The sequence below is a fragment of the Ochotona princeps genome, chromosome 2, assembly GCF_030435755.1.
Source record: "Ochotona princeps isolate mOchPri1 chromosome 2, mOchPri1.hap1, whole genome shotgun sequence".
Taxonomy (NCBI): domain Eukaryota; kingdom Metazoa; phylum Chordata; class Mammalia; order Lagomorpha; family Ochotonidae; genus Ochotona; species Ochotona princeps.
The window spans coordinates 70241054-70313142 of record NC_080833.1 but is presented as its reverse complement, the minus strand read 5'-3'; the positions used below and the strand labels follow the sequence as shown (position 1 = coordinate 70313142).

Here is a 72089-nt window from a genome sequence, read left to right as displayed (position 1 = left end):
TTATTTAAATTTAAGGTTTTGAAAGGGTCGGGGGAGAAAGTGAAATTATTCTCATTTACTATTCCTGCAATGGCTGGTGCTGTGCATAGACCTGGAGTCAGGGACATAACTCAGGTCTCTCATATGGGTGGTAGGAATTCATTTACTTGAATCGTCATGGTGGACTTCCCGGGTCTAGTTCAGCCAAAGCTGAGAGCCAAACCCAGCAACCCCAATGTATGATGTGAGCACCTGAATTACTAGGTTAAACACCCACTTCTAAAATAGATTCGTTGTGGCTCTGACTGTAGAATTCTGTATATAGTTCTTTAAGGGATTGACAAAAGAGTGTTCTCTCCTTGTTCCGTATTCTTATTCTGTTATTGATTTGTTTCAACAATACCTTTACACATTTTTTGCTTTTTGTATTTTCTAGGTCTTCTTCAATTCCATTTTTTTCATATTTCCTAGATTTAAAAAAATATTATTTGAAAGAGAGAATTAAAGAGAGCAAAAGTGAGAGTGAGAGAAAGTGAAAGAGAGAGAAGTTCTATCTATTGGTTTCCTCTCCAGGTGCTTTCCATAGCTGACATTTGGCTTGTTGAAGCAGCGTCTCAGGCACTCATTCCATGTTTCCTTCAGTTATAGCCATCAACACTTCATCACAGGGTCTGGATGAACAGCAAGATTAAGTCAAGAGCCAGGCTTAACAAGCAACCAAGCATCTTGATATGGAATAGAAGTAACTTTACCACTAGGGCCACTTCCACATTTCCTAGCTCTTTCTCCTTCTTGTTTATGCAAATTATTTGATTTACTGACTGCACTTATGACCTCAGTTAAAAAATCAGTTGGAATTTGATATATTCCCAAAATGTTTGCTTTTTATAAGGCTGAACTAGGAGAGGAAAAATAAATATGAAAAATTAGAAATATTGGCAAAGGTTGACTTAGTTGAAGAGTTCATGATTTTCTTTGTTTCCTTTCCAAATACCAAATAATTAACAAAAAATCTGATTATTAGATTTGTTATGTGTGATTTTCAAAAGTTGGCCTATATTAGTTACAAAGTTCTCCCATCCAACAATTTTACTATTAGACTATCAGTTCATGAAAGTATCTGAATACACCATTGGTTTTCTTTTTTTTTTTTTTAAGATTTATTTATGGGCCCAGCAGCTAAAGTCCTCGCCTTGAACGCTCCGGGATCCCATATGGGTGCTGGTTCTAATCCCGGCAGCTCTGCTTCCCATCCAGCTCCCTGCTTGTGGCCTGGGAAAGCAGTCGAGGACGGCCCAAAGCTTTGGGACCCTGCACCCGCGTGGGAGACCCGGAAGAGGTTCCTGGTTCCTGACATCGGATCGGCACAGCACAGCACCGGCCCGTTGCGGCTCACTTGGGGAGTGAATCATCGGACGGAAGATCTTCCTCACTGTCTCTCCTCCTCTCTGTATATCCGGCTTTCCAATAACAATAAAATCTTTTTACTGCGCCAATCCGAAGCCAGGAACCAGGAGCCAGGAACTTCCCTAAGAATTTTACACAGTAGTGGGAAAAGTTACAATAGAGATTGGGGGATGGTGAGTGCAGTAGCAGAGCCTGCTTAGGTGGAGTACAACTGAAGGTTTGCAAGATGGGTTCATCAAGGCCAAGAAAGTACTACCCCAATATATGGTTCTTTGACATGCTGAGGCCTCTGATCCTACGAAATAGCCTTAAAACTAAGGTCTCTCTGAGTTCCCTCCCAATATCTGCTTTCGTTTCCATTCTGAAACACAGGAAGGGCCTGTCTCTGAAATTCTCTTGTCCACCTGAAGGCCAGATGCTCCCAACGATTAGTTCACAGTAAAGAGGACTAAAGTGGATGGCACACCAAAGGGCCAGGTGAACATTGTTCAAAGCTATTGTCTGTTCTTGGGGTCCATTCATCTCCCCTGAACATTGCTTGCTCTCTTTCTAAATTTCTTAAATCCTCCCATTTCCCTCTTATCTATGAATGGCTGTGTAAACTTTTCAGTCTCATTGGATTACTGGTTACTCACTCTTCACCTCATGTTGCTCGCATGCACGTAACAAATGTGTATGTCTTTTCTCCTGTAAATCTTTCTATTGTCAGGTTGTCCCATCAGACACATGTAACAACAGTGTCTGTTTCATGTAAGGCTTATTGTGAGAATTGAGTTTGCATGCTTAGCATAGTGAAAGTGCAGTAAATATTAATGTTATTATCCTGGCAGCTTCAAAGAAATATCTACACTTAAAGAGATTTTCTTCAGAAACAATCAAGCCAGACACATGTTTTTTTTTTTTTTTCCTCATGCAACTTTTAAAGCTGAATGTCAAGCAGGCAAATTAAAGGACACTTCGTTAATCAGTGGCATTGATTTTTGCTTTCTCAACATATCATTGCTCATTTGTATTGGGACTCAACAGAGAATGCTAAAAACTGTTAACCAGCAGTCTTGGTTACAAAAGACTCTAGAAAGAATGCTAATAACTGCACAGGCAATGAGCTTCTTAGAGAGTTAAGCACTGGGCGATGACAGCAGCATCCTCCATGGCCCACACCTATCTGGAAACACCCGTGTTCAGAGCCAAAGCTTCTGCTGCTTTTCAACTGAGTGACCTTGGACAAGTCACTTGGCAGCACTGAGCCTGAAGTCCGGGCCTGTAAAAGAAAAACGTAACAATAAAAAAAGAAGAAATATGAGAAAAGACTGCTTTCTTTACTGGGGTATGTTGAGATTTACATGGAAAGACGGATGTAAGGGTCAATTTGTTATTCAAATTATAGTTTTATTTCTTCCTTTGGTTAAAGCTAAACCTGTGTGAATGCAAAAAATATGTATTTCCCCTTTCTTCATGAAAAGCTTTCCCCTTTTTCCTGCTTATTCCTTAGTAATGGATGATCTGGGCTGATGTTCCACCAGCTTGACTGTTAGGATCATCTGAGAGGCTTCTAGGAGACCTCCACATGGGGGAGTTGCCCTTAGCTTACTCAGATTTAGCTGTTCTGGATTTTGTTGAATCAGTACAGAAGAAGGAATCAGATACATTCACACACCATTCATGAAAAAGGCGGGATTGGAGAATGCATGAAACTTTTGATGAAATAGCAACTAGATGCCTATTCTGTATTATGTCTTAAAGCACTTTCTCAGAAGCATGTTAATTAGATCAAATGGGTTGTAGATACTTTCACCATCATGATAGCTCCCCCTTTTTTTTTTTTTTTTTGCAGCTACACTCAATAAAAGTACTTGTTTTATCAGGATGATGAATTTCTACAAGCAATTTCAAGGAAATCTATGATATCTACCTGCTTTGCCCAGATTGTTTCCCAACCTATTATTTTTGTTTTGACTTTACATCTCTTGATCTTACTCTACTGACAGGAAACTTTGCCAGCTGGGATGCCTTGAGGAACTCCTTTTTACTCTTGCTAGATCGAGCTCTTAGTATTGATTGTGTTCTATTTGCTTTGCATCTTTCTCTCCTCTCTCTACTGCTGAGAGTGGAGACGGCTCCTACCTCTCATCACACACAGTAGCCAATTCAAAAGTAGGCGTTTGGTCTACTGGTTCAAGTACAGTTTGGGAATATCCAGGCTTGAGTCCTGGATCTTCTCCTGATTCTACTTTCTTGTTGATTTGCATCCTTGAAGATATAAGTTAAGTTGGTTGGTCACTGCAACCCACATGGGATAACTGATTGAATCCCAGATTGTAGTTCTGGTCCCAGAGCAGATCTACGTATTGCAGGCATGAAAGGGAAGATAAGAGCACTCACTCTCCCTGCTTCTACTCAAACAAAATTTAAAAAAAAAATTAAAAGTCAACTCAAAATAGGAGTATTTTCTTTTTTAAAAATGATGTGCTCAAATTGTATGAAATGCCCTTTCTTTGATGATGATGGTCATAGTTTTTATTTGCCAATTTGTTATGATAATATTTTTGTTGATTAGATAGGTATTAGAAGATGAACTAACCTTCCATTTAAGGGATATAAAATATATTGTCTTGATGTATTATCATTTTAAGTTTTGCCAGGCAAGACTTAACAACATTTTGTCAAGAATCTTTCTGTCTTTATTTATGTGTTAAGCTGCTTTATAATTTTACTTTGTATGTTGCTTCTATCATTTTTGGTATTTGAGGTATAATAATAAAATATGTTAAATTAAAAAAAAAGTCAACTCAAAATGGACCAAAGATCTAAATGTATAAACAAAGACTACAAAACATCTAGGGTGAAATATAGGGGGAATCCTTCAAGACATTGATATTAGGATTGAGTTTTTAGATTAGGTCCCTTGAGCACATCCAACAAAAGCCAACAACAATGATAAAGACAAATGGGATTATATCAAACTAAGAAGCTTCTGAATGGCAAAGGAAAAAAATCATCAGAATGAAGATAAGTGACATAATTGTAGAAAAATCTTTACAAGCTTTAACCTGACATGTGATTAATACCTGGAGTATTAAAGGAACTCAAAAACTCAACAATTCTGAAAGTCAAATAATCCAATTTTAAATGTACAAAAGATATAAATAGATTTGTCACAAGAAGAGACGCAAATCACCAATAATTACATGAAAAAAGGTTAACACATTTACCCATCAAGGAAACGCAAACTAAAACCACAATGAAATATCTTATCCCAGTTATAAAGCCTATTATCAGGAAAAAAGTAACAAATTCTAGTGAGGATATGGAGAAAAAGAGATTCTCATACAGTACTGGTTAGAATGCAAATTAGTACAACCATCGTAGGGAATAGTATGGGAGTTTCAAAGAAAACTGAAAATAAATCCACCACAATATACTTAATTCAGCTTTCCCACTTTCTGGCTATATATACAAGAAATTTTAATCAGCTAGCTAAGAAATATCTTCAGTCCCATGTTTAGTATATCCCTATTCATAATTGCCAAAATATAAATTCAGTCAAAGTGGTCACTGATAGATGAATGAGTAAAGTATGGGACACATACACACACACACTGGAATATTATTCAGTCGTTAAATGTATGAAAAATAAATGATGAAACTGAGAGACATCGTATCAAGAGAAACAAGCCAAACACAGAAAGGCAAATACCACTTGTTTTATCTTACATATAGAAGTTTCAAAACTTGAACTTAGTGGTTGCTGGAGACTGGGAAGGGAAGTAAGCAATGGGGCTGGTGAAAAGTTAGATAGCAGATACAAAAGTACAGTTAGAATATAAATCAGAACAAATTCTAATACGCTATAGTGTAGTAGTGTGATAAGTTTACTACGCATGAATTTGAGAATCATAAAAAAAAGGAGCTCGAAAATTCTAAATATGAATTTATTAGATAAAAATATTAATTACCTTGATTTTGTTAATATCAATCTACATGTATATGTAGATTAAAATATGCTGTATCTTATAAATATAATTATCACACATTAAATAAAAATTTTTAGATAAGTGAAGATTGGGACAAGCGCCATGGTGTAGTAGGCTAAGTTTCTGCCTGTGGCCTGAATGGTGTCTTGACTGCCCACTTCCAATCCAGCTCCATGCTTATGGCTTGGGAAAGCAGTGGAGAATGGCCCAAAGCCTAGGAGCCTTGTACCCAAGTGGGAGACCCAGAGGAAGTACCTGGCTCCTGGCTTTGGACCAGCTCAGCTCCAGCAACTATTGTGACAGTTTGGTGAGTGAACCAACAGATGGAAGGTCCCTCTCCTCTCCCTCAAACTCAGTGCAACTTTTTCAAATAAAATAAGTGATAAATATTTTTTAAAATATTTATTTATTTTTATTGGACAGTCAGACATATGGAGAGGAGAGGAGTAGAGACAGCGAGAGAAAGATCTTCCATTCGATGGTTCACTCCCCATGTGACTGCAGCGGCCAGTGCTGCGCCGATCCAAAACCAGGAGCCAGGAGCCAGGAGGCAGGAGGTCTTCCGGGTCTCCCACGTGGGTGCAGGGTCCCAAGGATTTGGGCCATCACCAACTGCTTTCCCAGGCCACAAGCAGGGAGCTGGATGGGAAGCAGGGCCTCCGGGATTAGAACCGGCGCCCCATGGGATCCTGGCGCGTTCAAGGAGAGGACTTTAACTGCTAGACTACCGCGCTGGCCCCGTTAAGTGATAAATCTTAAAAAAAAAAGTCAGGAAAGATTAAAAAAGACAAAGTTTCGTCTAGGATCATATTAGGGATTAGAAACCTTTATTTAGCTATTTATAGCATAATTCACAAGCCATACAAAATTTTCAACCGAACAATTCATTTGCTATATAGAGCTATTGAATTTTAAGCCCCACCTTCAGCTTGCTTGACAGGACCAGACCAAATGATTTCACAGTCCTTACAAATCCCAGGGGCCAAATGTTCGGTATTGCTGCAGGTCTCTACAATTCATACTTCTTGAAACAGAAGTATGAATTGAACTCATATTTATGTACACATTGAGAGGATCATATTCATACTGTACATAGATATACATGATTGTATGTGTGTGTGTGAATATGAACCTTTAAGAAGTTCATGAAAATATACAGTATGAAAACACTATGCATGGATTTTTTTCACTAAAATGAAACTATCATCTAAGTACATTTTCCATAATGTTTTTGAAGTATGCTTCAAAAATATATTTTTGATGAAACCCAAGATATGCATACAATATACATTTGTACTTGGTGCTGTGAAAGGGATTTCAGCTATATCCATTTTTTTGTTATATGAGTAAATCAATATATAATATCCTTTTTTCCACACCAGAGTTCTGAATCAGCTGAGATTAACATATACTAGAGATACAGAGATCAAAAGATCTCATTTCTTTTTTTTTTTAAAGAAATTTATTTATTTTTATTAGAAAGGCAGATATACAGAGAGGAGGAGAGACAGAGAGGAAGATCTTCCATCCAATGATTCACTCCCCAAGGGAGCACAAAGGCTGAAGGTGAGCCAATCCGAAACCAGGAGCCAGGAGCTCCTTTGGGTCTCCCACATGGGTACAGGGTCCCAAGGATTTGGGCCATCCTCGATTACTTTCCCAGGCCACAAGCAGGGAGCTGGATGGGAAGCAGGGCTGCCGGGATTAGAACCGGTGCCCATATGGGATCCTGGCAAATACAAGGTGAGGACTCTAACTGCTATGCTATTGCACCAGTCCCAAGATCTCATTTCTGATAAAGAATACATAAATCACAATGGGTGTATCAAGACAAAGTCCGGAATTTAACTGATTCAGCCATCAGTCACAGGCAACATTAGACCATGATGGCTCTTCCTCCACTATAAAAGGTATATGAAGTTAATCACAAAGTACACAACCCAGAGCCAACTGAATCACATGCTACAAACAAGCCAACCAACTCTGCAACAGTAGCCGGGGACAGGTAGAGCTGGCATGCCTGCCTCACCCATCCCTGACATCCACCCATTCCTGTGTCGGGTATAGCAGGAAGGAGCCTTCCTCCCGGACACTGGAGGAGTGGAGTAGATGGTTTTCTCTCTCACCACTTTGGTCTTACAGAGGGGAAAACTGAAACCTGGAGCATTTCTCCAGCTTTGTCTGAAGCACACAGCTATTTAATCTCAGCAGTGGTACTCTCCTTTTCGATTGGGTATTCTTTCCAGAGGAAAGCAAGCAGGTGAGATAATTCCCTCTAAGGACTGTACATCCTTTCAAGAAATACTCACCAGATACCCACTTTGTGACAGCCACTGTCTGGTCTCTGGGAGTGGTACTGAACACTAGAGCTAAAGAACTTGCTGACTTGAAATGTGTTTCCCATCTGGGAGATGAATGCCAAACAACCAGCTCAGGGGAAGCCAATAGATACCAAGGAGACATGCACAATGTACTAAGGGTGACAGACGCTGAACTTTTCCATAGAGCGGGTTGCTATCCACGAAGTGAGATGAGAAGAAAGGTAGATCCAGGTGCAGAATTATTGGAAAGTCAGTATTTTGGGGTGAGAGAGTGGCCATGTAAACATGCGCCGAGTCTCGAGGAGCCTGGTTTGGAATGTGTTTGTGTGATGATACAGAGCAGCTCAGAGGTCAGAAGCAGGGATGTGGCACGGAGGAATACTCCCAGTCCACCCTCCTCAGACAGGACTGGTCTTGCTGACAGTTATCAGTGAATAATATCCTGGGTGAAATGTTTCTGGAAGACTGTGCCAATTTCCCATCTTATTTCGCAGTTGAGCAGTGTTATTCAAGGTTACTCATCTGGAAGAATGCTTTAGAATAATCTTTATTGCCCTTTGATTCTCCCATGCTAATAAGGCAGTGCTATCTCCAAGGATGGGAGGCCAGTCACATTAGGAGCTAGTGTCAGAAACCCCTGAAGCCTGTTTTACTGCTTGTTCACTGTCATCTTCTATTAGTTAAGGTGTCATAGGCCTGACTCACATCCTGTTCGGCATTTGGTATGTATCTGATGAATGCTTGTATTACATTGATTTTGAATCACCTACAGTATTAAATAGGTAAACAATCCAGTTTTAGAAGAAATCCTCTGAGCTTTTGGATATTAAGATGTTCTTAACTTAGGCTCTATTTTTGTTGCAGCTTAATTTCTGCTAAGTTCTAAACAATTGGATAGCCTGTTTCAGCATTAGGCTCAAGATCTATAAAATTGGAATTTGAAGGTGGTTACTACCATCACTACAGTGTGACATGATAAAGACCCACATTGGAGTGTGACTTCAGAAGAAACTGTGCATAAAAAAATCAATCCACTCAGTTCATCTGGAAGAAAAGTTGTTGGGCAAGAAGTGGGAGAGTAAGCAATGCCCAAGAACATTAATTCACTCAGCATGTTGCCGCTAGTGGCTGCTAGGGGAGCTACATAATTAAGGCATTGGCCTCTTTTGGCTATGGGAGGGGAGAAGAGATAATGGCAACAGGAACATACCTGGCAAAAGTCTGTGTGTGAGTGCATTCATGTTTTTAAAAGCACAACTGGCCACAGCTGTAGGTAGCTGCCTAGGTTGCATTGTACCTAGGCAAGTGTTTCACTGCTGGGAGAAAAGCAGCTAATAGCTGGTGGGCATTCTGGGCCTGGTTAATGCCAAATTTGTGTTAACTATACTAGTGTGCCAGCACAGTTGCCGTCCTTCCTTCCTTCCTTCCTTCCTTCCTTCCTTCCTTCCTTCCTTCCTTCCTTCCTTCTTCTCTTCTCTTCTCTTCTCTTCTCTTCTCTTCTCTTCTCTTCTCTTCTCTTCTCTTCTCTTCTCCTTTCCTTTCCTTTCCTTTCCTTTCCTTTCCTTTCCTTTCCTTTCCTTTCCTTTCCTTTCCTTTCCTTTCCTTTCCTTTCCTTTCCTTTCCTTTCCTTTCCTTTCCTTTCCTTTCAAGATGTATGAGGAGAAGATGCCAACAGACTAACAAAAGGGGTAAGGAACCCAAGCATGCATGGGATCAGGTAGGTGATAGACCAAGCTAGGCATGACCATGGAACTTATCAACACCCATGGGTGCTGGGGTTGGGAACAGGCCAGGCAGTTCCAGACTGTAGCACATGGAGGTATACCCAAGAATTGGGTGTGAGACAGGCCAGGCTGCAACATCCAGCAGCACACACAAAGACTAACACTGAAATGCAGACTGTGTCAGGTAAGTGCCTAGAACATGCTGACACATGTGAGATCTGGGTCTGGGAGTGGGCCTGTTGTGAGGAAACTTGGGGAAATCCCTTGGTGTGCTGTAGCTCACACTGGTGGGCATGTGAATTGGCTGGGTGTGGGTTAGGCTAGGCAGTGCTGCTTCATTTGTTGACAGGTATGTGGATTGGGTCGGGGTAGGGGCAGGGACAGATTGGGCAGGACTAAGCCAAACCATAGCACACTGGCACGCGCAGGAGCCAGGATGGGGTGTGGGACATGCTGGGCTCGGCTAGACTGTCATACCAACTGGTTTTCATGAAAGCCAGGGATGGTGGTAGGCTGAGCAGGGCTAGGCTTCCGCAACTATCAGAAACCACCAGCAAAAGTTGGGACTGGGTGTGGGCCACGCCAGGTCAAGCCGTAGCATTAATTGCAAAGGCCAAGCAGAGTGAAGAGTTATGCCAGGCTTGGTTGGAGCAAGCACTGCCATGCACAAGATCTGTGCCTAGGATCAGACATGACTGGGGAGCTAATGGGATACCCAAGATGGGCTATGTTTCCCACTAGTGAGCACATGAGCATGTGTGGGTGTTGCAACCTGGGCTAGACAAGGCTTCAGCATCCCTTGGCATGTAGGTGGACTAGGTCTGGTGTGTGACAGACTGGGCTAGACTTCAGCACCCACTGGCGTTAACAAGAGCCAGAGTGGGTGAGAAAAGGCTGGGCTAGGAGTTGGTAGCTGCTGCACCATGAGAGAGAGGTGGGTCAGGCCAAATTGAGCTGTAGCACCCAACAGTAAGAGCCAGAATAGGTGTGTCCTGATTGGGAAGGCTGCTGTACCATCCAGCACAGGAGATGAGCCTATCAGGCTAGACCAAAAGCCCGCCAGTATATGAGAGATCTGTGATTGGGATGCGACCTAATAGAGGAGCTTGGGAAATACCGGTTGGATGCATTCCTTGCAGAAGAGCACAAGAACAAAGGTTGGGAGCAGCCCAGACCTGATCACGTTACACTATCAGCCAGTATACATGTGGGTCAGGTCTGAGCGTGGGCCAGGCTTTGCGAGGCCATAGTACCCACTGCCATTTGTGAGAACTAGGGTGCAGGAAAGGCCAGGTCAAGCAGCAATACCCGTCAGTTCACATATGGGTCAGGACTGGGAGTTGGCTACATGTGCTAGGCTAGGCTGCAGTACCCACCAGCATGAGCTGGAACTGAGGGCAGCCCAGGCTGAGCCAGGCTACAGCACCAATTGGTGAATGCCAAGGTAAAACAAGATATGTCATACTGGGCTGCAGCATCCACCAGTACATGTAAGCCCTGGGTGGGGAGGGTAGTGAGACCGGTAGAGGGGGCTGTGAGGACTCCCCTGCTGGGCCACTGCTCCCACTGGAGGGTGATGGTCAGGGACAGAAACAGACCAGGTTAGGCAGGGCTACAAAACCTGTTGGCCTGCATGTGAACTGGGTTGGTGGGAGAACCAGGCTGGGCTAAGCAACCATACCCACTGGTATGTGCATGAGCTAGAGTAAATGGAGGCTGCTCATGCTTTGCCACAGCATTGGCTAGAAGATGCTAGGCCTGAGGGAACTTTCTGTCAGGCTGGACCACAGAACTACCTGGAAAGTTCAAGATCCGGGGCTGGGAGTGGGCCTTGTAGGGATAAAATGGACACTCTTCTGAAGGGCTGTAGCTCCCACTGGAGAGCATGAAAACCAGGGCTAGGGACAGGCCTTGCTGGACAGGCAGTGTCACCCACTGAAATGAGTGTGAGTTGGATAAACAGGTTGGTCAGGCTGAGCTAGGCTACAAAACCCATTGATGTGTTTGACAGCTGAATAGGATGTGGGACAGACCACACCAGTAAGCTACAAACATCAACATGCTCAGGAAACAGGGTTTGCAGGGGGATGGGGCTGGTGGGGGTTATTGGAGATTGGTCTGACTAGGTTGCAGTTCCTGCTGATGTGTGCAAGGGTTGAATGTGTGGTAGGCAGGGTTGGGCTGAACCACAGCATCCATTGGTGTGCATATCAGATGGAGCTGAGAACAGAACTGACTGGTTGACTAACACCAGCAGTGTGTGTAGTGATGTGAGTGCTGGACTGAGCCAGACCCCAGGGCACACACAGGAGTCAGGTTTGGGGTCACCTTTGGTGAAGTTTCTTTGGAGATCCTCCAACTGGACCACTGAACTCAAAACTCCAACCATGGGGAAAATCACAGAATCTGTGGTCTGACCATGGAGTGAATGTGTCAGAATTGGGCCTCCGTGGTTGTTAAAGCCTATGTAGCAGACAGCATTGCCAGATGCACATGGGGTATATGACACCCAGTTCATTGTGGTCTTCAGAGGATTCTAGCACCATGGAGGGCACAACAAATTAGACAGCTCTTCTGGCCAAGTTTTACAGTGAGTATTTGGGTAAGTAGAAACCCTAAGGTGGCCTATGCCAGCCAAATGACCTTGAAACGATTTCCTCAGCCTTGAAGCAATGAAATTAACAGCATCTCAGAACTATCAAAACCACTTGAGCAGTGCCCTAGAAACATGCTTCACATCTGGGATCATGGGATGACATTGGATGGACAGCCCCCATCCCTAGGGTCTGATGCGTTTTGGCCTCTGGGAGTGGCCCTCTTCCTTTCTCTCTCCACTTTCCCTAGATATAGGAAGAAAAAGAAGTTTGGAAACAGTTATCTGTTTTCCCCCATTTTCCCATCAACCTCCCCACACTAGTCAATTATCCACGTGGGCATGCATCCTTGTTTTCTATGTAAACATCCTAAAAAAAAACAAATTTATTGTTATTACTATTTTTAAAAGCACAGATGTTGGAGATGGCACTCAGAAGTAAGAGAACGCAGTTGAAGTGGCCAATTCATATTTCTTTCTATCTCGGGACAGAGACAGTGAGAAGAGAGATAGGGGAAATAGGGTGCAGTGTGAACTTCCCTTTGCAGAGAGCACAGTGCATGGATGAGGGTGCCTTGACTGGTCCAGGATTCACCTCTCCTCACCATTCTCTAATGCAGGCTGTGCACATGACATGAAATCACACCTTATTTATCCAGAGAATTAACCTATTAGTAGATAAATTAGTGGGTTTGATTTTATTGCTCAAAGATCCAGCTAAATAGCCTCTCTGTATACAATTCAGTTTTAAATAAAGTCAGTTCAACAAGTAAGAATTAAAGGGTGAACTGTCGCCAAGAAGTTAAGGAATAAACATGAATCAGTTTGCAGACTCAATGCTTTTTTTTTTTTAAAGATTTATTTATTTATTTATTTTTTGCAAAGTCAAATATATATATATAGAGAGAGGAGGAGAGACAGAGAGGAAGATCTTCCATTTGATGATTCACTCCCCAAATGTCCGCAATGGCCTGAGTTGCACCAATCCGAAGCCAAGAGCCAGAAACTCTTCTAAGTTTCCCATGCAGGTACAGGGTCCCAAGGCTTTGGGCCATGCTTGACTGCTTTCCCAGACCAGAAGCAGGCAGCTGGATGGAAAGTGGGGCTGCTGGGATTAGAACCGGTGCCCATTTGGGATCCTGGCATGTTCAAGGCAAGGACATTAGCTGCTAGGCCACTGTGCTGGGCCCTGTAGGCTCAATTTAATAAAGAAAAATTTATAGGAAGGCTTTCAATGTATTTTTGGTCACATCATGAACTTGCTACTGCAAAGTTTTGCAAATTATATGCTCAGTCCTTTCTACTGTCTTCAGCAGGAAATTTAGAGGAATGTCAAAGTCCCTGTGGGTGATACAGAAGTCCTCAGACAATGGTCTTATCTCCAGTTTCTATGATCTCATGCTGCCCAGTTAATAAGCTATCTAGGCATATTACCTGAGTTGTCACTTTCATTTTCCCAGCTACTCATTTTTCTGCCTATCTATCCACATGCATTCATGTATCACCTCACTCATCTCTCAGGTTTTTCATCCACACATCTGTCTTTGTATCCACTGGAAAGCCACTCAATGCATGTACGCTTCCACTTAACTCTGTTTATATTTATGGTAAGCATGTGATGTGCACTAGGTGGTAGGTATTAGGAATAGACCTTAAGAGACATAGCTCTTTGTCCAAATGGTATGTTGTCATTCTATAGTTATAAGACACTTTTTGTGTTGGCTCAACACTCTGTAGGCCTCTATGGCACTTCAATGTTGGTCTATTCATCCATTTTTACAATTACAAAATTAGTTCAAAGAGGTAATAATTTATTCTGATATCTTAATTATGTAGTTTTGTGGTTTAGGAAGAAGGTGTATAATTTGTCGCAACCAACCTAACTCTTGACGTTAGAAAGAAAATTAGAACTTTGTGCATTTACTATCACTCCATGGGATTCTCCCTTTACTTGTGGTCTCAGGTGGTTTCCATATAGGACCAATGCCGAGTCAGAGTGTGTATGTTTTGTGTGTTGCCTGAAAGTTCTGGCTCCAGCTATAATTCATTAAAACTTTCCATGTCTTAGAAACCAAGCTATTAGAGAGACTTTGAGAGGCCAAAAAGAGATCAGTGCTATTCTGTGTTTTAATTTCTCAGAGAATATTTATGATATGTCATTAGAGACCCTAAAACCTCCAGGAAACATTGCATCTACAGATGACACCCACTTCAGTAAGTGCCTAAAGGGGGGACTCATTAGCAGACAATTAGTTATTCAACTTGTTAAGCATTAATTTCTCTTATGCCACTTGTCTGCCTAGTGTAAGAAAAGGAAAAAAAATTACAAACTAGAGTATGAGCTAGTCCAGTTTTGCCTCTTCTCTATGCACCTAAGCATTGCTTTGATAGCTCTTTGTTATTGCACAGTTAGGGAGGATAAGGATTTTAATGGGTGTGTCCATTGAGCATGAGCCTCAGATTTCAAAACAATTTTTACTCCAATGACACAAGTGAGTCTGGGTTTGCACAGATATGAGGATCACATTGTGGGAGAAGGAAAAAGGAGAGTGGAGCTTTGGCAATGGAAATATGGAGCAAAGAAAGTGTCAGCACAGAGTCTAGGTTCCTAGTTACAGCACAGAGATCCTGTACTATTGAAACAGAGAGCTGTAGTGCTGTGTTTGGAGATACACAGTTCTCCTGAAGTGTGTCCCTAGAGTGGAGTTGGCATGAATTAGCATAAGTGTTAGAGCTCTGGCCAAGTGGTAAAGATTCAATATATAACTTCTAAATTAGAAGTTCCCTCCTATCCACATTGACTAGGTTAACATAGATAAAATTGGGAAGAGGCTGGGTAGACAAAACTACTGCAGGAACTGCATATGCACACACTTATCACTGAGTCAATAAAAAGCAGTGGTCTCAAAGGTGAAGAGGCAATGGCCAGAGATAGCTCAGGAGCGGGGATTTGATCTAGCAGTTAAAATTCTGTTTATGATGCCTATATCCTACAATGGAGTGCCTGCTCTACTCCTGACTCCAGCTACCTGCTAGTACAGTTCTTGGGAAACAACGATGACTCAAGTTAATTAGGTAATATGAGAGACCTGGACTGAGGTCTGGGATCCTGGCTTTGGTCATATTTGCAAACTGGGGTTTCTTACTATCATCTTTATTTGTTCCATTGAAACAGAAGCCAACAGTTTTGAGAAAAGAAAACACAGGAACAAGCCAAGACTTGCAGAAAGGGAGATACATTTGGAGCTGTGTGGCTCTATGTCCACCTTGTCACTGTGACCCTGGACCTTTTTAAATGAGCCAATCTATTTTCTTGTTCTACTCAGGTAACTTCTGTTGCCTTTCTTACATTTGCAATACAAAGTAGCCTGAACTAGTTAACTGTGTCTCTACAAGTTCACCATAGGCTAAAAATCAAATAATAATTATTATCTTCTGAGATCTCCCTTCCATGAGTACATGTTGAACTCCTGGCTACCCACAATATGGACATTTCTTACTTTACAAACAGACACACCGGAAATCAAGAAGTTGAAGTATCTTGCCCCATGTGGAAACTTGGTAAAGCCAAAATCTTGATTTGATCAACTGTGACATTCAAACGTTTTCCTCTTTGCCACATTGCCCCCAGCTGGTGAAGTTTAATCTTCAACTCCTCCCAGTTCCCCTTAAGGGTCTTTTGTAGTTCTGTGCACACAGAGACTTCCTTTCCACTTCTCTCCCTGGTGTTCTGTAAATGATTCTTTCTCTTTCTCTGTCCCAGTCACTAACATATCTGGGTGGTTTCCAAAAAGGTCCCCAGGATTTTGCTCACTGCTAGGGGTAGCTACTTCTTTTGTGAATATCCTGCTGATTAGCAAAGACCTACATAATATCTGTATTTCCTGAGCTATTGTTGAGTATATTATGATGTAACTCATGTAGATTATACACCTTCCGTTGACATTTGTTTTCCTAATCCCTAAGGAGCTTAATGTCAGGAGCTTGACCAGCCAATGGGATCTGGGCCCCATTTCCCTTTCTGCCTCAGCCTCCTCACAGGGAGCTGTGCTGGGTCCTGCCTGCCTGTCTGACAGCCTGCCAGGTTGGTCATTGCTGTTAGTGTGTTCCTGCTGCTTTATGTAGTGCTCTGTGACTGATTTGACGACCTGTGACCTAACTGCCCATCTGGTCACTGCACAGTTTGCCCGATTATTGATCTTTTTTTTTCTTGCTGTGACTGAATTATTCCCCTCAGAATCTGACTTGCAAACTACTCTGCTCTGTCTACTAAATGAATGAAAAGAGAGAGCAATCTCCTGCTGCCAGTTCCACCCTGTGCCTCCTTGTCTTCAATCAGAACACACCTGTGCCTCTGATGCTTCTTTCTTCCACAATTGCTACTGCTGCCATGGCCACCACTTCAGCTTGCCATGTGGGCAGTGCTCGGGGAAGGGTGAGACATTTCATTTTGTACTTGGCAGGCACTGAACTCAACTGGACAGTGAGGCCCAGGAAATGTGACACCATCTGCTTCCTGCCATGTATTTGATGCCAGGACATCAGCGGTTACCTGAGCAGCCTGGCTCTGGTGAAGTGAGACATTCAGGAAATACCTCTACTAACACTTTCTCATGTAACACGACTCATAACAGGCAGGCTGCAAGACTGAGCATTTTGTTTTTCATGACTCCCAAAGTAAACAATTGTCTTTCTGCTTCCTAGTTCTGAGTTTTCTAGAGAAAATACATACTGTATCCATATGCACGAACTTACTTTGTTGACTTATTCTGCTATCCTTTTTTTTTTCATGAGCATTTCTCTACCCTAAAGTGGTGCTATTCACTTTCAATCAATTGCTGATGGCCTTGAACTACTGATGCTCTGTGACTTGTTTTCTTGCACTCTCCAAGTAGGGACAATGTCCTTAATTTGTGATTAAGTGAGGATTGGGTAGTCCCAGGGCAGGGTTAAGCAAACAACAGTGTCACTGAAAATAGGAAATCCCAACTGGGCCTCCTCTGTGCTGGGAGTTTCTATTCTAACTGGCAGCATTCAGGAGGGAACAGGAGTTCTGTTTCTGTTTTGCTAGTAGACTTGCAAATCTCGAATTTCTCTGAACCAGTGACCTGCCCCTCTCTACTTCCACAGGCTGCCAGGCAGGTGGCATGGGAGTTGTATTGAAGGCTAATAACTTTCCTGACTTGCTGGTTGTAATCTCTTAGTGGGTAGATAAATCAAGCCACCTGCATGTAGTATTAAAAATGAAACAAAACACACTCACAAAACAACCCTGTAGATATGTTAATGAATTTTTAGACTCAGAGTCTGCCATCTGGACCGGACACTGCAGTTTCTGAAATCTGTGTTGCTTCTTTCTGCTTTCTTATGCGGTTAAGATGGTTTTAGTCAGCTATTCCTATTCTGATGCTCAAATAGTGGTATTAAACCAAGTCTGAATTTTAAGGGGAAATGTATGCTTTTCCCATGTAAATTTGTTGGCTATTGAATGAGCTAGACATTGCAAAGTTTTGTTGGTGGAGTCCCTGAGAAAATTCTTTTGGTCACCAGATTGTTTTCTAAATTAGCTGATGCCTTTAATCTTTCTATAAAAGAAAGATGAAACAATCTGCTTTAATACTAGAATGTGCTTTTAGAGCAAATACTATGCTTACATTGCAAGAGCGACTCTAGCTTTCCTGCAAGACTGATAGAATTGGTGGGTTGCACATGCAGCTATATCCTAGGCAACAACAGTCTGACCATGATCAATAAGAACCATGACTGTAGTTGGTCAGCTCTACAGCGTCCTGAGTTCTGTCTCCTTTCTTTGAGCAGATTTGTTAAAAGAAATTGTATGCGCATCCTTGTAATGGTTGATTAAATGCAATTGTTTATATATTGTGTGCATATGCATATGCAAACACATATAAACACACATAGTCTGACACACAGTATTGTTGCTTACAGAAATCCTGGAGAGAATCATTGTCCTTCCCCTGACCACCCACTCTCTTCTACTAGGCTAAGTTTTATCCCATGTAGAATGTTGACATCTGAGAAATCAAGATGGCAGAATAGGGTAAGAACACGTTTAAACAGATGGAGAAACATTTAATCAGGATAAAGCAGAGAAGACACATTCCAGGAAATAGGAGAGGACAGAACAACAGCAGAAAGGTACCTGGAGACTGACAGACACAGGAAAGCAGCAAACACAACGATGTGGTGTTGCAGTGACTGATACTCCAGCAGCATTTAGCTAACGGTGATCTGAACTCCACCAGCAGCCAGAACTCCACCAGCAACCAGGTGGGAAGGGACTTTCACTGGGAGCTTGGGAGGTGAACCCAGACAAAGAACTGTCCATCCATCTGGTCCGTTTGATTTGACCAGGAACAGAGACAGAACAGCAGATCCCAGATGGGCAGTGCAAGAATAGAATGGATTTCACAGCCCAGTCAGACCCCTAGAGCCCAATTGGGCAGCATTTTGCTTAAGGAGGCAAAGGCAAAGCAAAGGACTGAGCATATGCTGAGCTGAGAGTGAAATCATTTCTGACTCAGTGAACTGCAACAACGTGGCATTCTACAGGTTCCACCCAAGACAGGTCTGGGTAGCCCTCAGACCTGATGATTAGCAGATCAAGAACTCTAGTAGTGGCACGTCAGGAATCATTTTGTACACTGTGGCAAAAGCTTTAGGACTGCAGTGAACTGTGCATGTACTGAGTTCATGGGAACTCACTGAGTTCTGTGGATTGCACTGGTCCCACAGGAAAATAATACTGACTGTGACATCATACAAGTCAAAATAGGTCCTAATAGACCTAACGTCCAACAGGTTCCAACAAGATTTGTACCACCAACAACCTAGCTATATAGGACACCTGGTGTCTGCCTAATCTGAAAGTGGGAGAAAGGTTGTACAGACAACGGTGCCGCCTCAGCATGGTATCACAGGAGGTGGAGACTGGTGAGCCAGGAGTTAGGGCTATGGAGTTCTTTGCGGAAGTCTAAAATAAGAGCCCAGGCCTGGAACTCGCTGGAGGGAGTGGCACAAGTGGCTGCAAGCAAAAAGTTATGTAATAACCGCAATAAGTAAAATCAAAGAGTAGACCTGAGGGTCACACAGCTTAGAAAATTGCTCCAAGGAGAAGACCCTGCTAACCACAAGTACAATGACCAAGAGCAAAGGAAGAGACAAAGAAACAATGAATATTACTGAAAACTCTCCTACAAAGGAGCAAAACCTTATGCCAACCTCACAATTAACTGATGAAGACATCGAAAAAATGGAGGACACAGATTTCAGAAAACTCATTTTAAAGCTTCTGATCAACAATGAGAAGCACATACAAGAGTTCAAAGAATTTAAGTAATATTTTACACAAGAAACAGCAGCAATAAAGCAACTCAAGGCTAATATGTCTGAAATTAAGAACACAATAGAGAAAATTAAAAATACAGTGGAGAGTCTACATAATAGAATGAAGCAAGCAGAAGAAAGAATCTCAGAATTGAAAGATATTTCAGTCATCAGGGGGAAGCAAACAAAAAGCTGGAAGCAGAGCTGGATCAGGCCAAAAAAAGTATTTAAGAATTGAAAGACACTATGAAGAAGCCTAATATAAGAGTTATGGGAATCCCAGAGGGCACAGAAAGATAAACTGGTTTTACAAATGTATTTAATGAAATAATAAAGGAAAATTTCCCTAATCTGGAGAAAGAATTGGGAAACAAGATCCAGGAGGGGGACAGAACTCCAAACAGGCTTGATCAAAAGCGATCTTCACCAAGACACATGATCATCAAGCTCTCTTCAATTGAACATAAGGAAAAGATCCTTAAATGCGCACATGAAAAAAAATCAATTGACATATAAAGGAATGCCAATTAAACTCACAGGAGATCTCTCGCAGGAAACTCTACAGGTCAGAAGAGAATGGAGTGACATATTCCAGATTCTAAAAGAAAAAATTGTCTGCTCAGACTAACATATCCAGCAAAGTTTTCTTTTGTCTTTGAGAATGAAATAATATTCGTCCACAGTAAAGAAATGTTGAAAGAATTTGTCTCTTCTGAACCTGCCCTACAAATGATACTTCAAGATGTTCTCTTGACAAAGAAGAGGAGCAGCACCCAACAAAACCAAAGACGAATGGGAAGAACATCCCAGTAAAATGACAACAAAAGACTAAACCAATGGACAACCCATTCCTAAAAGGACAGGACCAAAATAGCACCCATACATATTAACCCTGAATGTAAATGGCTTAAGCTCAATCAAATATCACAGACTAGTAAACTGGATTAAAAAACAAAACCCATCTATTTGTTCTCTAGAAGAGACACATTTCACCAGCAAATATCAGCAGAAGCTATATTGCATGGGTTTTGATGTTTTCTGTTAGTTTCACGTCTTCAAAACACTTTCTTCTGATTAAATTCTTCAATGACTCATGGAACATACAGTAGCATCATTTTCTGCAAGAAGTTTCTTGATTTTCATTTCTTCAGTGACACATTAGTCATTCAGTAGCATGTTGTTTAACTTCATGGTGTTAATTTCTTTTTTCTCCCTGATGTTGACTTTGTTTTGTGGTTTTTCATTTAAGGAGATGTGTAGTAACTGTGTAATGGAGACTGTCATATTTAATAACATGTTATTTAACTTTGTGGCATTGTAAATTCCTATTTTTCTATTGTTGATTTTGTATTATGGCTTTTCATTTAAGGGGATGTACAGTAGCTGTGACATGGAGACTAACATATCCAGATGTGAGGATACAATGTAGTATATATTTCTACTTCCAGACAAAAACGGACTTACAATGAAACTGTTTACTATATCTTGACAATAGGATGCTGGACTCTCTGCCATTGTCCATGCCCGCAATGATGGACATATGACTGTGTATGAAGAACTATACTTTAGTAATGATATAGAGGAACTAGGTGGGGGGGAATTGGGCCTGGGACAAGGGAAATCCCATGAACCTATGGAACTGTATCATAAAATGATAATAATAATAATAATTTTAAAATGTAAAAAAAAGTTCATATTTAGAACTTGAAACAGAAAAACTGGAATTCCTGGAGATGCTAGAAAATTTCTGTAATTATAAATTTCTCTGTATTTTTATATATTATTTTAAATTAAATATGAGTTATTTCATAAAAAAATAGAATGCTGACATCTTCAATGTACTGGCGTCTGGGGGAGGCAGAAGTCATATTAAAACATGCTGCATATTTATGTAGATTACACAAAGGAGCTAGAATTATGTATTAATCTTTGTGGAATCATGTTCTATTGTTTAAGATTCCATCCAACAGAGGAAAAATGACCTTTGTTTTTCATTTCACCTATGAATTTGAAATTATCTAGAATACAATAATTGAGAGGTCATATTCTAGAAAAAATGTCAAAATATGTAGAGAAGGACCAGGTATACAGAGGCAGGATATTTAACTGAAATGTTTTACTTTTGATTTTTCTGCAAATACCCTCTGTAAATAGCATGGTGAGTCTTCATTTCTCTCTTTCCCCCTCTTCCTCAACTGATACACCATGATGGGGGTGGTTCATTGATAAATTTAAAAGATCATTACGATTAACTGCGCACAGGTTTGGACTTGCCTGTGGCCAGTCCTCAGCAGCCTGAAGCGAAGCCCTGTGTGGTAATAACTGCTTGGCTGGTAAAGAATGATAACAGCTTTGGGGATCTTAGAAGGTGACCTATTCTCATCAGAGTTGACCAAGAAAGCAAAGTATTAAAATTTCTATAATGGGTGTCCATTAAATGCTGCCATGTTAGTAATAATTCAGCAGTGTTTTATGACAACACCAGCCAGTTATTCAAGAGAATAATTCTTTTCAGGGTTTCCCCTTGCTCTCTATAGGTAAAGGATTTAGATGGATTTACGACATTGGCTGAAACAAATCAATTGATGAGTGATTATAGGATTTGAGTGTAGTTAAGCTAAGATTAATGTCATTAATTCCTGTGCATGAAGGAGATGACTGTCACCCAACTAGCTGAAATTGCAGTTCAAGATGTGCAGGCTTCTAGCCAGCAGCTCACATTCTCTGGGCGCCCGTACATGCACATAGAATCCCAACCATAACAGAGTGTTCCCATATCACACTGTGAAGTGTGATAAACAAACAGCAATAATGATAGAGGGCTTGAGATATGGTGAATAAAATACTCAATGTGAGTAAACTGCTTCTTCCTAACACTTTCAGGCCTCCAGGGGCCCATTTAGGCTGAGGCCTTAACGAGGTCATTTACCTTTGCCTACACCAGAACCATTACCTTAATTGCTACTCAGCCTTCATGAAGGTTTTTATGGGTAAACAGTCTCCATCAAGGGAGTTATTAACTACCCCCTGGATCACCATAGGATCAGGAATCATAAAAATCATAGCAATTGTAGTCATAATAACCTATGTTGTGTAAGTATCTGCTATAATATCTTAAATTTTCACCACCACCACCCAGAGCAGCTTTAGGGTGAAGCATTGTACAACATCATCAATGCTGGTTATTATGTAATGTGGAGACATAGAGAGTCATCCTATCCTCCTCATTTGTCATATCTGGATAACAACGACAGCAACAAAGCAACAACAAACAGAAATAATCCACCTGTTATCCACCAAGTTTGTGTTGAGAAACTAGTGGTAGGCATGTGGATTTCTCTCACTTTAATAGAGGGAGAAAATGTGCTAAGTAAATGTATTTTACATGCATGTCCAAGGTGTCGGTTAAGCTAGAATTTAGCAAGTAATAATTAATTCCTTCCCCTATCAGCCATTCTAAGGCTACATACTACTCAATTAATGAATGCATATGTTTCAACCTATGTCTAAGAACTTTAACTAATTTCAGTTCATCTGGGGACAGTGGAGATCAGGCCCTCCCATTTTGTTGATGGCTTCTCTAGTCTGCAGCTTTGTGTCTGTCTAATGAGAAGTTCGTCTCAGAAGTACTCAGTGTTCTTGGTGGAGCCTGACTAGAAATGTCTCCCATATCAAGGCTTCGGAGTCCTCAGCTATATTGGCTAATAAAGTCCTTCGTGTTTCTGACTATTGCAAAATATTCTTTTTGGTTCTTTGCACTGTCTATAAAACAAACTCAATCGGAGAGGTTTACATTTACATTTCAGGCTTGCTGCTCCAGCTTGCTTTCCAGTTCTCTCTCACAGGCTTCCTGTACATGAAGCTCTCTGGGTCAGTCATGTCCCACTTTTTATACCTCCTCTCCCAGTAGAAAGCAGGATAATGTAGTTACAGTATTGCCCAACTTCAACCATGGAGAGATCATCTTTAAAGAAAACAAATGATCGAAGGTTTCCACACTGGCTTGTAAGATAAATAAGCACAATTTGGAAAAAAGTAGGTGTGACTTACTATAACACTCTTTCTTGTTCAGTTGAGGACAAAATGAATGCAAGAACCATAGCTTCATCAAATCTTCCCCTCACCAAGGTGACCATCTACATTTGTTCAATCACTACTTACTAGAGATGGATAAAAATTTTCTCCCCTGCAGTTCACCTCTTAGCTGAGATCCAGCTGCCTCATGTCTCTCACGCAAGCATTACAGCATAGAGCCCTATTCTCCTCTTGCTCCACATCCCACACATCTAGGGTTTTCCCACCAATTGTTAGATTATTTGTTGTAGTCACTTCTTATATGTTATATTCATATGGAGCTTACTGTTAATTGTTAGGCTTTTTTGTAAAATATATGGTGGATTATTACTAAGCAATCCCCCTTTGAATTCTGGCCTGTGTAGTTGGCCTGTGTAGTTGAGTATAGGTAAAGGACTTCACAATCACCCCCACTAAAATTCGGCTTGCTGGTCTGCTTCATACTGCAACTACTCAGTTTTTGATGATCCTGATTCATTATTTCAATTTCTCAATGAATTCTCTTGAAGATGTGATCTATAAACCACTCTTGTACATATTAAATGTTCCTGTGACTTTCCTATCTTCCAAGCAGAGAAGAGCTGCCTCAGACTAGATTATGAGGGTGAAGAGGTAGGCATTAGGGAATAGTAAAGCGTGTGATGAACTGAAAAAGCATGTTACTGTGTTCCAGTTCACATTAGGTATGAAGAAATCTAAACAATAACAGCATGGTAATGAAACAGTACGAAGTGCACTGTGGCAAGTGGCAAGCAGGACAAGCTGTGTACGTGATAGTACTCAGTGACGATCACGTAGGAGGGTATCTTCAAAAAATATGTGTAAAATACGTATTTTAAAAAGCTATGGGTGGATTTCAATTTTTGGCAGCAAAATAAAATTATTTTTCACTTCCATTTTCCTCGAGTTTTCTAAAGCACCTTTGCATGTTTAAGCTAAGACAAAATAGTGCCTGCTGCTTCTAACATCTCAAGCTGCAACAGTGCAGTCTATTTTTCATCTTGAGATAGGGCTCAAGATGCGAACCAATCAAAATAGGGCACAACAAATCATCAAATGAATTTCCTTGTAAACAAGGTCACCCATCTGCTGTTGCCCTCATCAAATTCTGCTCAGTAACAGCCAGAGCATCATAGAAAGAACGTCCTTTGTGGCTGTGGCCAAAATTCTGCACTGCTGGGTAGTAAATGCAGCCCAAAGCAGGTGCAAAGACACATGCTTCTATATCACCAGCTAGGTCAGTACAACAGTTCTGTTTTCTTCAGGAAAACAAAGTAATTTCCACTGATGTAATTAAAAAAGTCATTCCACCAGGGGCAATAACAGCCTGAATTAACGTTTCTGTGTTTAGTCTTGGCTCTGCTGCTCACTGGCACCCCTGCAAGGCAGCAGCTGATGGTGCAAGTAGCTATGTTACTGCTCCTCACGGAGGAAGAGGTCTAGATTGAGTTTTGGATTCCTGGTTTAGGCCTAACCCAGCCTCCTTTGTGGTAGGTATTTAGGGAGTAAGCCAGTGAATGGAAGATTATCTCCAATTGTCTTCTTTTCAAATAAATTAAAATAAATAATTTACACTTTAAAAACACTGTATGTGTATGTATGTACGCAAATATGTATATGTACATATATACATATATATATATATATATGCCTTTTGCATACTACGAATGTTTGTATGAATGAACAAATGAATAATGAAGGGTTTATTTAACATAATCTGGGCTTAAACTCACTGCTGTTTTCCCAGGTAATGAAGATGACTATCTTTGTCCAGAACAGATGCTATGAGATCATGTCTCCCAGATTTGAACTGAGAATAAATTCACTTAAATGATGGTACTCACAGAGAGGATTTCAGCTGGAACGTTTGTTCACGTGATTTATGGAACCCTCCATCGTTGGAGTCAATGCAGAAAAAAAAGGAAAATTACAGCATCCAGGCAGCAGTTTGCTTAAAAGAGAGCTTAAAGTTTGCAGGGGTTTTAATTTTTTTATGAGGCAGGAAACTTATCCAGAAGAGAAGGAAAGAAACAACAAAAGCTTTAGAAAATATTTGCAACAGCTCAGCAGTGGTGAGGATCTGACTCTTTGTGTTTGGGGGTGGGGATGGTGCAGGCTGTGACTCTAGGGGCTCTCCAAGTGAATGGCCCCAACAGCATGTCCCTCTCTGCTGCCACCTCCTTCAAAACTAGCCTCTTCCAGATTCCCTTTTATTTTCTCCCAGTCTTTCCCTTTAGGAATGAGAACATCTTTACTGTTCTTTTCCTTTGGCAACTCCAGTCAAGAATTATATGTGTATAGCCTAGGAAGTGTTTTGGAATTTATATAGCTTGAAAGGTATTATTATCAAATACAATTAAAAACAGTCCCATCTGCTAATAAAAAAGTCAGCACCTTCCCATGAAGCCAGGACCCATCCTTACATTAGCACCTTATCTTTCAAGGATCTCTTGGGTTCCTGGCTTCTGAGACAAAGCAGAATCCTCTGGATAAGTGGCTCTGTGTGCAGTACCTCCCAGACTCCTAGCTTACTAAACATCTGAATCTGGCCCTTAACCCCTCTACACCTTCTGATCTCAAGAGCCCCTTCCAGTGGTACTTGCTTGGCAAAGATTGTTAAGATCTACAAATGAATTCTGCTAATGAATAATACTAATGCTCATGATACTCAGTGAATGATAATTTGTCCTCTTTGGACCATTTAGGACTCAAATGCCTCCATCCAAATCACTACATGAATGGCAAGCAACCTCTGAGGATTAGAAGCATGCATTGCTTTTACATTTGCAAACCGGTACTGCTCTAATCAAGAAATAAAATGCAACAGTGAAATGATACCTCTAAACCCTTGCATAGCATTTGATAGTTTTCAGCATGTGTTCAAATAATATACATCATGTAATTCTCAAGCAAACAGTGTTTCATCTTCTGTCAGACATGCGAAGTCCCTGGGGTTTCTGAATTATCAAAAACTAATCCTAAGTGCTTCTGAGACTGACTGTTGGGTCTACTTTCCATAGATTTTGTAGTTAAAAACGTGATCGATGATTCTGTTTCCTCTCCAAGAGTCTAGTGAATTTATCAGCCTTTGATTCTCGCCATCACCTAAAAAAACGCACCTGGTTTGGGCATCCAAGCTTAAATTCGATTGTGGGTTGCTGGGGGAAGGAGGTGGGTAGACACCAGTGTAGTTCATCCTCTTTTCTTTATTACTCATCTGTCAGTCTTTTCTTGCCTTCACTGTTCTTGCAGCCTTAATGGTGGGCATCCAAACTGAAGAGTGACTCTGTAAATGAAAGTGTCTTCTGGGTGCAGAGAAACGAGCCACCTCCAGCACTAAGCTTCACCTGCGGACGATTTATCTAACAAATTCCATTCTCTGCGTGTCAGTTGCTGGCATCCGTCTAGTGTGTGGGCTTCTGCGGAGGAGTGTCCTAAAGGATTGTTCTGTTACAACCCAGAGACATATATTTCCATCTAAATAATAAAGAGGCTTCAATTCCATTCCTGTTTTGTTTCCTTCTGCCTGGATCAGATGTCCAGAACAAAAATACTTTATTATTAGGAAAGTTCACACCTGTTTTTTGCCTAGGCATTGGCTTTTTTTGTACTTTCTTTACTTAAAAAAAGAAGTGTTGCGTTAGGCAGGTGTGATTATTCTCCTTCCCTTCCTTCCTTTGGCTCGCCTCCCCTTTACCCTTGCTTCCTTCTTACCTTGCCTCTCTCCTAACTTCTTGCTTATGTGTAAATTGACAGCTTTTCCCCTGTCAAATTGCTTTTGTTTAGAGATTAAAAATAATAATGAAGACTGCCATTCATAGACTTGCCTGGCTGGTAGCTGTGCTTTGTTTTACCAGGTTTCGAATTAACACTCAGTTAGATACCCCTGAGGACTCTGCATTAGGGAAGCTTCTCTGCTCTCTGCTTTTTTTTTTTTTTAAGTCCCGATTGCAAGCCATTCATTTTCACATCTCCATGTTAAAGATATGACCCTAAAAGTGCATTACCTTAATAATCAATAACTCAGTGGGGGGTCCTAATGGGACGCATTCACTGGAAGCTACATTCCAGCTGAAGTAGCAAAGGCCCACCATAGGCCTGCCGGCTATAATTAGACAACCATAAAACTAGGAGGGAAAGGGTGGCAGACTACATTAGCAGTAAAATGCTAACTTGCAAGTAATAAGTCTCAAATCTTTCATGTCTACTCGAGTGTCACTTATACTTGAACAAGGAAAATGTTATGTTAAAGAACAAATTTACATTTAGGATCCCTAAAGTTTAAGGACTGGTGAAAGTTAGTGTGGCAATGAAAAAACAAATGACTAGGAATCTACACACTTCACAGTTTTCAGTTGGGGCTCCCCTTCTCTCCTCTCCCTTTCTTCCGCATCCTCTTGTTCTCCATCCCCCTCCAGGGTTTGGGAAACATCACAGAGTTTAAACACAGGAAACCAATATAAAAACCCTCTCATGCAAAGAAACAGTGCTGCTGACTTTACATTGTTTCTATTCATGGCTGGCTAGTTTTACATTTTCTGATCAGTGACTGCCACTGAGACCAGGAAACCAGTTTCTTCAAGAGCGTCTGTGGACTGACTGAAGGCCTTGCATTATTGATTTTCTGCTCATAGATTCCAGTTGCTCTGTCAATCATGGGCCAGAAATACAAGATGGCAGTCAATAAGCAAAAGGACTGCGCTCCCAAGAAGACAACGAAATAACTCAGGCGGTCTGACTGAAACAGAAAATGCCTAAATCCTCAAAAGAGAAGCAATCAGATAAGCATTCCTGGAAAGAGCAGTCAATGGTCTCTGCTCCCCCGCCCAACAAGGTAAGGTAACACAGTCCTCCCAAGTAGTACTGGAATATGCTCACCAAATTAATTAACTGATAGAAACACTTATTAAGCATCTGTTAGGCAGTATTAATGGCCCTGAAATTACAGACTTTGTCTTAATGGAAAGAGATTTACAGCATAAATAGAGTTATAAGAAACTAGATCACAGCAGGACAGGTAAGCACAAATGACTTTGTGAGTATAGACAAGGTGTATATGCAACCTGGGAAGACAAAATCTTACCAGTGCCAATTGACTTGAGTCTTGAAAAATGCTTAGGAATTCTAGAGACAAAAGGAGTTTGAGCACTCCAAGCTGAAGCCCTGGCAAGACGCAGCAGAGGGCAATCACCCAACGCTTGCTTGCTCTTATTAATACAAATTTAATGGACTTATACATTATTGAACAAGGCATTTTTAAACTAGAAATATGAACTGAACACCCTGCTGTGTTGGTTTTCAACTATTTAATGATTTTTGCCTTGTCCTATATCAGTTATGATCTCAGTGTCTAACTTACGCTTTGTAAAAAAAAACTATTCAATAAATATTTGCTAATGTATTGATTAGGGAGAGGAAGTCTAGGCAAAACGTGAAGTAGTAATAAAACATCTTTGAAGAGTTATTAGCTGTTTTTAGGACCCTTAATGTTGTCTTCAAAGTCTTAAAATTATTAAAAGCTTTACAAACAAAAGCAAAAACAAAAACAACAGCTATAAATTAGAGTTAAAGCATCCTGACTACACACCCAATGCTTAGATAACGGAATTTTCTGATTTTTCTGGCAAAGATAAAGATATATTATACAAAGGTATCTGAAGATATAGAAATACCTTTATATACATATACATATACATATACATATACATATACATATACATATACATGATTCTATCTTCATATAGATATCTTATATAACATCTTTTCTGATTAAGATATCTTACATTCATTATTAAAAGATTTTGGAGTTGTATTTGTTAGAGTTACTATCATTCCTACCAGATAGGGCACTAACAGAGCATTATTTTCTGAATCTGCTGCCTAATCTCCCTCATTCAGTATGATCCCACAGTGGTTGTTTGCTTAAACGATCATGAGTTCTCAAACACAGTGCCATTTAACATTATGTATTTTCACCCTTAAAGAACATATCCACCCCTGTAGGCTATCGGGGGCTTACACAGGGCTAGGATGCCTTTCCTCTGTGGTTTCAACTGAGCTCAGCCAACTTAGGCCTCTAAAACCTGCTACCTTATAGCTGCCTTAGCCACTGAAGCAAAGGATTTGCAGGTGCACATCCCAAGTCCATTCTAAGCCTCCTCAGTTTGAACAGGGACCTTAGTGACTGTCAATGGAGAATAATCCTTTTCTTTTCTTCTTTTTCTATCTTCAACTTATTCTCAGAGTCTAAACTCAGACAATCAGCGGAAGAGGATTTTGAATAATGCAGTTCCTATTTTTCTGATGTTTGGAAGAGGTTTTTGGAAAAGAAAGTAAGGTTGAATTGATTACTGCTAACCCAGAACCTGGCCAGTTCCTTTCATTTTCACTGAGTACTTCCCGACACCTAGACAAGATTACCCTGTTCTGCTCAATCAATGCTGGCTGAGTGGTAGAATATCTTAATTTTTTCAGTCATTCATACTTTGTGAAGGTCTCACTCATCCTGTCTGAACATTGCATACTGGTGATTGTATGATTTAGATGCAATAAGGAGAAGACTTTGTGTTTTAAAAGTAAACACATGGGAGATGATTTGGCTTTCTCTATTAAAAGTGTCTTAAAAATGTCTATCCCTTCACCAAGAACTTCTGAAGACATAATTCAATAACATCTTAAGCTGTGAGAGATTAATGTGTAAGAATCACTCCGTGTGTTATTCATTGTATATCCTGGAAAGAGCTGTGCTTTATCTATGTTTATACTTGCTCGCTTTCCACTTAATTCTTACACCATTGCTATGTCTTTAGTCCTTACAAAACCACTGACAATGTTTGTCTAAGGTCACTAATAACCCCCTTTTCATCAATAAACTCAGAGGATACCTTGGTTTGTACCTCATTTGACCTCTCAGAGCACTTGGCCTACTAACCACTTTCTCTTTGAACATCCTCTCCTTGTGGTCCTGTTCTTGACCTAGGGTTCTCTGGGTCACTGCCTTTTTGTAAGCCCCTTTTCCTTTGCTTTGTGGTTCTGGCTGGACTTTTTCTCTTGCTGAGCAAATCCATTCTTTCTTATCATTTCAATCATCTATTACACTTGTAAAATCTCTGAAGTCTTTGTCTCTAGAGAACAAGAATCTCAACACTGGCATCTAAACATATCAAGTCAGCATTTTTAAATATTTAGTAATTTAACTGTATGAAAGGCAGTGTTACAACAAATGAGAAATGGAAATGAGTGGGAGAGAGAGAGACAGAGAGAGAGAAAGAGAGAGATTTTACTCCATAGGTCTGATACTCGAATCAACACAAGGGTCATGGCTCAGCCAGGAGGCATATAGGGTCTTCCAAGTATATTCTGACCATCTTCCTGTGGCTTTCCATTATCAAGTGAACTGGACTGGAAATGGAATAACTACTGAGGCTTGATTTAGTACTCATGTGGGATGCTGGCTATCACAGTCAGTGGCTCAAGCTTGCTCACCAAAATACCAGCCCCTCAACTCAATATGTTAACCTCAAATTATCTGTAATGGAGCTGTCATTATTCCTGGGCGTAGGAAATGCGCTTCATGAATTTACTTATGAGAGAAAAGTGTGTGCCTGTGTATGAGAAAATCACTCCTGATTTGGTAGTAGAGTTACTGCTAGGTCTTTCAATTTAGGGTTTAAACATCATCTTTTCTGGAAGCTTTTTAGATGTATAAGACTTCTAGATTTTTGGAATTTTGAATCAGAATCCATAAATATTGTATAAATGTCTTCCTCATTTTATCACACACAACCATCAAAGTTTATTTAACCATATTTTAGTTCCCCATTCTAATTAAGGCTGATTCTAGAATAAGTCCAGAACTGGAAGTAAGGTTCCAGGTCAGCAAGGTTGCAGCTAGTGGTTTTCACTATATACCAGTGTTCCTAACCTGAAAACATTTGATTTGAAAAAAGCATTCTATTTGTAGGGAAGGACTGGAAATATCTGAAATATGTCACTCCATTCTCTTTTTTCCTGTAGAGTTTCCTGTGAGGTATCAGCTGTGAATCTGATTGGCATTCCTCTATGTGTCAGTTGATTATTGTTCACATGCACATTTTAGGAGCTTTTCTTTATGTTCAATTGAAGAGAGCTTGATTATCATGTATCATGCATTTGGAGTCCTGTGTCCCTCCTGTGTTCTGTTTCCCAATTCTTACTTCATATTAAGGAAATTTTCCTTCATTATTTCATTGAATACATTTTTTAACCCATCTTTTCTTTTTTTTTAAGATTTATTTATTTTTATTGCAAAGCCAGATATGCAGTGAGGAGGAGACACAGAGAGAAAGATCTTCCGTCCAATGATTCGCTCCCCAAGTGAGCACAATGGCTGATGCTGTGCCAATCCGAAGCCAGGAGCTCTTCCAGGTCTCCCACATGAGTGCAAGGCTTTGGGCTGTCCTCAGCTGCTTTCCCAGACCACAAGCAGGGAGCTGGATGGGAAGCGGAGCTGTGGGGATTAGAACTGGTGCCCATACGGGATCCTGGCACGTTCAGGGCGAGCACTTCAGCCGCTAGGCCGCCATGCCAGGCCCAAACCCAGCTTTTCTTTCTACGCCTTCTGGAATTCCCATAACTCTTATATTTGGCCTTTTAATACTGTCTCTGAATTCTTGGATGTTTTTCTTAGTTTGACTCAGTTCTCCTTCCAGCTTTTTGATTGTTTTGCCATTGTGGTAAGAAATATCTTCCAATTCTGAGATTCTTTCTTGTGGCTGTTTCATTCTATTATTGGGACTTTCCACTAACTTTTAATCTGTTCCATTGTGTCCTTTATATGTAGTAATTCTGCTTGATTTTGTTTCAGTGTTGCTATTTTCTGTGTGACATATTCCTTGATCTCCTGTATGTGCTTCTGGTTGATAAGAAGTTTTGTAACAAATGTTTTGAGTTCTTATCCCCCTCATTTTCTCAATGTGTTCCTCAGTTAATTCTGAGGTTGGAAAAGGTTTTTGCTCCTGTGCAGGGGGGTCTTTAGTAATATTCATTGTGCCTCTGTCTCTTGCTCTTGGTCATTGTACTTCTGGTTAGCATATTCTTCACCTTAGGGCAGGTTTCTAAGTTGTGTCACCCACAGGTCAATTCAATTTTACTGACTGCATTTAGTACCCAGTTCTTTCTTTGCAGTCACTTGTGCCACTTTCTCCAGTGAGTTTCAGGTCTGGATTCTTCTGTTAGACTTCCAGCATGGTCTCCAAAGTCCCAAGTCATGTCTCACCACTCTTCACCTCTGTGATCCTGTTCTGTGGCTGCACTATTGTACGTACAATCTTTCTCCCACTTCTCGTTAGAGCAGTTCTCAGGATTAGGGAGACACAAGGTGTCCTAAATAACTAGGTTGTTGGAGGGAAAAGAATTAGCACACACAAAAACCAAAGGCAAATGTGAAGAACATCCCAGTATAATATCACAGAAGACTAAATCAAACAATGAATTAAGCCATTGCTAAAATTACCACCTATTTTTAATAACCCTGAATGTAAATTACTTAAACCCAGCAATCAATCATCATAGATCAGTAGACTGGATTTAAAAAAATCTATCTGTTACCTATAGTAAGAGACACATCTCACCAGAAAAGATCAGTGGAAACTGTATTTTATGGATTTTGATTATTTTTTAAAATTTCTTCAAAACAGTTCTTTTTTTATCATGTTAAACTCTTCATTGACTCATAGGTCATATAGTACCTTTGTTTTCTTCAAGAAGGTTCTTGATTTTTCTTTTTCAATTTCTCAGTGACACATTTTAGTCATTTGGTAGCATGTTATTTAACTTCATGGCATTGTAAATTTCTATTCCTATTGCTGTTGTTGATTTTGTTTTGTGGCTTTTCATTTAAGGGCATGTACAATAACTGTGTAATGGAGACAATCCTATCTTGATGTGAGGATACAATGCAGTATGCATCTGTACTTTCAGATAAAGATGAACTCCCAATGAAATTGTTATCTAAGTCTTGACAACGGTGTGCTGGACTCTGCCATTGTTCATGCTTGTCATGATGGACTTAAAACTATTTATGAGGAATTATACTATTGTAATAACATGGGGAAATCAGTGTGTGCCAGGAACAATTTAGGGAGGGTTATGAGGAAATCCCAGAGCCTATGAAACTGTATCATAAATTAATAATAATAATAGTGATTTAAAAATTTAAAAAAAGAAAAGGTACATTCTCGCAAGAATATATTTATCTATGTTTGACATACTTTAAAGAGATTTAGTTTCATATCCTGAAGATAAATATCAGAAAAAAAATACAATGCCATCTTTTAGGGATTGGAGGATTAAAAAAAAACCCTTGTATGTCATGTGATTATGCTATATTTTACTCTGCCTTGGTTGAGAATTAGGGAAGGAAGCTTTCAAGATATTTCTTCTTTATTGGTCTTTCCTAAGCCAGGTCAAATTAGAATAAATCTCTGAATGTTTGATGAAAGGAAGACCATAAGTTATTTTACAGAGCAGTATACCCTCAGTTTGATCCATCTGACTACTGAAGTTTTAGAATTTTTAGTATGTTTGAACAGCTGCACATTTGGGTCTACAACTTTCATTCCCATAGAAAGAGAAAACATAAAATAACTCTGGAAGATTCAAAGTAATCCTAAACTCTTATTTTAGTCCACAGTTTTACTCTACTCCAATGACTCTTCCACAGACATCTTCTGGCTTCTTGTAATGTCTTACGTAATTAATGTGGAAACAGTGAAAGTTTTGTCTCTTGCTTAGTTAGACATGTGTTATGTTGCACAATGTGTATAAAATCTAAAACATACTTTAAGGTGAAAATAACATTGATGAAAAGAAAAAATATGCGTAAGAAGTGTGGAAAGTAACAAATAACTGGGGTTCTTGAACCTAGAAAAGTGCTGGAAGTGGTAGAAGTTGAGGATCAAAGCAGAAATGGAAATATGGTAGAGTTTGGATAATAAATATTTTAATCATAGTCATATTGAAGATGAATTTAGTTTCCTCAACTGAATATCAAAAGATGAATCTTGCACAGGGACAGAAGTTGTGGAGAGTCATCTTGCAATTTTAAACTGGAACAGACTTCACAGCAGAATGGCTCATGTTGAAACAGCAAGTACAAATCTTGTCACTATGGTTATCCAAGGAGATGCTGAAAAAGCATGTACTGATACAGATCAGGAAAGGATCTGAAAGATGGATGTGGGCCTGTGAAGGTCCATTCTGCAACTGAGGTCCCGTTTTCAAAACAGAGATGACAGAGCTTTCTAAAATAATTGGACAAAAACACTATATTCACTTACATAATGCAAGATTTATTTATTTTTATTGGAAAGGCAGATATACCAAAAGGAGATAAACAGAGCAAGATCTTATGTCTACTGATTAACTCCCCAAGTGGCCACAACAGCCAAGCTGAGCTGATTCAAAGGAGTAGCCAGGAATCTTCTCTGGGTCTACTATGTGGGCACAGGGTCCTTAGGCTTTGGGCAATCCTGTACAGTTTTGCTAGGCCACAAGCACGGAGCCGGATGGAGAGTGGAACAGCCAGGGCATGAACTGGTGTCCATGTGTTATCCTGGCCCTTGCAAGATGAGGATTGTAGCCACAAGACTCCTGTGCAGAGCCCCAGTTTTAATAAATTTAATGTGATAGGTCAATAAACAGGTTTTGAGCATGCCAGTATGTGTGGTATCTTGTCTTCATTGGATTCACAGTTTCTATGTTTTTAATCATGTCATGACCACCACAGCAGTGTGAGGTCCTGGTTAAAAAGCACACATACTCAGCTCTCTCAGTTCAGGTGATAGATTGTTGCCCACAGGAACTAAGGTCTAGGGGCACAAATACAGGGCAGCTAAGTCTAGAAAACAGAGGAAAAGAATGAAAAGGAAGCTGTGAGACTCAATTGTGGGGTATGATTTTCTTGTATTGGCTCAAAACCAAAATCATCATCTTGTTTTTGCAGTACAGTTCACTTTCCAAGATTAAAACTTGCACCCTTCACTCAGCCAGGGATGTTCAGGGAAACACACACACACACACACACACACACACACACACACACAGACACAGCTATTGCTTGATGAAATGACTGTGTACTGTTTCTCTGCCCACTTGACATAATAACGACCACCATGCTAATATCATTCAGGCTCGTCATTTTTATTATTTTTGTTTCTCATGAAATTTAGGCTTTTACTCTGGAAGCAAACATTAGGCCAGTTGTCATTAAATAGAAGTGGGATGAAGATAAACAGAAAATCAGGACCAAGCATAATGGTTCAGTGGTTAAATTCTTGCCTTTAACATACTGGGATCCATATGAATGCTGGTTCATATCGTCTCTGCTCCACTTTCTATCCAGCTCCCTGCTTGCTTGTGGCCCAGAAAAGCAGTAGAGGCTATTCCAAAGCCAGCAAACGGAAGATCTTTCTCCTTGTATCTCCTTCTCTCTGTAAATCTGCTATTCCAATTAAAATAAATAAATATTAAAAATGAGAGAAAGAAACTACAAATGTACTTCATAGTTTTGTCCATGATGACTTTTGAAAAAAGGAGTTGGTCATTGGTAAAGTCACTTACATCACTTTCTAAGGAGTAAGAATAGATGGACTTACTCTTACTTAATTTTTTGGAGGTGGATATCTTATATAACACAAAACATTTTAATGGACTGTCTTAAACCTCCTCAGCAAGCTATATAGGAAAATGGTAGGTATTAGCAAAAGTTTATTAAGTTTGTGTCTTTAGTATATTATATCACTATCACAATAATAATTGCAATAGTAAGTTATGATTCACAGCAAAAAAAAAAAAAGAGAAATTATTTCATGAAGCTAGCATTGTGGCATGGTGTGTTAAACTTCTGCTTGCAACGCTGGCCTCCAGTGTTGAAGTGCTGGTTTGAAATCCAACATCACATTTTGCTTTAATTGTTCACTTTGTAACTGGGGAAGCTAAAGAAAGGAGAAGTTGAGTATAATTTTTCCAAGTAACAGAGCTGAGACTAAAGCCTCTGCCTGACTTCAGAGTTTTTCTAAATTTCTGTTTCATAATGCTTCTCAACTTAACTTGAAAAGCAACAGAAATAGAGAAGGAAAACACAGGTTGTAACACTGGGACATTTAATGCTGGCCTTTTAGTGTCAATAAACAGATTGGCTTCTTTTTTTAAAGATTTGTTTCATTTTATTGGAACGTCAGATATACAAAGAGGAGGAGAGGCAGAGAGGATGACCTTCCCTCTGATGACTCACTCCCTAAGTGGTCGCAATGGTCAGAGCTGAGCTGATCTGAAGCCAGGAGCCAGGAGTTTCTTCTGGGTCTACCACATGGGTGCAGGGTCCCAAGGCTTTGGGCCATCCTTGACTGCTTTCCCAGGTCACTAGCAGGGAGCAGGATGGGAAGTGGAGCAGCCAGGATTAGAACTGACACCCCGGCCCAGCGCTGTGGCCTAGCAGCTAAAGTCCTCGCCTTGAACCTGCCGGGATCCCATATGGGTGCCAGTTCTAATCCCGGCAGCTCCACTACCCATCCAGTTCCCTGTTTGTGGCCTGGGAAGGCAGTCGAGGATGACCCAAGGTTTTGGGATCCTGCACCTGCATGGGAGACCTGGAAGAGGTTCCTGCTTCCTGGCTTCTGATCGGCGCGCACCGGCCGTTGCGGCTCACTTGGGGAGTGAATCATTGGACGGAAGATCTTCCTCTCTGTGTCTCCTCCTCTCTGTATGTCTGACTTGTAATAAAAATAAATGAATCTTTAAAAAAAAAAAAAGCTGTTACCAATACGGGATCCCAGTGCATGCAAGGAGAGGACTTAAGCCGCTAGCCTACTGTGCTGGGCCCCAGATTGGCTTTTTTTTTTTTTTTTTTGAAGATTTATTTATTTTTAATGGAAAGGCAGATACACAGAAAGGAGAGACAGAGAGGAAGATCTTCCGTCCCATGATTCACTCCCCAAGCGGCCGCAATGGCTGGAGCTGAGCCAATCCGAAGCCAGGAGCTTCTTCTGGGTCTCCTATATGGGTGTAGGGTCCCAAAGCTTTGGGCCATCCTCGACTGCTTTTCTAGGCCACAAGCAGGGAGCTGGATGGGAAGTGGAGCTGTGGGGATTAGAACTGGCGCACATATGGTATCCCGGCGCGTGCAAGGCGAGGACCTTAACCACTACGCCATCACGCCAGGTCCTAGATTGGCTTCTTATACCAGGCAATACAGAATGGGCTCTGAGAATTTCTGGGAGTGGTCAAAAAGAATTTCTTGGATGCTACCAAAAGTTGTTCCAAAGCTGTTTTGCTAGGTTCAAAAATTATTCCTTGAGTGACATTCCAGTGGACAAGTTCTCAACAGAGCTCAGTTTAGAACATTTCCATTTTACATAATTTATTTTTCAAAATTACCGAAAAGCTGTAATTGGTGTTTAACAGAGTTTGTGCTTCAGAAAGGGAGAGCCAAAAAACCCTCACTCTGCAGCATTAAATAAGAAGGAAAATGGGTGAAAATATGACAAAGTTATTTTGGGTCAGTCATGAACAGATTAATGTGAGTGTCTTTAAATATACCAGCGTTTTATGATGTGAATGTTGGGCTTTCTAAAAATTTACCCTCCAAAAGTGATGTGTTAGCTACATGTGTCATGTTTGCTATTTTGGCTTAAATATTGACAAAATCTAATTTATTATATTCCATACAATTGTTGCATCAGACCTGGCGGGATGCAGGAAACCACATCTGATATGAGCCAAATGTCCCCAGAGATTTTTCTAAATATTTTTTATATGCTTTACTAGAACTTTCCCTTTTTACTCTTTAGTTCACATGTTTGTTGAAAGACTTTCTTTGGCACATAGCTTAATCATTCGTGTCCCGTCAATCAAAGCTCTACAAAGTAACGATGTTTTATTTCCAAATAGCTTTGTTGGCTATTTAGATGTGCTAAAGATTTGCTATTGTGCATTACAAACCATTTTTTTCCTTCTAGTGTAGGTGTGTTTAGATTTATGAGTTCTAAATAAATTCTCAATTTATCAAAATTACATCTTTAAATCTGCCAAACTGACCAGTATAAAACAAATTTTTAGACTTCTGGATTTGGGGGCGAATATGAGTGTCCAAAAAACATGATACTTTTCATTAATTTATGCTTCCTACTACTTTCCGAGAAGTGTTATTTGTATTAATCTTAAAGAAAAGTAGCAAGTAATATCAAGGCATATCACTTGATTTCTGCCAAAACTGAAATTGCCAAAAAGAAAGCATGTTATTTGAAACAAGAATTATGGGGGTGGGACTATATCTCTTTTTCTATATTATGTCAGGCCCAGAATAGACACATGCAAAGTACAAAGAGGTTTGGGATGCATATGTATATAGTGGAAGGTGATGTTTGAGTGTTTCCGGACAGCTGGCGACCCTGATAAATAACATTATCTTCGGGATGAAAACATGCGAAGATGGCTCCTGTCTTCGGCTGTTAGATCATACTCTCTTCTAGCCTGGAATGACTTTATCTCAGATAAGCACATGGCCTGGGATTCACTCAAATACTAACTCTGTAGAGTTCTTTCTTGACCATAATATCAGAAGTAATAACCTTGACACTTTGTTGGTCTTTGTTGATTTTTTTCTTCTTGGCATTTATAATCACTTCATTATGTATTGTATGTTCATTCATTAGCCATTAGCTTCCTTATTTTTCTGCCTAATCCTCAACTAGATAAGGATCTGATGGTATAGGACTTGTGCCCAATACATTCTTGCTATTCATGTTGAGTCTCATATCTTTATTACAAACAGGTTCTGTGTTTATTTTTAAGTACTGTACAAAACATTAATTAAGAAAAGTCCATTTAAAGTATTTTCAAAACTCAAAAGCACAGAAGCAGGGAAATGAAGGAAGTTGAAAGTTCATTTTATAGCTAATGAAAAATGAAGATCCAAGAGATAAGTTTAAAGTTGTTCAAGTTGTTACGGATTGTTGAGGTTTTTTTTTTTTTATCCTACTTGCCAAATAACCTGAAATAACTTCATGCATTCTGGCAGGTAATGTTAGACTGCTGAGTCACAAATAAAGGACTTCATTATCCTGGCAGAGCAAGCAGCATGAATTTTATGTTTGTTTCTGTTTCCTTGTCTGTTTTCCTGATCTGCCAGCCTCTTAGTTTTCAAGGTTGCCCAGGTGTGCTACAGTTACACACAATGGGTCTGTGTCAAAGCCAAGGAACCCAGATTTAAGAAATGGAATCTTTAACAATGCACAGTAACCAGTATCTATCTGTGTTCCAGAAGAGTCATTATTTCTACCACCCAAAGCTGTACAAATTCTTGAAAAAATAAAGACAGTTTGGTGCTGATTGGTGGCCCAGAAAGCTCATCCTCCACCCTGGAGCACTAGCATCCCATATAAGTGGTGGTTCATGTCCCAGATGCTCCATTTCTGATCTGCTGTCTGCTTATGGCCTGGGAAAGTGGTGGAAAATAGTCCAAGTCCTAGGACCTTGCACCCATGTGAGATACCTGGAAGAAGCTCCTAGCACCCAGCTTTGGAGCAGCTCAGCTCTGGTCATTGCTGTCTTTTGGGGAGTGAAAAAAAAACCAGTGGAAGACCTCTGCTTCCATCACTCCTTCTCACTCTGTAAAATTTGCCTTTCAATAAGAATAAATTAATCTTTTTAAAAAATAAAGACTGTTCATGATACTGTTCAACAGTCATGTATTATTGCTAGGGAATTCATGAAAAATGCTTCCCAAAATTGAACAGTAAATACAAAAATTTGAATAGCATGCCTATCTTTCAGTTATTACATTAAGTTACCTGAAATCTACAGAATACTTATATAATTTATGGCATTTACTAAGTGCTCAATAGAAGTTAACTATTTTTTCATTAGACATATTCCTTTTTCTCTTTGCATCCTTTGTAGGGTTTCTGTTGTATTTCTCACGCCATGTGTTATGGATATTAGCATAGATTTATTTGGTGAAAGGGTTGCATGAGGAAAAACAGGAGTTGTACACTAGTAAGTGTTGAATTATATCCGAAACACATTGATAGAAGAAAGCTTTTTATGACAAATAGCTCAGTGAATCTAAATTCATCTTTAGTATTCTGTATCTTGTAAAACATAATATATACCTTGGATTTCAGAGTTGCAACCTTGAAGATCAACATTTCCAGCTTTCCCTCTTTCTCTGGTGTGGACCATTTACCAGTGTGGAAACAAGCTGAAGGAAACAAGGCTGAATCACTTGCCCACAGTCATAGTAAGTTGACAGCAGAGAGGGAATGTGACAGTCTTGATGGCTGTAACAATAACTTAGGTCTTATAGTCTCATACTGCATTTTAAGAGTATTCACAGTGTGAGTGCTTTGATTTAATTGCCTCTTTAAGTACTTATCCAGGAGAGTGAGGGACTGCCCAGACCTGAAGGTGATAACTGGGGATGTATTGAAAGGTAAGTCCATGACTGCATGAGGTTAAGAGTACAGATTAAGTGCTGTGTGAAGTCTTAACAGCATCAATTAATCAGTACTTATCTACCAAGTGGGAAAGGATAGTCATGTCAGGTATAAACTTGAGAGTCAAATTTGGTTGTGGATTTCTACTTTATTTTGCTTTTCAAAGTTATTTAACATTGCATTGTCTGAAATTCTTGAAATATATTTTGGAAGTAATAATTGTATATTTCTTACAGCATCATAGAATCAAATTCAAACATACTACTTATCACAGTTCATTCATGACAAGCATGCAATAGTATTAGGGGCATTTATATTGTTACATATGCCAGATAGAGTAACTTAGGTTTTATATCAACTGTTGGCCCTTTTAAATATTTCCTGCATCTTTTTCCACCTAAATGTGTTCATTTGTGAAAAAGGCAGGAGAGATTCTTGGTGAGCTTTTTATCAAGTGCACCAAGACTCCTAGTTTGTATCAGGCTGTTTCGCCACATTGCCCTCTGTACATGAAGGTTTCAGTAACTCTTCAACTCTCTGTCCATCACTCACAGGGAGGCCAACTAATACTAGTGGTGGGGTATGGCTTCATTCCTGGTGGTTTCTTCAATCTTGCCTCCACTTTTGTAAAGAGTCACTTTATTCAACACTTCTCAAATTTAATTAATCTGAGCATGACCTCAAATATCTGCTGATACATCATTTCCCCATTTGATTTTTTAAAACAACTGCATGAATTAAGAATCATCTCCTCCTAAAGTATGAAGATACTGGGGCCTGAGTAAATTAATTTTGAAAATAATTTGGCTAATAAATGACAATTTAAACACTATAGTTAATATTTTTTTGGCTCCAAAACTATGGTCATTGTAATATGTCGTATTTATGTCCTTCCACCACAAGCCCTGGGTCCTACACAATAGGGTCAGGATTGCAATTTAATGATCTTAGTATGAATATCAATTATATTCCAATGACAGAAAATATGACAAACATTTTTAAGATTTTTATCAAATTTATTTAAACTTGAAGGTTGTTTTTAGGGAGAAGTAAACCACGACTTAGCCAATATTTTTTCACATCATATAAGTTCAACATAATATTTTATTTTAATCTTGTCATTCATGCATTTGCTACGAAAAAAACAAAACAAAACACAAAAAAATATACACAGTGAATAATGAAATGCTATTTGGATGATAGAGAAAATGGAAGGATGACTTAATGAATAAGCTGCTGCTATTCTGAGTGATTCTTAGGTTCTCTCTCTCGCTTTTTGTTGGGCCTCTGAAATGTAAGAAGCTCAAGGATGCTGCCTATAAATGAAAAAGGTGGATTTTTGTTTTGACAGAAGCAGAGGGAGGTGGGTGTGTTTTGCCATATTTTGAATTTCGTTCTTTTCCAGCATTGTAGAATCCGATTTCTTATGGAACTTCAGCATCTGTTTTGTGATTTGATGAATAGCTTTGAGCTGTTAATTTAATTGCTTCCTAGTAAGACATTAATGACCTTTTTGTTCCACTAAATACTAGTGTGTTTAGTTATAAATTAACCATAACTAAAGACTTGGAGCTCTAATACTTAAAATTCATATTGCTCAGGTAGTTCAGCAACTGTAGTAGGCTTTATATGGATTTTGCTTAGGGTCTGTGGACTTTGCTTCAAAATCTGTGGAATAGTGGGGAAAGCCATTACGTTTCTCGTAACACTAAACTTGGAACAGGCGTACTGCAAACTGGGCAAAGGAGATCAAAACAAAAAAATAACACTTTTCTTGTGAGAAGTCACCACCACTGACATTTTCATTCTATGAGTTGGCAGCCTGGAGTTTGGATGTTTCCAGCCACAAATACCTGCTAGTTCTTTGCACTCTGAGTGGCCACCTAGTCTGGGATAGGATAGGAGGTAAAAATAAAGATGCAGACTCTCATTTTTATCTATTGATCACCAGGCTTTAAATGTTTCTTTGTGAGTGAGGACATCTTTATGTAATTTCTGGGAATAAATGACAATTCACCACTCTGGCTCCTCTGGCATGACTCCCGAGTGTTGATTTGGTTAGTAATTGAAATTAGAGCAGTGCAGCTCCCACTGGACTTTAATCGGTTTCCTCTTGGAATACAGTCAGTAAGATCTTCTCCCGAAGGTCCCAAACTAAACAAGGGAGGTCATAGAGGGTCCAGGTCTGCCTTTGGCAACTAGAGTAACATGATTGCTAGAGACGTCTACAGCATTAGAAGATTTATTTTTTGCCTTCTCAAAAAAAGCACTTTCTCACCAACTAGAAATTCTCCCAAAGCTCCAAGATAAATATTTTTGGAAATCTTATGATATTTGATTTTCTCAAAACTGAGACAAAGATAAGAGGCTTATCCAGGAAAGAAAAAGGCAGGAGTCTCACTCTCCACTCCTAACTGAAGTATATTTAATTTCCAAACTGCCTACAAATGAAGCAGCTGGAAGAAACGCAAAGTGAGCTGAAGCTGGAGTGAAGGGACTACAATAGCACCTTCACTGCCAGAAGCCAGGGAGGGCTGCTACGTGGAATTCGGACCTCCCACACAGAGACTTGATTTTTTATCAGAGAGCAGAAAGAGCCAAGGAACACCCTTACCAGAAGGAGAAAGAAATCCTGAAAACAAGATTTCTGATCATGACGCTAAAGTAAATGAAGAAATAATTGTGTAAGTCAAATATTGAATTTTTTTTGCTTAATTGTCCCACCTGCATATTATAAAAAATGCTGGATTCAGTGTTTCAAAAGGTATGCACGCTTTAGCTGAAATGATTATTTTATTATTGAGATTAAATTCAATCTTTAAAAGAAGCCTGTAATGATTGAAATTTTTAATACTCACTCCCTTTATCCTTTTAGTGGTTAGGAAAGAATATGTGACTGCTTTTTAGAAATAGTTATTTATTTATTATTTAATTTTCTGGAAAACATGCTTCTAAGTTTGTTTTGGTCGTATGTGTTTATCTTAAGCAAGACATGCAATTTGTATTAAGAAAAGATTTTAAAGTCTCTGAAGGGAAAACTTCACATTGAACATGCAAATCACTGACATCAAATTCATCAGCAAACACTGTTAACTTGGCTTTCAGAATAAATTATGATTTAAACTATGTCTCGCTGACCTTGTTTTTGCCATTCTAATCTGAGCCACCAATGTCTCTTATAATCACTTCCCAATTGGTCTCCCTGAATGAAATTCTTACTCCTTTTAGTCTTAATCTATATTCCAAGTTATATGGAGCTATTCCTTCACTGGAAATGTTCTAAGAGCTTACTATGCTACTCAATGCCAAATCTCAGGATCACTTATCATCATCACATTACTTTTACTCTTTTTTTCCTCTAGATTATTATAAGGAGTTGCTGGAAACTGTAGAAGAGTATCTGCATTTTCTTTTCCTATACCACAGCCTGAAAAGTAAAGCAATAATAAAGTTTAAAAAGTTTATGTCCTCTTTTCAGGAATCTGTCCTTCTTTTCCTGATGGATCAAGTGATTTAAAATTTACTGTGTGGGCCCAGTGCAGTGGCCTTGCATGTAAAGTCCTCACCGTGCATGCGCCAGGATCCTATATGGGCGCCGGTTCTAGTCCCAGCAGCCCTGTTTCCTATCCAGCTCCCTGCTTATGACCTGGGGAAACAGTCGAGGATGGCCCAAAGCCTTGGGATCCTGCATCCACATGGGAGACCGGGAAGAGGCTCCTGGCTCCTGGCTCCTGGCTTCGATTGACCCAGCTCTGGCCATTCTGGTCACTTGCAGAGTGAATCATTGTCCGAAAGACTTTTCTCTCTACCTTTCTTCCTCTATGTATATGTGACTTTTTAATAAAAATTTTAAAAATCTTAAAGAAAGCTTACTGTATACATTATCTTTTGGTTGTGTCAGATAAAGTATAAACCTGATCCTATTACTTCAATTTGTTGGAAAATGAAGTCTATACACCAAAAAATCAATATCATCCACTTTTTAAATTCACATTCACATCATAAGAAAACCTTTAAGATGTATCTAGTGTCTAACCATTATTTACCATTTCCAGGCCTGGGAACCATATCTAATCCAAACCATCACAAACTCTCATGAAGTTGAAAGGTTGTTGAGAAAAGTCGATGTTGGTATGCAAAAGAATGACATTGTACTCGTTTTTAAATTTTAATTTATTATTTAATGATACAGCTCCATGGGCTCTGAAATTTTCTTCTCCCCTCCTCAATCCTCTCCCCTCACCCCAATTTCCCTTATTGCAATAATATTGTTATTCATAAAGAGTCACAAGTCCATCCTTCTATTAAATCTATCCTGACATTTTAGGGAATGACAGTGGCAGAGAGTCCAGCATCCTGTTATCCAGGTACATGTAACAGTTTCAGGGGAGTCCATCTTTGATTTAGAAGCAGAGATGCATATTGCATTGTATCATCACATCTGGGACATTACACACCTACCTAATGGAATTAATTGTAATAGATTAACTATAAAACTTCTAGAAAGGAAAGAGCAGAGGAAATGTCATGGCATTGAATTTGGCAACAATTTTATGAATACAACACTGAAACTATAGAAAATGGAAGCAAATTAATTTTATTTGTCCCTTTGGGATTAGCTTATTTCACTGAGCAGAATCATCTCTAGTTGTGACCATTATGTTGCAAATCACTGAGTAGTATTCCATGGAGTAGATGTACTAGTTTCCCTATTCATTCCTCTTTACACGAGCATCTGGGCTGTGTCAGTGTCTTCACTATTGTGGATCATGCTGCTATAAATACAGGCATGCAGGTCAATTTTTTCTTTGCAGATTTATTTATTTTTATTGGAAAGGCGAGTATAGAGAGGAGGAGAGACAGAGAGGAACATCTTCCATCCAATGGTTCACTCACCAAGCAGCCGCAATGGCCTGAGATGAGCTGATCTGAAGCTAGGAGCCAGGAGCTTCTTCTGGGTCTCCCATGTGGGTGCAGGGTCCAAAAGCTTTGGGCCGACCTCAGCTGCTTTCCCAGGCCACAGACAGGGAGCTGGGTGGGAAGCGGGGTCCCGAGATTAGAACTGGCACCCCTGTGGGATCCCAGCACATTCACGACGAGGACTTTAACCACTAGGCTATTGTACTGGACTCGCAGGTCAATTTTTATATGCAGATTTGATTTTCTTCAGATGTAGTCCAAAAAGTGGGATACCGGGTCAACACAGCAGGTCAATTCCAATTGTCTTAGCACTCTCCATACTGGCTTCCACAGTGGTTGCACTAGCCTATATTCCTACCAACAGGAGTGTAAGGAACCTTTTTCTCCAAATCCTCAACAAGAGCAGCTATTAGTAGACTGCTAAATGTAGGATAGTCTCATTGGAACTAGGTGGAACCTCAGTGAAGTTTTTATTTGTGTTTCCCTGATAGGTAGAGTCTGAGTAATTTTTCATATGCTTGTTAGCCATCTGTTTGTTTCGCTGTTGTTGAATTTCTGAAGCTCTTTGTAAATCCTGGCTATTAGTACATATCTGTTACGTAGTATGCAGATTTTCTCTCATTGTAACTGACTATTTAAGCAGTAATATAACAGTGCATTACAGGTGTTTGCAAACTATGAGTAGGCAAGTACATACAATAATAACATAAATAAGGAAGCAGAAATACAAGTATCTTCATGTTTTATACTTTATACATATTTATATAACATCATTTGAATTTAGAATGTGATTAATTTCTGTAGTAGAAAAACTAAAGAAACCACTAAAATTGCCAAATATAGCCAATAAGCTAAAATATTTAGAAACCCACAAAGACACTTAACTAAGGTGAAGATGCATAAGGAAGACAAGAGCAAAAATAAAATAAAATCCATGACATTGTGATAAATGGAAATCACTTATCAAATGCAATTGAATCTCATATCTTTGCCCTCCCATGAAAACGCAGAGAATTTTGGATTAAAAAATAAGGTTTTTTTTCTTTATAATATGTGTAAGAAATGAGCTCTAAGGATAAAATTATAGATTGACTATAAAATAAAAGAGAAAGATATTCCAGTAGTAAGTTGGAGGACAGAGTTCAGGAGCCTGTGCTGTGCTATAGATAGTGAAGTTGCCATTTGCAGCTACAGGTTATGGACACAGGTTCGAGTCTTGGCTACTTCACTTCCGATTAAACTCACTGTAAATAGTCTTGAAAGGCAGTGGTAGGTGGACCAAGTACCTGGGTTCTTGCATCCACTTGTAACATTTATGTTTTTTTTTTTTTAAAGATTTATTCTTTTTTTTTATTACAGCCAGATATACAGAGAGGAGGAGAGACAGAGAGGAAGATCTTCTGTCCGATGTTTTACTCCCCAAGTGAGCCGCAACGGGCCGATGTGCGCCGATCCGAAGCCGGGAACCTGGAACCTCTTCCGGGTCTCCCACGCGGGTGCAGGGTCCCAATGCATTGGGCCGTCCTCAACTGCTTTCCCAGGCCACAAGCAGGGAGCTGGATGGGAAGTGGAGCTGCTGGGATTAGAACTGGTGCCCATATGGGATCCCGGGGCTTTCAAGGCGAGGACTTTAGCGGCTAGGCCACGCCGCCGGGCCCATTTATGCTTTTAATAACAGATTCAATATACAGGAAACTTGAACTGATAGAACTGCAAGGAGAAAAGGCAAACCTACATTTAGTTATTTCAATACTGTTCTCTTAAGAAACCATGGACCCACTAAATGGAAAAATCAGCATGAATATGATATTTGACGAAGCTATCAATTATCTTAACATAATCAATGCTCACAGTTGAGTCATTCCAATACTAGAGCAAATATTCTTTTCAGCATCATGTAAAACTTTATCTAGCAGGCTGTTTTGTAGAAACAGACGAGGTGATTTTCAAATCCACAGGGAAATGCAAAAGTGTAGCCAAAACAAGGACAAAACTAGATACGGAACAAATATGGAAAATTTAACACTATTTAATTTCAGGTTTATTATCGAATTACATAACTCAGAAATGCGTAATTACACAACCATAGAGTAACAAATCAGAAAAGCCCAGAAATAAACTTGAATTTACATGAGGCCTGATTTCTTAAAAAAGATTTTTCCTTCCTTCCTCTCTCTTTCTTCCTTCCTTCCTTTCCTTCTTTCTTTCTTTCTTTCTTTCTTTCTTTCTTTCTTTCTTTCTTTCTTTCTTTCTTTCTTTCCTTCTTTTCCTTCTTTCTTTCAATGGAACAGTTACAGAGAGAGAAAGTCTTCTAAATAAACGGTGTGGAGAAACAATTCATTAGCCAGAGAGAGAGAGAGAGAGAGAGAAATGGAATGTATTTGTTCATACCTCATGTTCTTTCTAGTATCTGTAAATATTAATTCAAAATTTATATATGCATAAATGCACAACTTAAAATTCGATCTCAAATCTTTATAAACTCAGATTATGTAGAATTTTTTGATATTGGACCAAAGTTCATAAGAGTTAAATTTGTTGATACCCCATATTTGATGAAATGCTTACATGTCAATTATATAAAGAAATTTCAAAGCTCAAAAATTAAAAAAAAATTAATCCAATTTAAGCAAACATTGCACTAAAGAGTAATGGTAAATAGACATATGAAAACATACTAAGGTTGTTATCCATTGGTAAATGCAAATTAAATCTACAATGGGTTACTACTATATAATTTTTAAAGTAATCAAAAAAATTTAATGAGAAAGAAAAGAACTGGGAGAATGTTGAATGATTGAAACTGCTATCACATTCCTGGTAGAAAAGAAAAAAATGTATTGTTTCGGTACATATTTTGGTAATCTTGGAAGCTTGACGATAGGCTAATCCTCTACCTGCAAGAGCCAGCCTGCCATATGTGCCTCAGTTTTTGTCCCAGCCGCTCAACTTCTGCCTCAACTCTCTGGTTATGGCCTTGGAAAACTGTGGAGGATGGTTCAAGTTCTTTCACTTATGTGGGAGACCTGGAATATTCTCCTGATGTCTGTCTTCAAATCACCTCAGCTCCAACTGCTTGTGGCCCTTTATGGCGTGGTCTAGGCAATGGAATGGCTTTCGTTCTGTCTCTCCTTCTCTTTGAAAATCTGTCTTCCCAATAGACATAGTCTTAACAAAAAGAGATTTGAATATATGCCCATGTAGCATCTGTTAGAAACTGTTTATTCAAAAATTTCTTATTTTCATTTTATTTGAAAGGCAGAAAAGAGGAGAGAGATCGCCGATCACTGGCTCACACCAGTAACTCTTGCAACAGCCTGATTTGGGCCAGGCTGAAGCCAGGAGCTGAGGACTCCATCTCAGTTTCTCACTGGGACTCTAGATGCAAATATCTGACTACCTTCTGCTTCCCAAGCTGTGTCTCAGTAGGACACTGGATTGGGAGTGGAGTAGCCAGAATTAAAATGAGTGTTGTCCAAACACTGACTTAAGCTGCTGAGTCAAATGTTTAGTCCACGTCTTAGAAATTTTAAGTGAACTTATCTGTTATGTTAAAATCAACAAGTATTGTAAGGATAGGAAATAGATGTGCAAAACATGCAGTCGAATATTTATCAGCAATAAAATTGTGGGCTAGTGATAAATGAAAAGACTTAGATGAATATCAAAGTAACTGTAATTATTTAAAGACATCAAAGAGGCAAATACATGTTGTTTGATTATACTTAGTTAAAACGCAAATTAATACACAGTGGGACAAGTAGATGACCGCTTTGCAGAGGAGACACCAGATAGGAAGGAGAATGCTATGCTGTTACTACTTTTCGCCATGGAAAGGGCTACTGTGCTGGAGGCTTGATTTTCAGGGTAGCACAATTGGAAGGTCGTGTGGTACCTTAAAACCTTTAAGCAGGAGGTCCTTAGGTCAAGAAAGGCATGCCTTAAAATACCTTAATGTATTTCTTACGGGATACCGGTGTTACTAACGGCTCAATCCTTGTCAATAGTACCAAATCAAATTATCTGGGCAAAGTATGAGGATAAAAGGAGGAGCAAGCTTAATCTGTAGATAGATGAGGAGGTAACTGACTCACATGTACAGAATATCTATCTATTTATATATATATATACATATACACATTATATATATATATATATTTCTGTGTAGAATACAGAAATATAGTTCTACTGAATGTTGGTGATTTAAGGTTTTTCAAGATACTACAAGTAGGGAAAAGTCAGAAATAAAAGGAAGTAGGCTCACCTGTATACTAGGCTCTCTTCAGGCAATGGAGATACAATGGTTACTTTGTCCAGGTTCATGTTTAGTCTATGTCGAAGTTCCTGATTGGTCGACAGTGCCACACTCTTTTTTTTTTTATAAAAGATTTATTTATTTTTATTGAAAAGGTGAATATATAGAGAAGAGGAGAGACAGAGAGGAAGATCTTCTGTCCTATGGTTCACTCTCCAACTGACTGCAGCGGTCGGTGCTGCGCCAATCCGAAGCCAGGAGCCAGGAGCTTTCCAGGTCTTCCTCATGGGTGCAGGATCCCAAAGATTTGGGCCGACCTCAACTTGCTGTCCCAGGCCAAAAGCAGGGAGCTGGAGGGAAAACAGGGCTGCCGGGAATAGAACCGGTGCCCATATGGGATCCTGGGCACGTGCAAGGCGAGGACTTTAACCATTATGCTATTGTGCCGGGCCCAACAGTGCTATACTTTGAAGACTTTATCTGATGCCCAAGTATGCTTTAGTACTTTTTTCCCCTGGCCTGGAAATCCCTTACTTGGTCCTAGAAGTTCCTTGCTTAGACCTAGAAATCCTATATAAAACCTCTCCACATGATAATTATCAAGGTGTTATAGATTGGAGTAGCAAATGACTTTAGTAAGTATGGTATTTAGTACCTTTCCAGGTTGGCAACACCACTCCCTCAATTCAGTGAGGTAATCCTGCATTGCCAAAAGGCAAAGCAAGGACACTTCAAGCTAAGAGAGGGAGGCTAGGAGACTGGGACCTCATGATATCTAGTATCTGAGTTTAAGGTGCTGTTTAAAGGCTCATTTCACTGGTGAGTTAGAAAATCCTAGCCTCATTACACCCAATATCACTTGGGCATCCTGTTTGATGGGCATGTTATATTTTATAAGTTTATTAGACATCTAAATGAAATATCAAGTGAACAATTGAATACAAGTTTAGGGTTCAATGAAGAGTTCTAGGCTGGAGATAAATGGAGAATCATTGGTCTGTAAAAGGTGTTTAAATCCTTGGTAGGCATTCAATAGATGTGTGCGACTGTCTTGGGAAGCAGGTTCCTGAATCATATAACATTTATGGACCATCTAACTGTATTTTTCTGGTGATTGAAGAGAAAAATGATACATATGATTGCATTATATAAAAAAGTCATTATGTAAGAGATCCATACTTTTATTCAACAAGCTCATTTTTAATGTATATTTTCATGTTTTATCTGTTTCTTAAAGCTCTGTAGGATTGCCCCTTAGGAAGGTAGCTGATATTCACTCAAAGAACTTCCTTTAATAGGGGAGTTTGAAAACTAGTGCTTAGAAGTCCGTACTAATGACCTGGTAATTGTTTTAATGGATTTTCAATGAAGTGTGATGCTCTCTGCTGAATGTTCAGCTAAGTTTTAAGTATGGCAGCAATTCTGAGAGTTATTCTCATTCCTGTGAATTTGTCTCTATTTGTGGAGTCAAAAAGCATTGCCAAGTACAGCTTTGGTTACTTTATCAATACAGATTTGTTGTGTGAATATTCGAGAGCCCTTCTTGATTTTGTTTATCAAGTGAAATTGTCAAAAATTAATTTGCTTCCAGAGAAGCAATCAGAGCTTTCCATCGATTCAAAGTCCTGAGCTGATACAACAACAAGGAATCCTAAGATCCCTGGCCTGAATCTCGTAATCTTCTATTTCTCAAATGGAAAGGAACATACTCCTCTTTAGGGTTTCTCATGTTCAAATCATTTTTAAAATATTCTATTTTTTATGTATGCAAAGTGAACGAATTGTGAACATATTAATACAGATTTAGGAGCACTGTGATAATTCCCACAGTATCTCCCCACCTGTTGATTTTCCCCATGTACCATGTCCCTACCTTTTTATCTTTCGCTTTTACAGTGGCACACTTTCAGTTTGCTTTGCAATCACAGACATAACACTCCATTAGGTAAAGCATTAAACAACTAATAAGTAAAAAAAAAAAAAAATCCTGCAGTTCCTCGAGAGTATAGTCAAAGGGAGTAAACCACAATCAAATCTCAATATAACATCTTGCTCATATAAGTTGCGTTTTATGTGAACTCTGTGTATTAGTTATCAAAGATCATGAAAAAATATGATATATATCTTATTCAGTTTAATATTAAAATAAATAAACATAATAAGCAAATTGAAAAATAAACATAATTTCCAGCTGCATCAATTTTCCTGCAAAATACCATATTTCTTTTTTTGTATGGCTAAGTAATATTCCATAGTGTATATACATGCAGCATTTTCTTTATCTAACCATCCTTTGTGCACATCTAGGTTGGCTTAACATCTTACCTACAGTGAGATGAGCTGATGTAAACATGAGAGTACAGTTCACTCTTTCATAAATTGATTCCACATATTAGTATTTGACTGTTTGTAATAATTTCTGATGGTTGTGTATTTGTGGTGTCTTTTTTCTATGTCCTTTCCTTGTATAATTTTATTGATTTGATTCTTCTCCCTATTTTTTTCCTGGTTATTTGGACCAATGGTGTATCATTTTAGCTATTTATTTATTGTATTCATTTATTTATTTTAAAACCAAACAACTCTTCAATTAACTTCCTTCCATATTGTTTTATTTTTTGCTTTGCTTTTGCTTTTTTCATTCCTAATTTTGTTTCTTCCTCATAACTTTGGATTTGGTTTATTGTTGTTTTCCTAGGAGCTTGGGATGCATTGCTAGATCATTTATTAGATGCTTTTCTGAATTCTTGCTCCAAGTGCTAATTTCTATGAACTGCCTTCTTACACTCTTTCTGCTGTATCCCATAATCGTTGACAGGCTGTACAGTCTTCTTCTATAATTTTCAAGAATTTTTTAATTTCCTTCTTGATTTCTTATATTATCCACTATTTATTCAGTAATACTGTTTTGCTTCCGTGTATTTGCATATTTTCTAGAATTTCTTGAACTGTTGATTTCCCTCCCTGGTAATCAGAAACGAAACATGGCATGGGGCCTGGCATAGTGCCCTAGCAGCTAAAGTCCTCACCTTTAATGCACCAGGATCCCATATGTGTGCTGGTTCTAATCCCAGCAGCCCTGCCTCCCATTCATCTCCATGCTTATGGCCTGGGAAAGCAGTCAAGGATGGCCCAAAGCCTTGGGACCCTGCACCCGCGTGGGAGACCCTGAAGAGCTCCTGACTCCTGGCTTCGGATTGGCGCAGCTCTGGTCATTGTGGTCACTGGGGAGTGAACCATCAGACAGAAGATCTCCCTCTCTGTCTCTCCTCCTCTCTCTGTATATCTGACTTGGCAGTAAAAATAAATAAATCTTTAATAAAAAAGAAACATGGCATGATTTAAACTTTTTTGAATTTGCTTATGGCTTGCTTTATGGCCTACTATGTGATCTATCCTACAATAGGTTCCATGGCCTGATGAGAAGAACGTGGGGTATGAGTCCAGGGTTATGCCAAATTGGGCATGGTGGACTCTACTGTCGTCAGCATGGGGAAGGCAGTGATCATACGACTGTTAGCGCAATCAAAGCCTCAGCTCCACTCTGTAATTTTCTTTTTTCTCTTCTTTCCTTCCTTCCTTCCTTCTTCCTTTCTTTCTTTCTTTCTTTCTTTCTTTCTTTCTTTCTCTCTTTCTTTCTTTCTATCTTATCCTTCCTTCGTTTGTTCGTTCGTTCGTTCGTTCCTTCCCTTTATCCTTCTTTCCTTTCTATCATTTAACTTGTTTAATACTTTGTTAGAAATGGTGGAAAATCCTAAAGCACAGACAAGGACTAATTATAATGTTGTGGGAAACATTATAAGTAAGCAATTATAAATTTAAAATTTTTCTAGTTTATTCTAGTTTTTCTAGTTTATTCCTCTCTCTTTTTGAAAAGATTCATTTATTTTTATTGAAAGTCAGATTTACAGGGAGGAGAGAAAGATCTATCTGCTGGGTCACTCCCGAGGTGGCTGCAATGGCCGGAGCTGAGCCAATCTGAAGCCAGGAGCTTTTTCCAGGTCTCTCATGTGGGTGCAGGGTCCCAAAACTTTGGGCCATCCTTTGCCGCCTTCCCAGGCCACCATCATGACGTTGTATGGTAAGTGGGGTAGCCAGGACATGAGCCAGCGCCTGTATGGAATCCTGGCACATGGAAGGCAAGAATTTAGCTATTTAGCCATTGCATCTGTCCCACACTTTCTGGTTTAAAAAACTAAATCTGATAACCAAAGGACAGTGGGTGGAAATCTTTATGTTTTGAACCTTACACTGGTTCCATTCTGTTCCCCAGGTGAAGTTTGAGTTTCCACAGACTGAATTTGGATACTACCAATCCCCAGCTGCCAGCTGGACATCTCCTCCTCCAGAGGGGTTCTCTTGTGAACCCCAAGGCCTTCTAAGGGGAAAGCCACCTCTGTCTCCTCAGTAGCTTCCCATGTGACCCATGGCCTTCCAGGACTTCCTGGGCACTGTGGACTTCAGTGAATATTGGGAGTGACATTCCTTGGCACTCCCAGAGGGGCACGCCATGCCATACTGTTCATTACAGGCTTCTTTTGGGCTTGGAGGCACTTTCAGTTTACTCCCTTGAAAACCTTTTCCATCAGCCTACTTTATGGCAGCCTTGGCAGTTGGTGAGTCTTCACAGGACACTGTGGCATCACCTTTAGGGTTTCCTTTATCTTATCCATGTATAGGTGGATCATGGATTGTTCAGTTTTCTTCTTTATCTTAACAACTCCACACTGCTAAAGGAAGTCGGCCAGGTCACCCACAGTCACATTATTATTTAATCCTTGCACATAAATTGCACTGTTTTTGAAGTTTTCATCCAGATCTACAAGTGGGCCTAGATCAAGATCTTATCCTTCACCCATGGTTCCACCAGGCTAGTTGAAGCCACCTTGCTCTTCAGTGCCTACTCCATTGTGTCCTCCTCCTCACCCACATCTGCTTCCAGGATCAAATCTACCTCTTTCCCTGCCCTGGTTATCAGGATCATTCATGTTTTGGTTCTCTCCTGCTCTGAAAAATCTTCCAGATTACAGCACATAAACACCCATGTAACTGAGGTGGTCGTGTTGGAATGAATTCTGCTGCCTGTAGCTGCTGCTCTGTTGGCTATATTGGCTTGGAGACTGGCTATAGGATCCAGTTTTGTGGGGCAACTAGTGGGAGGCTGCTGCTCATAGCTATTTTGTTGGTCATAGTTACTCTGCTACCCATAGCTGCTCCACTGTTCATAGATCTGCTAAGAGTAACTGCTCTAATTGTAATTAGTCGGCTGTGAAGAGGAGTAACTGGTGGGAGGCAGGATGGTGGTGCAGAGACTGGCTGCATGGGGTAGCTCCCAGGTATCTGAGGATAAATGCAGTTACTTTATCCATATCTTAGGCTGAGCTGTTTGTAACTCCTAATGCTAGATTGGGGTTGATTAGTTTCTGTTGGCTTGTTAACAATCTGTAGTCTTGCAGGTGCAGTGACTGCTGGCTGCTGCCTATAGGCTGGGTAAGTGGGCTGGGAGCCACAATCAATACTGAGCTACCTAGGAGTCTTTGCTAGTGATTATGACTGTCACAGTGGTGGTATCCTAAATAGCAGTGCCATACCCCAGGGCAGGCTGGCTCTTTGCCTGGGGGGCAGCCGAGCCTGGCTATAGCTGACATCACTGGGCTGTCCATAGGTTCCATAGCTTTGTCACCCATATGCCTGGCTGGTCTGTATGGCTACAAATACAGACTCAAAGTCTTTGGAGGACATGGGTTTATCCTTTGATAGAATCATCTTATTACTTGTGCCCATGATAAACCAGGTACATGAAAAACTGCAGCTACCATGACTTTCATTGATTTTTAATACAGCAGTTTTTCTCAGCTATTATGGTCTCCTTTCAAATTGGCAACTTCCTCCACTGGTGCAGCCATTTGGTGGGGAAATGGGAAAAGGAATTGTGTTCTTCCCCTGTGACGACCTTCCAGGACCTTTACTCCAGCTCTAGTTCCAGTCCAAGCTGGGATCAGTGTGGCCTGCAGGATTCTGTGTCAGGTCATGTAGTAGTGACACCAGCTGTCTTGGTCTGCTCCCACCTCTCCCTCTAGCTCTGCTACCTTCTCCAGTCCCTGGCATGTTTTCTTGGTTCTCATGGGATGATTGGGTTCATGCACTGCATCAAACACATTTTAGTTGATTAAGATAAGATTATAGCTTTAGTGTCAACTATAAAATTTCATTTTGCATTGAAGTTACATTTGCTAATTATACAGATACTAATAAAATCAGTTTGTTGAGAGTCTACTATGCACTGCCTTATACTACAGGTAAGATGGTTTTTTTTTGACATGTTTAAATTTATTTGATGAGACAGAGAAAAAGTGAAGGGGAGAGAGAGAGAGAGAGGGAGGGAGAGAGAAACACTCCCACTCTCATCTGCTGATTTATCCCTGATATCCATGGTAACTGAGCACTTGAAGCTGGGGTTGGAAACTCAATCCATGTTTACTATATGGCTGACAGGAAGCTAAATACTTCAGCCATCAATACTCCTTTTAGGACCTACATCACTGGGAAACTGGACTCTGGTACTGGAGTTGCATCTTGAGGCATAGAACTCAGAGTATTCCAAGTTTCTTAAGCATTGTCTTAAATTGCAGACTAAGTACATAGTCTTGTATTCTAATATTCACAGAAATTCCTTAAATATTATTTTTCAGGGAACTGAAGGAATTTGCACTGTGAAGATGTTTCTTTATGAAACATTTCTGGATTTTCTCACAAATGTCATTTCATTCTTTGTCTATGATCACAGAGCACCTTTTACCTGGCATCGACTGATACACATTCATATCATATTTTGAGTCTTGTTGATTTCCTTTAGAGTTTGTTGGATGCAAATGTTTCAAGCACCTGCACAGTCTGTTAAGCTTCTGATTTCTTGAAGTTATCAGGGAAACCTGGGGTGTGTACCCAAAATATTTCCCTTGATATGAAATTCACCATCCCCCTGGCAAGTGGTAGATACAGTTGGATTTCTCCTTTACAGATGTTTTTGTTGTAGGGTTTGTTTTGAATTGCTGGACTAAAAATGTACCTATTCCCCTTTTTCCTTCTCTGGTGAAACTGTTTCAGGGGATATAAGTGATATCTGTATCCAGTCTGAATCTCAGAGCTCTGAAATGTTTTAGATCTTCAATATTGGTAATATTACATGAATGCAGATGTTGTAAAAAAGCCTTAGAAGTGAATGGTGACAGGTGGCTGGTATCATGGTATGATGGATTAGCTGTGGCTTGTGACCCTAGCTTCTTATAATACAATGCTGGTTCCAGTTTCTATTACTCTGTTTCCCATTTAGCTTCCTGCTGATGTGCACCCTGGGGTGCAGAGCAGGATGTATCAAGTGCTTAGGTCCCACTGTCCATAGGGGAGAATAACATTGAGGTTTTGGCTTCTGTTCTATGGCTTCAGCCTAGCTCAGCCCATGTTGCAGCCATTTGGTGAGTGACCAGTGTATGAGGATGGAAGATCTCTCTCTCTCTCTCTCTCAGTCTCTTTCTCCCTCCCTTTCAAATAAATAAAATGTTCTAAAAATTATCTGTTAGGAGACTACATTCTAGTTGTTCACAAGTTGAACTAAGCCCCAGAAATATTTGGTTTTTCACAGGCAGTATTTAAAAAAAGATAAAGTGAAAACTTTGGATAGGTCATTTGCTCTGCAGTTCAAAATTCCACTTCTCTGTGTTGTCTAACATCTATGCTTCATTCATTTAAGCTACATGCTAGTTTCCTGAGAGTTTGAGACTCTGATATAACATTTTCAATCTGAAAATAAACAAAAAGGTTCTCACTGAGAGGTATCATACTCATAGGGACCAGTAATGCAAAATTCATGTAATGACACCTAAATTTAATTTATTGATTACCACTTGGTTGTGCATTAATGGTACATCCCATCTGTTTGTTTCTGTGAAAATATGAAGAATATATCGAATCCTTTCTCTGTTTTTCACTTGTCTTTTGGGAGACCATCTCGCACACATTGATAAGATTTTTATGTGGAAGGTCCAGGTAGCAGCAATTCCTAACATAAAATTTTTGATGCAAATTTCCAAATAACCTTAGTGACAGGTGAACTTACTGTATGTTCTAGAGCTGTGATTGTGCGTATCACACCAAAAGCTTTCTTTCATGTGTCTACACAGTACATAACTCTGCTCTCTGTGAACTCTCTTGAACAGGAGAGTAAAGGCAGGGGTAAACTCAAATTTGTAAATTCTTCTTGGTAACCTTGAATGTGATCAGAGATGTGGAAGCTCTTGCTAAATAGACTACTTACATAGTTTTACCTCTTTACAATGGCAGTTTTACTGTGGAGAAAGCCAACTCAGTTCTCTTGGCGTATTCATGCTATTTCTTGAATGTTTCTGACTGACTAATTGGCCAATGTTAAGAAAATTTCTTCCATGCGTCTGAATATAGATTTGAAGAAACATGGGTATCAGAGAACAGCTTTTTTGCTCATATTTGTCTCCACTGTTGTCTGTGTGTTGGTAAAATTGTTAGGAGAGATCCAGGGTGACTAGTCAGAGAGCACCACGTGCTGTGTTCCTGCCAGTCTCAGCCAAGCACAAGTCTCCAATAGTGCTGGAATATTCTTACTTCTGCTTTGCTTTTGCATTTCATTAAGTTGACTTCTTTAAGTGGCAAAGCTCTTAGTAATCCGTAAATTACACATTTATTCCTACTCCTTTCAATGTATTGTGCTACTTTTCACCCAATAAAGGGTGACTTTGAGCAAGTCATCTAAGTAAGTTGGTGTTAAGATCTGAAACTTTTTTTATGTCCCAAAGTCATACTGAAACTTAATCTTCCAAGCAATGGAAGAAGAAATGTAACCTTTAGAGGGTAATTGAGTCACCAGAGCTTTGTCTTCATGAATGGGAATGGGCACCTTTATGAAGAACCTCACCGAGAATATTGATCCTTTCTCGCCTTCCTCCCTCCTTGCCTCCCTCCCTCCCTGTTGGGACTTTGTGCTTCTCCACTGCACAGCAACAAGGAACCATCTGGAAATCAGACATTGGATCCTGATTAGACAGCAAGCTTCTGAAGACTTGATGTTGGAGTTCTCAGCTTTCAAAACTGTAAGAAATGTGTTTCTGTTCTTTTAAAATCTCCCGGTCACAGATTTTTTTTAATCACACAAAAAATACAAAGATAGTGATTTTATGGGAATAAGTAGAGCATATCGCAGCAGACAGAATTTGTAGCAAAGGGGGGCATTGGTATGCCAGATACGCAGGCTAATCTTGCATGTCTTATTGCTTACCTCTTTGTACTGACCTTAAAGAACAAAATGAAGTGAATCATGCCTAATAAATTTAATAAATAATAAATAAATCAAATTTATTTTAGAAATTTCTTTCCCTTTTAGGTGCCTACATTCATAAATATACTGCTTCTTAAATATTAATCCAACTTTGTTATTTAATCAAAAAGCTTCTCTGTTCTTGTCTTATCTTACATTAGCCTTTGGTGAGGCATATCTGAAGCACCAAAATACTACATAATTTATATCTACAGCTTCTTCTTTCTCTTTCAAACTTTCATTCTCAAGGACAAGTGACACTTTTGTGACTCCTTGGAAACTATCATTAAATCATTCCCCAGAGTCAATCTTTCTTTTATCAGTCAGTAATACAATAAATCAATATTCTAGAGTTGGATGCAAGAATCAGAGCTATCTTTCAGAAATCCTGAGATTACTTTAGTTTCCCCTAGGTTTCAGTAGATATTTCTTTGCTACTTAAAAACATTAAGTTCTCCTTTTCTAACTCTTACCCCTATTTTTTCTCTTGGTTCATCCATGGTATGGGTCTAGTTGTCCTTATTTACATGTTTGCAGCAACCATGTGCTTTTCTTTTTTCTTTTTAAATGTGGTTTTTTTATATCAAATTTTTCAAGAAATGTTCTGGAGAGGTCAGTATTGCGCTGAGTGCCTTGGCTATAATGTGACTTTTAGAGGCTGTGACTCAGGGCTGTCTATGTGCAGGGAGATTGGCTTGGCCTTCTGCCATGGGCCAGAGATTCAGGACAGAAGATAGCATAGATATTTGCTTGTGAGCAGTGGAATGAAGCACTGGTACTGGGAAGTTTTCAGACAGTGGGGAGTGCAGGATTGTAGATAGACGAAGAAAAATGAAGCATTTATTCACTTCCTATTTAGGGGCAGTGAATCTCTGGAACATTTTCTATATGAAGTAAGTTCTGAAGAAAAACATGGAGTTATATAAGTTATATATGCAGTGGGTCCAACCTGTTACTCATGAGATTTCTTTTCTTGCTCTAATATTTGAAGTTTATCCCCACTGAGAAGTACTGTCATTTTTTCCCAGACAGGAAGCTGAACTGTCTTTTGAAATATCCCAGGGCTTTCTAAACTCACAAACCTTTCATTATACGTACTTGTCTAACTTACATGGAAGTTACCAAGAGTTCTCAACATGCAGCCTGCTTAAGATGCAGGTCATGAATGTGCAAATATGCCTTTGGTCTGTAAAACCCCACGATCTGTTCTTTGAATTTGGGGAGAGTGATTCATTAAACGATGGATGTGCAATATATACCCAATTAAACTGGCAAACATGTATTATATCCCCAATCTATAAAAAACTTAAATAGTTGTTAGAGGGGAACAAATGGTCAAGTATTTCTTAAAATTAAATTAGTAAATAATTAAAATGTCTGTTAAGAATCTACTCCGTGTCCAGGAGCTGTTCATTTTGTTTTCTCTCTGCAATTAAGATAATAGATCAGGACCCTGTGGTCATACTGAGCATAAGCCTGTACTTCTAACTTGATGGGAAGAAACCAAACACACATCCCCAACTAGTAGACGGGCTAGATCACATGGCATTTGACATAGTCACCATTTGCATTATTCATGTTTGTATTATGTACACTTCAATATATTTATTCATAACCTTTTCACACTAATTATTTTTAATATTATTTTTCAGCAAACAATCCTAGGTGCCTGATATATCCTAGAAACTGTATTACACACTGGAGACATATTGAGGAATATGGCACAAGTTTCCAACTGTACAAATGTTCACATTTGGTTGCATTTTGAGCTCATCCACTTCTTGCATCTTAAAATTATTTAAAAATATTTAGTTATTTATTTGTGCTTAGGGAATCATTCCTTGTTCTTCCCCTCTCCACTCCTTGTATCCCCCACCTATTACTTGTCCCCAAATTATTCAAATAGCATATTATTTCATTTCATTGTTACACACTTAACTTTCTGATATATCAAAAGTATCATGACCTTACAAATGTAGGAAAAGGAAGAAGATAACATAATGTAAAAGTCTAATTTAAAATAGTAATGGGAATTCTACTATTATTTGGAAGCAAAGATGCATGCTGTATATATCTATCAGTATGTTAATCTCCCTAGTAGAGTTTTACAGTTTCTTTTTTCTTTTTTGGTTTGTGTATCCTGTGCATTTGTTGTCGAATATCAGTGAAGACACATTATGTTTGTCTTTTTGGGACTGGCTTATTTCACTAGGTGTAATGGCTAAATGATGACGTATATGTTGAAAATATGCAATGGACTTTCAAATTCTATTTTTCATACAATTTTGTCTGTTTCACAAATTTTAAATGTAGTTAGAGTTGATTTAAAGTAGACTAAAATGAAGAACAGCCCCAGTGTTTGAACTCCAAGTCCACTGCTATATGCAACCTGTGATAAAATAAGGAAGAAAATTTCTCTTCTGATCCTCTTACAACTTTACACAGAACACACAATGTCATTCCCACACTGTGGCTATTCAGTAGGACCTAGTCATCTTCCTTATGAATTTGTCATTACCTTGCATTCTGAAAATAAAATTTCAAAAAAAGAATATCAAAAGTGATTGAGCCTGGTTGGGATGGTGACAGTGCAGACTAAGCCTCTTCCTGTGGCACTGAGTCAATACAGATTCCTGGTCAAACTCTGACTGCTCCACTTCTGACCCAGCTCCTTGTGCCCCTGTATCCACGTAGGAGACCCAGAATAACCTTGTGGTGTATGACTTCTGGCTTCTGGCTTCAGACGGGCTCAACTCTGGCGGTTGCAGCCATTTGGAGAGTGAACTGGTGGATGTAACATCTCTCTCTGCCTCTGTCTCCGCTGTTTGTTTTTGTTTTTGTTTTTTGCCAAACAGTGCTTGACTGATTCTATCTGATTTTATTTACTCAAATACATCTGGCAAAAGAAGAAACTGTGCAAAAAGAATGTCATATTGGCACATAATAACAATTAGGTCATGGAAGAAAGACATTGATATTGGCTCCTCTACCTTTGCAGAGTGTGGTAGTGGTTGTGGTGGCATTGTGTCTTTAAGTACTGTTCCCTCTAAGGTTTGTTTTTCCCCTAGAAATACTTAAAAAAATTTGTCTGACTATGTCTTGAAGGTGGATGAGTGGCAAAATGTTATGACATAAGCAGAAGCAGCAGGCATAAAATGGTGGTGGTGGTACTTTTAGTCACTTTTTTTTTGGACACTGTATTAGCTTTCTGATTTTTTTGTGGTTTCTAATGTCCATGATCTTTTAGAGCTCAACTTTGGTGGAGCTGAACATTCAAGTTCAATATGGAACAGATGTGTTAGATTATCGCCAAACAAGTTGTATTCATTGCCTCTTGTTCCAACCTCTATAACTCAATCCAGCTTAATTCAATCCCATTAAACTAACATGAACTGGTCATTGGCAACATTTTACACACTGAGAGTTCCAGGAAGAATAACACTCAAAACTCGACCTCTGGTAATCCTCAAGGAGTCTTTTTTTCTGCTTCCTAGCATGATAGTTTTTGTCCTATTCTCTAGGGTGCCTAAGGAAAGACATCAATTTTCTCTCCCTTTAAAAAAATAAAAATTGGTTGACATGTTTTTCTCTTTTGTCAACAGAGTCCTTTCAGTCTTAAGCATGTCCTTTCTTGAACACTGGCTACGTTTGTTCACCTTGCAGCTGTCTCAGCTCCCCACAGAGAAATCAGGAAAGGGCCACAAAGGACATTTTAGTTGTTTCAACTCAGCTTCCAGTTGGCCAAACATTATAACCAACTGAAAAGCAAAAAAAGTAAAACTTTGAACAGCCTTCTTAGAAGAATAACATCCTCTGGAAAGCCAGCGGTTTTTCTCAACTTCTTGAGTCTCTGCGTGAGGAAAACAAGTGCCTAATTGATGTTGCATTGACATGATTTCTCTCAAAATGTACAGAACAGCACTTTCCAGGTCATGTCATCCTGTTGAATAAGGGCTCCACCTCAGGAGGTAATTCACACTGAGACGTTTGCTGCACAGCCAAACTGCTGCTCAGATATCAAAGAAGTGGCAGCAGGTGCAAGGGTGTGCCCAATCTATTAGAATGGATTCCTGGATGCCACAAGAAGGGAATGTAGATTCAGGAGTTCTTCTGGCTTATACTTAGGGAAACTTCATGTTTTGTGTTGGAACTGGGTAAGAAAAAAAATAGCTTAAGTAAGTAAGAAGTGATGAATTTGAGCTGTTTCCATGGAATGTCTGAGAAAATGCACATATTCCTTATACATTCTGGCAATAATGCAGATATGCGCAAGTGTTTTTCTTTGTTAACATCCCAGTTATTTTAACTGTAATGATCTCTTTTAAGATACCTGCCGGCCATTAAATGATGAACACGGAGACTGAAGGGCCTGGAGGAAGATACAGAACTACTGAGCTCCTAGCAAGGTTTTATTAAACGACTTGTAAATACCAGGGAGAAAATGACAGTAGTTAGTATAAAATCGTTTCAATTAAAGTGAGTGTTGTACTATTTCCTGATATTGGATATATTCTGAATGCATCAGCATCAGGTCAAACGCTGAGGAACCAAGCCCGGAGAGCAATAAGTGTGCAGTGGGAATGTTTCTTTTGGGGCCTTTTAAGAGCTAAGTTTATTTTCCTCCTCAGCCTTGGAATCGCTGTCATCTCAGATGCATTCTTTCATCTCATTCAACACTGGTTTTTCCATCTGAAAAATGGGAAGGGTTGTCACAGAGGTCTTACGGGCAATGTGTAAGTAACAAAGGCCTTGATGGAGGGCGTTTTTGGAGGAATAAGTAAGCTTGTATCTCCCTCTGCTCTCCCAACTCCCCCATCAAGCAACTCTCTTCAGAAGCTACCTGGTGCCAACTCTGGGGCTCCTGTTCCCTATTTGGTCAGCCATGAACATTGTAGAGCCTTCTTGGATAGAACTGACTGGTGAAAAAATAGACTTAAGAGAACAAACGAAAAGCATATACCTGTCGTTTGTCTCCCTTGTTAGACAAACTAGTGACCCTCAGAATGTCAGCATCCCACCTCCCAGAAGCTGTGAATATTGTGCCTTAATGTGGCCAGAGAGAAACAGCTGATGTGATTCAAGGACTGAACTGAGAATACTGCCCTGGGTTAGGCAGAAAAGTGCTTAGAAGTGAAGGAAGAAGGCAGGAAGCAGAGAGGGTGTCAGAGGTAGGACGTGGCTGAAGCTGCCCTTTGCAGGCTTGTAAAGTGGAGGATTGAGTCCAAAGCCACAGGATACAGATGGTGTAGTGCCTGAGTCCAGCTCCGGCCGAGGTTTGGAGCTCGGGAAGGGTACGTGGATGAGGCGTGAAGAGAGAAAGAAAGGAGACGGACCGCCAGGATTCCTTGATCATAGTGGACCAAGCGAGAAAGCTGTCCACTTTATTTATACAGAAGCAGTACAAAGTTTTTTCTTAGGGGCATATTGACATAGCTTCAGGGGGGCACAATTTACAACTTTTTGAGAAATGATTGAGGAAGGATTCCATATTCCTTGCTTATCTTGGCTTGTCAGTCTTCATCTGCTCTCCTCAGGTCTGGACTATAACCTAGGCGCCGCCTGTGTCAACCAGACCCCTATCTTGTATGAGTTAAAAGGTCTGGGGCCTTGGTCTATGGGGATCGGGGTTATTGACATTAGTTGGCCATTAGGTCTGTAAGCTCACACAGTTTGTTAAAGCAAGGGAAATAACGGCGGAAAGAATTGCAGTTAGCAATGAGCTAAGTTACTCTATTTAAGTTTCAACTCTACAATGGATGAGTGAGTGTTTCCAAAGACAATTCTACAAATTGTTTCAGTATTAAACAAGGCATTATCCATTCCAACGTTGCAACCAAGAGTTTCTCAGTAGACAACACATCTTATGCAGTAATACACTCCTAATACAATTTTTATTCTACAACTTATCTGTCACTAAATGGGAGAAATACATCAAGAGAGAAAAAACATAAAGATCTAAGACAAAAAGTTATTTTATTTTTATTTTTTTTTTATTATTGGAAAGCCGGATATACAGAGAGGAGGAGAGACAGAGAGGAAGATCTTCCATCCGATGTTTCACTCCCCAAGTGAGCCGCAACGCGCAATCTGAAGCCGGGAACCTGGAACCTCTTCCGGGTCTCCCACTTGGGTGCAGGGTCCCAATGCATTGGGCCGTCCTTGACTGCTTTCCCAGGCCACAAGCAGGGAGCTGGATGGGAAGTGGAGCTGCCGGGATTAGAACCGGCGCCCATATGGGATCCCGGGGCTTTCAAGGCGAGGACTTTAGCCGCTAGGCCACGCCGCCGGGCCCTAAGACAAAAAGTTATGAACATTACATTGCTCTACAACTGCAGGCTCTACAACTTCATAAGTGATCAAACAATAATCAAAAATATATCTTTATGATATTAGTGAAATCACATTTTCTATATTCTAAAGAATTGCAAGGACAGGCTAACCTTTAAGACCACAGTAACTATATTTTTTGCCTTAGCAGGATAGGCTTCAGGGTTACAGTAGCTATATTCTTCGTCATAGCAGGATGGCCTTCAGGGTCACAGTAACTATATTCTTTGTCATAGCAGAATGACCTTTAGGGTCACAGTAACAGGATAACTTTTAGGGTCCCTCTTTTCAAGCCATTTCCTAGAAAGCATGATAAATATCTGGGCCAGATTTTCTGGCAATGGGTAAACAGCACAGACTTAATTATACTCCTGTGTGTAGTTAAAGGCCCACTCACCAGGACATCCTCAGTAACATTAACTCTTAAGCTCATGTTGGTTGCAAAAGCCATCTCACAGGGGCAGACAATGCCTCAATAGATTACATAGTGGGGTGGTTGAGTGCCCATGCGAAGGGGGGTGAAAACTGCGTCAAGGTGGTCAGAGATGAATCCACTTAGCCCTGCTAAGCAGCTGGTAGCTCCCCGGGCCCTGCCAGTCAGGGAGCTGATTCTTCACACCTTCGTGTTATTCACACCTACTGCATGGACTCCATCAGTGTAGGGAGGTCAGAAGAGGTGAGGAAGAGATTCCTCTGAAGCTCCTTGAACTGCAACTGATTTTGCACTTCTAGCTTCCCTAGCTGTGTTTTCACACGAAGTGTGTGTGTGTGTGTGTGTGTGTGTGTGTGTATGTTTAAAGATTTACTTACTTTTATTGGAAAGTCAGATACATGGAGAGGAAGAGACACAGAGAGGAAGATTTTCCATCCACTGATTCACTCCCTAAGAGGCTGCAATGGCTGGAGCTGAGCCCATCCGAAGCCAGGAGCCAAGAGCGTCTTCCAGGTCTCACATGCTGGTACAGGGTCCCAAGGCTTTGGACCTTCCTCAACTGCTTTCCCAGGCCACAAGCAGGGAGATGGATGGGAAGCAAAGTGGCTAGGACACGAACTTGTACCCATATGGGAACCAAGAGTGTGCAAGTCGAGGACTTCAGGTGCTATGCTACTGTGCTGGACCCAATTTGTATGGTTTTAAGCCACTAGCGTTTTGGCAATTTGAGAAACTAACAGGAATTGGAAAACTAATGCATATCAAAGTCCAGAACTATTGTCCTTTTCCTGCATAAGTGACCTGCTATGTGCAGTAGCACTAGAGCTGCTGGGAATGGATTGTGCTACCAAGCTCCGTGCCAAGGGCTTAATGTGTGGGTGTGATTTGGCTTTATTTTACTCATCATGATGTATTTCACCACTTCTTAGTCATCACCTGACACCTTCCAGAATGATGTCTGAAATCTGACCACATCACATTCCTGCTTAAGATTGTCAACACGTTCTTTAGGAGCAGGGTGGTTTCCTTAGCTCGGTTGACACAAGCCTCCATGATCTGTTCCTGATTGAACTCCTGGGTTACAGAGCTCTCACAGCCCCCCTCGCATGCCTCTACTGCTGGAAACTCTGTCCACAGCAAGTAACTGACAGACTCCACATGCTGTGGTTTCTCACAGTTCCTGCTTCCACTTGAAAGTCCCTTTATTTTTGCTAATATTTGTTGAGCTCTTCTGAGGAGCAGACTGAATGACTCAGAACTGTTTGCCTGAGAATTGAGAAAAGTATTTCTCCACGGCTTCTCACTCCTCATTGATTCGGGGTTGCCCGAGGGGGTGTTAAGTGCCCTCACTTGCTGGGGTAGCACCTGAGTACAAGTTGAGGAGACACCTGGGATTCACCAACATTCTATAGAGTGATGCTGGAAAAATTGAGTTTTGGAGAATCATGGGGAAGAAAGCTAAAGGTCCTAGCAGGCACTTGAGGTGACACATTATCACAAGGGTCCTCATAAAAACTGTCACAGCTCCTGGAAAATCAGAGGAAGGCCGGCTGTGGTTGAATAGGTATGTAATAGGCTTCTGCCACCATGCCCTAGCTTTTGTGATGAGGATATTATTCCAGTGCCTTGGACCATGTGGAATTAATCTTCTTCTGTACATTTATATACTCTCCAAAGCTAAAGTAGGCATTTGCTATTGTTGCCAATGAGAGCTACAGTTCTGTGTATCTGGGACCCCGATGACTTTCAAACACTCTCAATAATCTTAGGAGTCATCGTATTAAAGTGATCCTGTTATGTAGCTACTTGGCGCCTTTAAAAAATGTGGTTTTGTGATTACATTTTATATTATCAAGACAGTCATTTATGTTTTCCACATATGTTTGCTACTTACTATTTTTTAATCAATGTAGAAAAAGGAATGACAAACTAAGCCAAGGCGCATCTGCAAGTTACCTAGCCAAAAGAGTCCAAACTATTTTAGACTGGAATCTAGTACACTACCAGATTTGCTGAATATGATCATTGAGCTCATTAAGAAAGGGAGTAGTATTTGGGACATGACCTGATAAAGTTTGGGGATGTAGGTGATGTGATATATTCTTTAGGGTTCACCCTTTAGCTACTCTTCTTTCTTGTAAAGGTGAAAGGGGAACAATCAGATTTTGTAAAGCAAAACACCCTCTCACATTCTCATGTACCTGGCCAGGCTGTGTTGGAAGGCGCAAACATGAGCAGAGCTGTGAGGCCTGAAAATGCTGGGAGTGTTGATGCTAACTGCTGGCGATGGGAGAGAATGCCACCACAACAAGGCCTCTGGAGACAAAGTGCTCACTTTGCTGCCAAGTCTGGCCTTGCTGCCTGAGCAAATCATGTACTTGACATGGTGGGTATGAGGTGTATGTGGACGACAGGGCGCTGATGTTCACACGAGGGAAACAAAATCAAGTATTACCCAGAGGAATGACTCTACAGGAATGCTGCGGTTCTCCAGTCTCTTAAGAAAAGATTATTTTCAGAATCTATTTGTTTCACTGCTGGAGATCAGTGGAGGAAGCTGTAAGAGCTGTTTGTCAACTCGCAGGCAGAGAAATCACTAATTCATTTCTTTCTGAGGTCAGGGACCTTGGTCTCCTTTTATCAAAAGAAAATTACTTCTCAGAGAAAGACCTATCATTATAAGGAGGAAAGGAATTAAATAGCACAGAATTTGCAAGCATCTCATTTGTGTCTGTTCTTTAATTGATTTTTAAGCTGCAGCAGACTTGCTAACTGTCTGCCTAGAAGGTTAGAACTAGCTTCCTGTATCATCATGAGGAACTCATTAAGTTACATTTTGTTTGTAATGAAAATACACACACACACATATAGAAATACACACATGTTTCTATTCTCACAGATCATTTTTGCCCTGAAGATTAAGAAAAAACTCAATCCAGCCAAAATGTATGGAACTCATGCTGTGTGCCAGATACTATGATAGATGCTGGGGAAAAAGAAAAATATAGTCATGCCTGCCCCCATGAGCCCACAATCCCTTTAGTTAAGAAAAAAATTAGTATAAGAAGCATTTCTTCATTTCACCATTGATTCAATAAACAGACATGGAGGGCCTTATGGACTGAATTGTGTTGTCATAAAACTCAGCTGGAGATGGAGACTTTCGGGAAAAAGGTTAAATGAGATCCTAGGAATGGGGCCCTGTTCTCACAGAATCATAGCCTTATCTGAGGAGGAAAATAACCCCAGAGAACTCTTTCTTATATATCTCCCACATGCATATACAGAGGTAAGACACTATGAGGACACACCGAGAAGGTGATTGTGAATCAGGTACAGAGGCGTCATCTGAAACCAACTCTGATAATATCTTGAACAATTGATTTTCAGAACTGTGAGAAACTAAATAGTCTAAACAACCTAGCCTATTGTATGTTCTTATGGACGTCCTAACAGACAAATACTGGGCCTAATTTTTTTCCATCACTAGGTTAAATGTTATAAATGGCACTGAATGTAACAGTTCCTGTTGTCAAATGATTTCCTTCTAATGGAAGAAGTTAAAGCACAATGAGTGTTGCAATTACCATAAGGTGCCTGTGGAGAATTCAGGGAAATAGTCTCCTGCATTTTAGGAGTCAGGAAAAGTCACCAAGTAGTATTTTTCCTCTCCATTATAAGTTAAAACATGGTGGAAGTTGGAGTTAAGGAAGATCAGTCACGTTTGCGAGAAGACTTGATGAAGAAAGAAGCCAAAGCTAGTTGGAGATATTGCAATGAGACAAGGATGGTTGAATTAACAGACATTGTTGAGATACAGTCAGGGCTATTCACCCACTTCTAAGGCTTTGCCCATGCATGCACACTTGAATCTTAAAGAGTGCAGGAAGCATTATAAACAGCAGAAATGAATTAACTTGGGGGTATCATAGAAAACTCACTCAGTATAGAAACACCTATACTTGGGATCAACAAGGTCTCACACCTTCTTTGATCATAGCAGCATTAAATATTGTTTTCCAAGGCTGAATGGAGTATATGGAAAGGATAATACTGTGGAGAAACTGTTATTTTTATGCTTAGAAGGATACACCCATAGGCATGCTTTGTAATTGTACTTTCTTCAGCCTGCTAGGGAAAAAAAAAGCCCAAATTATTTCAAATAAATACACTCCAGGCATTTGTGATTTTAAAGTGTTCAAATGCCACATCAACCTTACCCAGACTATTCAAAATCTAAAGTGTTGAAAGACACGTGTAACTGAATCATTCACTTAGCAACAGCCTTTCTTTACTTGCTGGCTGCAGGCATGGTTGGAACTGATAAATGGTCTGCTTGAGAATTTGGTCTGTTTGGGGCATGTCCATCCAGTAGGTGTTAGCAGTTATACTTCTCTGACAAGGCACAGGACCACACCTTCTGCTTTTTACCAAAGAGCAAACGTGTTGATGGGAAGATGATCGATTATGGGGAAGCCTGAGTGTTGTTGCCGAGCAGTCACAACTCTCAGCATGAATGGCATGCTCTACTCTGGAGAGGAGCTAAATGGAGATTAGAGGAGGCTGGTGTTTGACATTGTAGCTACAGGAAGGGGTGTGTGTGGCAAAGACAGGGGAGAAAACATGTCAGGCTGCCAGACACTTGGTGGAGTTTATGTTATTGGTTCCTCATTCTCCCGGATATCTGAGCCAACCCAAGCTAAACACACAGACCATTTTTTTTTTTAATGCCCATGAGTTTCACAAGAGTGATTTTCTGGAACTGAATCAGATGTTTCTCTGATTTTCTTCAATCATATATAGATATAGATATAGATATAGATATAGATATAGATATAGATATAGATATAGATATAGATATAGTTTTTATCTTGTGGATTCTGTTCCCTTAGTTGCTACTTTGCCTTGCTTCATCCACCACATAGTGCATCAGAGATATATAAAATTTCTGTAAGATTTGAAAACCTTGAACTTACACAGTCATAGCACTTCCTCTGTTGATATTATTTTTTGCTGATTTTTTTTTCTTTTGCACAATTTGAAATGGTCAACTGGGTCTGGAGTGAATTCCTTCTGATCTGTTGCACTGAGTTCCAGCACATGTGTCTGAGCAGCAAGGCCTGCCTAGTTACCAGTGGGGATTCTGCCCAGGGGATACATACAGAACATAATGCAGAGGGCTACAGAAAAGACAGGAGACACATTTGCCCTTCGACTGTAGAGAACAGTAAATTATCACAGACAATTTTACCTCCATCCATAATATCTGGCACATTAACATAAAGGATGGTGGTTGGAAAACAAGGGAACATGGGAACTGAATAGTCTTTAGATAAAAAAAAATGGAGGACAGTGTTAAAAGAGTTGAAGAACTGTTTCAAGGCAGGTTTGTCATTTATCAGTGTAATATTTAGACAACCTCTCCATCTCTTATTCTTTTCTCTCACTGACCTAGTTTTAATTATGCCTTGTGAAAAATGTTCTTGGAATTTACAACAATAAATTCGGTTGGTTCTTGTAACTGCTTCTAAAGTTTGGGGGTAAAATACTTGAGCTGGTGTTTGATCATATGCTGCAAAAATATCCGAAGACCACAAGAAGAATAGACAGGCGAGAGCCTGTCAAACAAAGGCTCACCTTTGTAAAGTTTCATTTTCCTTGTGTTCTTATATTCTTCAGTTACAAATGTGATTAGGTAGTTAAAATTAAATAAAAATGGCGATGAGATATTTCCAAGCTTTCCTCTGAGTTTCAAGATTTTCTTTTGCTTTGCTACATCTACATATTAGAAAAGCATTGTTGCGCTTATTCAATTTTTTTTTCTTAACTTGTGAGCTGAAACTCCAGAACACTAGGTCATTGAAACTTTGATGTTGGAATGAGTTTTGTGATATTTGTGCGATATAAATGGAAGC

General features: G+C 39.8%; 1 pseudogene; it reads right to left on the bottom strand.

The window, feature by feature from the left end:
- Window positions 1–44192: 44192 nt before the first annotated feature.
- LOC101527292 (RNA-binding protein EWS-like) lies at window positions 44193–55852 on the bottom strand (annotated as a pseudogene).
- Window positions 55853–72089: the final 16237 nt, after the last annotated feature.